This window comes from Vitis vinifera, chromosome 10, assembly GCF_030704535.1.
Source record: "Vitis vinifera cultivar Pinot Noir 40024 chromosome 10, ASM3070453v1".
Classification (NCBI taxonomy): Eukaryota; Viridiplantae; Streptophyta; class Magnoliopsida; order Vitales; family Vitaceae; genus Vitis; species Vitis vinifera.
Window position 1 is genome coordinate 10,443,299 of NC_081814.1, and position 50,903 is coordinate 10,494,201.

General features: G+C 36.4%; 5 protein-coding genes across 5 annotated transcripts; 1 reads left to right on the plus strand and 4 right to left on the minus strand.

Annotated features, from left to right (window-relative positions):
- Positions 1-9,300: 9,300 nt before the first annotated feature.
- Positions 9,301-10,736, plus strand: LOC104880558 (loganic acid O-methyltransferase). Its single transcript, XM_010657505.3, has 3 exons — positions 9,301-9,420; positions 9,715-10,068; positions 10,438-10,736. The coding sequence occupies exons 1-3, from the start codon at positions 9,301-9,303 to the stop codon at positions 10,714-10,716; spliced, it is 753 nt and encodes a 250-aa protein (XP_010655807.1). The 3' UTR covers positions 10,717-10,736.
- A 779-nt stretch (positions 10,737-11,515) lies between these two features.
- LOC104880559 (tubulin-folding cofactor D-like) lies at positions 11,516-13,125 on the minus strand. Its single transcript, XM_010657506.3, has 3 exons — positions 13,062-13,125; positions 12,000-12,185; positions 11,516-11,878 (listed from the first exon to the last, which is right to left on the minus strand). Exons 1-3 carry the CDS (start codon positions 13,065-13,067, stop codon positions 11,531-11,533), a joined length of 540 nt encoding a protein of 179 aa, XP_010655808.1. The 5' UTR covers positions 13,068-13,125; the 3' UTR covers positions 11,516-11,530.
- Positions 13,126-14,335: 1,210 nt separating this feature from the next.
- LOC100255464 (mitochondrial-processing peptidase subunit alpha-like) lies at positions 14,336-16,035 on the minus strand. Its single transcript, XM_059740096.1, has 5 exons — positions 15,944-16,035; positions 15,660-15,757; positions 14,863-14,935; positions 14,682-14,752; positions 14,336-14,578 (listed from the first exon to the last, which is right to left on the minus strand). Exons 1-5 carry the CDS (start codon positions 16,002-16,004, stop codon positions 14,525-14,527), a joined length of 357 nt encoding a protein of 118 aa, XP_059596079.1. The 5' UTR covers positions 16,005-16,035; the 3' UTR covers positions 14,336-14,524.
- A 4,416-nt stretch (positions 16,036-20,451) lies between these two features.
- On the minus strand, positions 20,452-26,929 carry LOC104880560 (uncharacterized). The gene is made up of 6 exons (XM_059740436.1): positions 26,694-26,929; positions 26,334-26,599; positions 25,092-26,234; positions 24,238-24,302; positions 20,691-20,819; positions 20,452-20,637 (listed from the first exon to the last, which is right to left on the minus strand). Exons 1-6 carry the CDS (start codon positions 26,927-26,929, stop codon positions 20,452-20,454), a joined length of 2,025 nt encoding a protein of 674 aa, XP_059596419.1.
- Positions 26,930-32,909: 5,980 nt separating this feature from the next.
- On the minus strand, positions 32,910-36,279 carry LOC100253669 (protein DUF642 L-GALACTONO-1,4-LACTONE-RESPONSIVE GENE 2). The gene is made up of 3 exons (XM_002275334.4): positions 36,068-36,279; positions 33,784-34,281; positions 32,910-33,680 (listed from the first exon to the last, which is right to left on the minus strand). The coding sequence occupies exons 1-3, from the start codon at positions 36,156-36,158 to the stop codon at positions 33,085-33,087; spliced, it is 1,185 nt and encodes a 394-aa protein (XP_002275370.1). The 5' UTR covers positions 36,159-36,279; the 3' UTR covers positions 32,910-33,084.
- Positions 36,280-50,903: the final 14,624 nt, after the last annotated feature.

Consider the following 50,903-nt stretch of genomic DNA (forward strand, 5'->3'; position numbering starts at 1 on the left):
CCCATGGTGCAGAACGTACCTCCGCATCGTGACCCCATGGTCACCCCAGCGATGCGGAACGTTCACTCACACCTAGCGGAACGACTAGCTAGGAGAAACCTCCCAAACGAGCCACCCATTGGCTCCATCAGCAAAAGGCTGGATGACATGCTCTCCACGCTCTTTTGCTCTCATATCACCCATTACGAGCCCCCAAGGGGATTCCTCGTACCAAAGTTTTCCACATACGATGAAACCAACGATCCCTTCGATCACATCATGCACTATCGACAACTTATGACGCTCGATATTGGCAACGATGCATTGCTATGCAAAGTATTCCCCGCCAGCCTTCAAGGGCAGACCCTCTCATGGTTTCATCGCCTACCTCCTAACTCTGTTGACAATTTCAAGGACCTCTCTGAAGCTTTCGTGGGACAGTACTTGTGCTCTGCTCGACACAAGCAGAATATCAGCACCCTCCAGAACATAAAAATGAGAGACAACGAATCCTTGAGGGAATTTGTGAAACGATTTGGCCAAGCCGTACTTCAAATAGAGGCTTGCAGCATGGATGCTGTCCTACAGATCTTCAAGAGAAGCATCTGTCCAAGCACTCCATTTTTCGAATCGCTGGCCAAAAAGCCTCCTACAACGATGGACGATTTGTTCAGACGTGCTAACAAATATTCAATGCTCGAAGATGACGTACGTGCAGCCACTCAGCAAGTTTTGGTTGCCGGACGGGCTTCTAGAGATGACGCGGACAGACATGCCAAACCTCCGGACCGGCCAAAACCAGTTGACCGGAGGAAGGATGGGCCGAGTCGTCCGGATAGGCCGCCCATCACACCCCTATCCGTGTCATACGAAAAACTTCTCCCAATGATCCAAGGGTTGTCCGACTTCAGGTGGCCTAGACCCCTCGAAACGGACCCATCCATGAGAGACCGCAGCAAGAAATGCGCCTTTCACAAAGACCATGGTCATACAACAGAGACATGTCGGTCCCTCCAGTATCTAGTCGAAAGGCTCATCAAAGCAGGACATTTAAAACAGTACCTCCGCTCAGATACGGGAGGAAGGGACGCATCTCAACATCATAACTCTGGGGCCCCGAGGGCCCCAGTCGCCCCCAAGGCTGTCATAAACTATATCAACGGGGGCCCATCTGACGAGGAATACAATTCCAGGCGGAAAAGGCAGAAATTGCTGCGAGCCGCGTCAATACGCGAACGCATTAATTTCATCCGGCCGGGTCTCACTGGAGAAGGCCCTCGCCCCATAGATGGGACAATCATTTTCCCACCAGTAGATCCCACCCGGACGCTACAGCCACATCGAGACGCCCTCATCCTCTCCCTAGAAATAGGAGATTTCGATGTAAGACGTATCTTGGTCGACCCAGGCAGTTCAGCCGATCTGGTGCAAGCATCAGTCGTTGGCCATATGGGACATAGTCTCGCGGGTCTCGAAAACCCCGAACGAATCTTATCCGGATTCAACGGGTCATCAACCACATCCTTAGGAGACATTATACTGCCGGTCCAAGCTGGCCCAGTCACTCTCAACGTGCAATTCTCGGTGGTACAAGAGTTATCACCCTTCAATGTCATCTTGGGACGCACATGGCTTCACTACATGAAAGCCATCCCTTCCACATATCATCAAATGGTGAGTTTCCTCACCAACGAAGGGCAAACTGACTTGTATGGCAGCCAGTTGGCCGCTCGACAGTGCTATCAAATAGCACGAGAAGCGGGAACTAGCCAAGAGGATGCATCTCCCCCTGAACCCAGCCATACGCATGACCAATAGCAATTATTGGGTCCGGCGGACAAGGATCCCCCGGCAGCAGATCCCTTACAAACAATCCAAATCTCAGAAGAGAATGATCACCTCATGAACATCAGTTCCCTCATGACACAAGAAGAAACTCAGAGCATACAAAATATCCTTCGAAGCAACCATGACATCTTCGCATGGACACATTTAGATATGAAGGGAATTCATCCCTCTATTGCATCTCACAAGCTTAACGTCTTTCCAGCAGCCAGACCCGTTCGACAGAAGATTAGACGCTTTCATCTGGATAGACAAAAAGTTATCCGAAATGAAATTGACAAATTGCTGGAAGCCGGATTCATCAGAGAAGTATCTTATTCGGATTGGTTGGCAAATGTAGTGGTGGTACCAAAGAAAGAGGGCAAATGGCGAGTTTGTGTTGATTACACCAATCTCAATAACGCATGTCCAAAAGACAGTTTTCCCTTACCACGAATAGATCAAATTGTGGATTCCACTTCCGGGCAAGGGATGCTCTCTTTCTTGGATGCCTTCTCCAGATATCACCAGGTTCCCATGTCTCCGGATGACGAAGAAAATACAGCATTCATAACACCACATGGCCTCTACTGCTACAAAGTCATGCCATTCGGACTCAAAAATGCTGGCGCCACTTATCAGAGATTAATGACTAAAATCTTCAAACCTCTAATAGGCCACACGGTAGAAGTGTATATTGATGACATTGTGGTTAAAAGCAAAACCCGAGAGCAGCATGATCTTCACTTACAAGAAGTTTTTCACCTCTTGCGAAGGTATGACATGAAGCTAAATCCTTCTAAATGCGCCTTTGGAGTAAGTGCTGGCAAGTTCCTCGGATTTATGGTCAGCCAGAGAGGCATAGAAGTCAGCCCGGATCAAGTCAAGGCAATCATGGAAACACCCCCTCCCAGGAACAAGAAGGAGCTACAACGACTCACAGGCAAGCTCGTCGCATTAAGGCGCTTTATAGCCCGCTTCACTGAAGAATTGCGACCCTTCTTCTTGGCAATACGAAAAGCTGGAGCACAAGGATGGACGAACAATTGTCAAAGTGCTTTCGAAAAAATTAAGCATTGTCTTATGCAGCCACCCATCTTAAGCAGCCCCATCCCAAAGGAGAAGCTATACATGTATCTGGCTGTCTCAGAATGGGCAATCAGCGCCGTTCTATTCCGCTGTCCTTCACCAAAGGAGCAGAAACCTGTCTACTATGTCAGCAGGGCATTGGCAGATGTAGAAACCAGGTATTCAAAAATGGAGCTAACAGCCTTAGCTCTTCGAAGTGCTGTCCAAAAGCTCCGCCCCTATTTTCAAGCCCACCTAGTGATTGTACTGACCGACCAACCCCTTCGTAGCATTCTGCACAAACCAGATTTAACTGGGCGAATGCTACAATGGGCCATCGAATTGAGCGAATTTGGAATCGAATTTCAACCCAGATTATCCAAAAAAGGTCAAGTAATGGCCGACTTCGTGCTCGAATATTCACGAAGACCCAACCAGCACCACGAATCAAGTGAACAGGAGTGGTGGACTCTACGAGTTGACGGAGCCTCACGCTCATCAGGCTCTGGAGTTGGGCTCTTACTACAGTCCCCAACTGGGGAATATCTGGAGCAAGCCATCCGGCTGGGATTCTCCGCGTCTAACAATGAAGCAGAATACGAGGCCATCCTGTCCGGATTGGACCTCGCCCTGGCTCTATCCGTCTCCAAACTCCGGATCTACAGTGACTCGCAACTAGTGGTAAGGCATGTTCAGAAAGAATATGAGGCTAAGGACGCACGCATGACGCGATACTTGGCCAAAGTAAGAAGCACCTTACAGCAATTCACCGAGTGGACAATCGAAAAAATTAAGCGAGCTGACAATGGGCGCGCTGACGCCTTGGCTGGTATAGCTGCTTCCCTCCCCATCAGAGAAGCCATTCTATTGCCTATCCATGTACAAGCCAATCCCTCTGTCGCAGAAAATTCCACTTGCAACACCATTGAGCCAAACCAAGTGGATGATCAAGAATGGACGCATGATATTGCAGAATATCTCCGGACAGGCACTTTACCCGAAGATCCTAAACAAGCGCACAAAATTCGAGTGCAAGCTGCCCATTTCACCCTGATTGGGGGGCACCTGTACAAGCGATCCTTCACAGGGCCTTATCTTCGCTGTCTTGGGCATTCAGAGGCCCAGTATGTGCTAGCTGAATTACATGAAGGAATATGCGGAAATCATACGGGAGGACGATCCCTGGCACATAGAGCTCATTCACAAGGATACTATTGGCCAACAATGAAGAAAGACGCGGCAGCATATGTCCAAAAATGTGATAAATGTCAAAGATACGCTCCCATTCCACATATGCCATCGGCAGCATTGAAATCGGTCTCAGGCCCATGGCCTTTCGCGCAGTGGGGCATGGACATAGTGGGAGTCCTCCCAGCAGCACCTGCCCAGAAGAAATTCCTCCTTGTCGCCACTGATTACTTCAGTAAATGGGTAGAAGCTAAAGCATATGCAAGCATCAAAGATAAAGATGTCACCAAATTCGTATGGAAGAATATTGTTTGCCGCTTTGGAATTCCCCAAATCATCATAGCTGACAATGGTCCACAATTTGACAGCATTGCATTTAGGAATTTCTGTTCGGAACTGAATATCCGGAATTCATACTCCACGCCGCATTATCCTCAAAGCAATGGGCAGGCGGAAGCCACAAACAAAACTCTAATCAATGCCTTAAAGAAAAGGCTTGAGCAAGCCAAAGGGAAGTGGGTGGAGGAGCTACCCGGCGTCCTGTGGGCCTATCGAACCACACCCGGACGACCAACAGGAAACACTCCTTTCGCCCTCACATATGGAATGGATGCAGTCATTCCCACTGAAATAGGTCTTCCTACTATCCGGACCGATGCAGCAAAACAAGAAGATGCTAACACGGAACTAGGAAGAAATTTGGACTGGGCAGACGAAGTCAGAGAAAGCGCGGCCATCCGGATGGCAGATTATCAACAAAGGGCATCAGCGCATTACAATCGAAAAGTCAGGCCCAGAAACTTCAAAAATGGTACGCTAGTACTTAGAAAAGTTTTTGAAAACACTGCTGAAGTAGGCGCAGGAAAGTTCCAAGCCAATTGGGAAGGACCCTACATAGTGTCTAAGGCAAACGAAAATGGAGCCTATCATTTACAAAAGCTAGATGGCACTCCGTTACTCAGACCATGGAATGTGTCCAATTTAAAGCAGTACTATCAATAAAAAGTAGACACAAGTGCAAATGAGAAAGAAGTATGTTTTTATTGATATGAATAAGTGTAATTACAAAGAGATCTCCGGACCACAAAGATACAGAAGGAAAAATTACAGCAGAAAAATTGCAAAAAGAGATAAACTATCAGGGGGCGGGCTTCTCATGGAGCTTCTTTTCTTCACCCGGAGGAATTGAAGGGGTATCTCGCTTGATGTCGTTCTTCTTCATGCAGCAGCGATACCCAAAGATAAACGTATCATCCACTTGTTGCTGGTAATCCGCTGCAAGTTCCTCCCTTTCCACAGCAAACTCCCGTTCAAGTTCTTCTTTTTGCACATCCAGGCGCAGCTGCAAGTCTTCCTTCTATTTCTTTTCATTCGAAACTTATGTCCGGAGTTGACTCACTTCATCTCTCAGCCGGGCTGCCTCACCTTCCGCCTCATGTAGGCGGCCCGCAGTTGATTCTTCTCGACTCTTCGCCTCAGCCAACTCCACTCGGAGGGCTTCATTTTCCTCTCGCATGGTGGATAGACTGGCCTCAGCCTCCTCCATTCTCAGACGCAGCTGATTTTCAATCTCTTGGCGCCGAGAGGAGAAGGTCTTCATATAGTCTGCAGTCTGCAGCAGGTGAGTATAAAGATCGTGTTGTTGAGCCATGCCGCAGAGGCCCCTCACCAGCTGACACGCAAACAAGAAAAGCAAAGACATAAATCATACTACAACAAACACATCAGCGCAACAAAGAATCAAAAAGCAAAAGCACAAGACAACGATATACCGTTTCTATCATATCAAACATCTTAGCATAGGGCTTGATGGCAGTCCAGCCGGGTGTAACCTGTTTTAGCTTAGCTTCCAACTCCGCGTAGCTGAGAGGGCTAGCAGGAGCTGCATCGTCAGCAGGTTCCTCCTCAGATGAGGAAACAGAAGGTGACTCTGTTCCCGGATTCGGGACCCCCACATCTTCGTCCGGACGCATCTGTCTGGATGCATCTTCAGCCGGAATTATTGCTGGGGCGGCTGAAGTCTCAGTTGCCATCTCCACCTCGCCTCCATCCGGATGAGCGTCATGGGCAGAAGCGCAGCTAACTTCAATCTCTTGCTGCCGCTCTTGAAGCCTCCCAAAGAGTCCGAACCGTAGATTGCGCGTCGAACGCGGCTTCTTTGAAGGAGGCCCTTTCACCGGGATTATGGCCAAGCGATCCGGGTCGTCGGAAGGCTGACTTTGGCTTTCTACCCCCGCTTCCTCCAACGGGGTCGTTTCAGCTGCATTAGCATCCGGATTAAGGTTGCCCGGACGGTTGATAGATGCAACTTCCTCAGCCACGTTAGCCAAACGCGCAACCGCGGCTAAGGAAGTGCCCGAATGGTTCAACCCCGAGATGCGTCCGGGGCCGCTTGAGATAGAGTGCGGAGCAGCGTTTACTGGCTCCTCTATCATTACTTCCCTCTCATAGGTAATTTGCGGAGGAGGAAACTCCTTGGGAGGAGTGGGTTCCTTCACATCCTTCCCATTCTTCTTCACCAGCTTCCTCCTTTTTGCTGGAGTTTTCTTTGGAGGAGAGTCCGGACCCCGCTTCTGTCCGGGAGCCTTCCGGATAGTGCCTTCATTTTTTCTCTGATCTCGATCCTCCAGGAGCTTTCGCCGTCTTTCAGCATCAGCCTCTTTAGCTTCCTGATAGAGGGGGAGCTCTTTCACAGTATAATGCTCCCCAGGCACTACCTCATCCTTTGGCAGTTTCCTGGGGAGAATATTGATAACATATTCCTGGGACTCCCGGACGACCGCCATCAAATTCCGCACGGAAAGCAATGTCTTGCAGGCCATCTCCTTGGGATTTATCTCGAATAATTTGCAGACACAGGCGAAGGACGCCTTTTCCACCCAATCCACAAGGTGGCCCCTCAATTCCAGACCTGCATTAACAGCAACAAAAGGTGAGAATTCCGTCCGAAAAAATCAGCAAAAAATCAGCAAAGTAAAATCCGGACAAAGAATCGTAAAACAAGAATACCTGGAATTTTTAAGGTATAATTTGGAGAAAAGGGCCTCGACGCACCCTCCGATAGCCCCGCCCATCCACCCCGGACCGCCACCAGCCCCTTCGCCCCTCCCTTTATCGAATCTGGCAGCTCTGTCACCACTTGAAGGGAGGGCAGGTGCGCGGACACACTGAAGATATCATTTTTTGCCTTCTTCAGGGAATAGACAAAGAACACTTCCAGTAGCGTAAGGTCGAGGTTGTACAGCATGTTGATGATGCTGCATCCCATCAGCACCCGGACAAGGTTGGGATGAATGAAGATGGGTGGAATCTGAGAGAAGTGGAGGAATTCCTTAAACAACGCCGGTAGAGGGAACCGGAGCCACGAGTTGAATTGTTCCTTTGTGAAGAGGATAACGTTTTCTTCACCTTTCTCAGTAGGCATAGCCGCCTCCTCGTTTACCAAGTCTATAGATACGCCATTTGGGATGCAGAACCGCTCCCGGAACTCCTTCACATCTAATTTGTTTATCGCCTTTTCGCCAGCCTCGCTAACCCGGGCAGATGAAACAGTCTTTTTTGGAGCCATTTCTTACCACAAAGCCAAACCAAAATCTACATACAAAAGCAATACAACGGTTCAAACCAAGCAGTCAGAAAATACACAAACCCTAACCCAAAGCAGTCAGAAAAACCCCTTAAAAACCCCCCCGAACACCAACAAAGTACCAACATTCAACAACAATTGCAAGCGACTTGTCCAAAACAATGCCCAAGCAAGCCAGAAACCAAGTTTAAAGAACCAGCAAACGCAACCAAAGGAATGACAGTAGCAAAGAGGTACGTACCAAATAAAGCTCTGAAGAAGAAGAACGGTTACTGTCTCGGTACAAAATCACCAGCAGCAAACAAACGAAGTCGTGATACAAAAACACCGGTACAAAAGAGCTTTCGAAGTTTTTTCTCAGAAAAGCAAAAGGCGCAGAAAAAAGCAAGAAGAAGAAAGGCTCTCAAGAGAATGCCGTAGGAAAAAATGCAAAAAGAGGTACAGTGCCCTATTTATAGTAGGACAGCCATGTTATCATTAAAACGACATATTGCCTGGGGATACACAGGGTCGGCGGCTCGTCATAAATGCCTTTTTGGCTTCCGCACCCCCACTCGCCACGTGGCCCAGTCAGACGAAGGGACTTCTCCAATTTTCAAAAGCCAGTTATTTTTAACCCGCCCATTTTTTGGGCAAAATAGGCAAGTTAAAAAGGGGGGCAATGTAGGGACCCCTCCCCTTGGGAAACACGTGGCACGCAGCTCATGGTGACGCGTGGCACGTGTTATCAGCCGGACCATCATCATCCGGATTCCCCTAAGGATATGCATGGTGCAGTTATCTTATCCGGACCGCCTCAAGGAAAGGCAAACGACGTTTCAGCTTCTCCTATCCAAGGAAGAGCAAACGACGCTGGCAGAGCGTAGACATCCGGATAGTCTCCACAACACATTCGGATAATCAGCATGAGCCATCCGGATATAAATCGTCTGGATGGTCAATTAAAGTAAAGCGAGTCTTACACGCAATCACAACAAGTAGCCATGGCCCATATCTTGTCACCTGCAGAGTGAGAAGACAAGATGAAGTGATAGCAAGTCACTTCCCACGATCATTCTACATGATCACCTTCCCACGATCTCTGACAGCCGCATCACCTACCATGGTTTCTGACAGTCGTTCGTAGGGTGATAATGCTCCTACTGACACCTATTGTCATCATCACAACATAAAATATCTCCTCACCATTAATGAGAGGAACAGTACCCCTGAAGCTGTATATATATGCCTTCGCACGAAGAAGAAGGGGATCCTTCTGGTAACTTTTAATACCTGGTAAAAGGCCAACTGATTTATATTCCTTTCTCTCACCATGGCTAACAAAACCATCGGAAGGTGCGTCCGGACACCCTGTCTGGATGCCTTCTTGCAGGTACGACCGCTGAATCAAGAACCCTTTGTGTGTTGAGAATCGCGTGTCCATCCATCTAGCAGCAACGTGGACCACCGGATACGCGAGGCGACAGCAGGTTCCTATTCTACTTTCACATGTACAATTGCATTTATAATTCATACACTACATCCCAACTTCAACCAAACAAAAGCAAAAACAAAAGGCCTAAGCTAGAGCCATTTGCATTTCAACACCCAGATTGCCTAAGCCTGCAGTGAGGCTGTGTACACCCAAGGTTGCCAGGATTGATGATGAGCCCCTGATGAAGCCAAGGTTTCCATCTTCATCATTGGAACAAGCAACAGCAAGTGATCAGATATTCAATGGTAAATCGGGTGGGCACGACACTGCCAACAGGCACTGCATGACTTGTGGGCACCTCGTGTGACACTGGCAACATGTGATGGCATGCTCATGTGCTTCAATTAAGTTATGGGCTCTGACACTCTGAAACTTTCCCTAAGTCGCTAGAGAGACGAATTTTTCTAGTGATATAACTTTCCCTTCGAAACTTTCACCGACTTCTATTGAACAGCAGAAGCTAAAACGGGCACATAAAAATATTGTGTATACCAAAAAAAAAAAAAAATTGCCTTGCGCTTCCAATAAGTCTATCCAAACAAGACTTATGTCACGCAAATTGTGTGACATTCAGGAAAAGCTAGAGAGGTAGAAGAGTTGTTTCCATGGCCGGTTATTCCCGAAGTCATCTATCCATTTCATGTTTTCCCCTCATGCACTCCACTGGCTCTCAAAGGTGCCTGAAGAGTTGTTGGACAAAAACTCCCCTGCATGGAACAGGGGAAGGATTCACTACACAAGTGGCCCAGAAGAAGTAAGCCATGCTTATGCAGCTCAATTTGAGCATGACATGGAGATCTTTTTGAGTGCGAGAGCTAAGGAACTTGTGTTTGGAGGGATGATAGTGCTCCTCATTCCAGCTCTCCCAACTGGGATCCCTACTTCTCATATCCCAATTGGTATTATGTTCGATCTTCTGGGATCAAGCCTCATGGACATGGCCAAGGAGGTAAGACGGATGATATTCCATTTTGGAATTAGAAAAGTGACTTTAATATCTAATAGTTGAGAGGACTCTGAACATAGTCAAGTAAAATTTCGCATAGAAAATTAATGTGGAACTTGAGAATTAATAGTATATTTTAGAACAAAAGAGAGAAATTTTTGGTTGGGGTTGAGGGAGCCGACCCGCTGACATTAAGCAGTTCAAGTTGTATTCAACTGATGGAAGTATACATTATGCTAAAATCTTGTTTATATTATGCAGAATTCATAATTGGTGAATTTTTTTGCTTATCTAGTAGTTTTATGTTGTTTTACAAACAAACCCTGCATCAAATTCAAGAGATAATGTCAAAGTTATCAATCTTCATTACAGGGATTAATTAGTGAAGTTGAAGTGGACTCCTTCAACTTGCCTATTTATGCAACCTCCCTGGAGCAAATGACAAGCCTGGTTGAAAGAAATGGGTATTTAATCATTGAGAGAATGGAGCTAATGGACCCTACATCAAAGCATGTGGCAGTCAGTGGGAAGGACTATACAATGAACTTTAGAGCTGGCATGGAGGGGATTTTTGGCGAACATTTTGGAAGTGGGATTATTGATGAAGTGTTTGATAGGCTTTACAAGAAAACTACGGAGTTCTCCCACTAGCTGGAATCCAGCCACAAAGAAGGAACTCAATTTTTTGTTATTCTAAGGTGGAAATCATATTGTTTAAAGATGACCAAAAACTACTTTGCTTGCTAGTTTTCTTGGTCCATTCTTTGAGACTAGTTTCGGGACATCAAAATATACTGTGGTGAAGGTAAGTAGATCATAAATAATGACCAGATTTGGGCATCACCTCTTTGTATATCTACGACAAGTGCAAACCAACATGGTATTGGTTAACATATGTAAATTGTTGTGGATATAGTTGTGCATAATCAGAAGAAAAACTGATGGTTGTAGAAACAGATGATAAGTTGTCCTCTGGCCTTTGGGAATGGCCTTTACATATTCATGAAATCCAAAAACACCACTTCTAGGAGATAGCCTCATATTAACTGTTAGAGAATACTTTGAATATAAAAGCAACCAAAAAGGAGCAGAAATGTTAAATGTTATGTGGTTCAAGTTTTCTGGTTGCTTACAATTCCAAGAAGAAATTTACCAGAGAGCTTGAGACCCATGAGAATTCTTTTTTTTTTTTAAGTAGGTTGCAACTGCTCATTCTGTTTCATTCAGAGGATACTATAATGGGAGGAAGTTTGCAGTAAAACTGGACCAGTGGACAACACAATTAAGATATTGAATGGATTTCTACCTTCAAAAACTATATGATAGACAAAATGATGTTTTACTTGTTTTTTTGTTTATTGAAAAATTACATGTTTGGACTTGTCTGTAACCAGGAAGTCATGTTAAATTGAGTCTACCATCTCAGGTATCTATCAAGGAAAAAACAAAAGGAAAGCAACATTTTTCATGATTGAGGAAATAAAATTTGTTTCAAAGGAACACTGTTTTTGTCAACCAATCTTTCAAACCCAGTTGACCCAACCAAGGAAGAGTATGATGCATTCTCATTACTGGCTGTTGGCCTCTTCTCACCATCCTTGTTTGATGCTCCATTCCCAATTTTGGGAAGTAGCCCTGTTTCTAGACCAGCCATATCATGCAACTCTAATCGTCGCTGTTTTGCTTCTTCTATATCACCTTCCCAGCAAGTTTCGGAAATAATTTCAAGCGCTTTCTCCATCTTATCCTCTATCACAAGTTCTCCATTTTGCAGGAGGACAAAGTAAAATTGTTCAGCAGAAGCCTTCCGGATCTAAGGGAGATAGCACAAAACCAATCCATCAGCAAGGGACAGTTTATTATATAATTGAGAGGCAAAATTTTGAGGGTTTAAAATTGTGTAAAAGTGATAGTATTTTGTGTGCACCACATACCTTGGGATATCTATGGCCCAAGAAAGTGAGAAGATGAGAAAAGGCTCGGGTGTTGACGGATTCTGGAACAGAAGCAATATACCCAAGTATTGCAATGCCAGCATATAACTTGGAGAAATCCTTTGTCGCCTTCAATTCCACTGCCAGAGAATCCAAAACACCAGCACAGAATATTGGAGTATAGCCCTGTAAATTGAGATATCTTAAAAATGTGTTGACACCAAAGAATTAAAACTACTGACATAAAATTCCATAAATGAATCAGGATCATGCAAAAACCAATATTAGCTTACTCTTTCTGATAACAAGAATTTAGTCGGATAGAAAATTTTATTAACAATTCCAGAATTGCATGAAGGGTTCATTGTTGTCCTGTAACATCTAACTGTCCTGTTATTTTCACCTTGTTTCTATTGTTTGGTCTTGGTATGGATTGAAGTAGAACAGAAAATAAACTAACCAAGTCCAGGGAATGCATTCAACCAACATGGGAAGTCAAAACAATATATAAAGTTCTTTTGAATGAAATGATAAAATTTCCACTAACATTGCCTGACAAGGGACACCATTTATCTGGCATGCTTTCACATCTCAAGAAATTGAGACTTCTGAATTCAATCTTCTAGGGAAACATGAATTTATGAACCAGTCTATATGTCAGCACAAAAACTGAGCTGATAAGATCTAGAAAAGAAAAAATAATGCAAGTGATCAAAAAACTACTTTGATTAAATTAGTAATTCTTTTGCATCAGTAAGCCAGATTTCAATTTAATGGCTTGAAAGGTCAGGATTGTCTGTGTATTCTAGAAAAATGCATAGAATTGGAGAAACTCTTCTGGTTGGATGAAATGATAGATCCTATTAAAAAAAAAAATTAAATTTGAATATTTTAATAAATGCCTCTACAATAAGCATGCTTTCAGACAGTTAACAATGATGTACCAATAGAATCAAATAGAAATCGTCAAATTGATGGCAATGAACAAAAAATTGAATGGGAAAAAAATTGAAACTATCATCTGTGAATTAGCATAGCAATAAAAGGAGAGTGTCAACTAACCTCCATGTTCAATAATATCTTTTTGCTGAAAAGAAACTCAATTGTCTGAAATACAGAAGTAATTTCATTAAAAATAATCCATCTGAAAGAAGATAGGGCCTAAATCTGAGAAAAAAGTATCTATAGAAGAGTGGAAGTAGAGGTGTAAACATGCAAAAGGAATCATGGAAACCCATATAAATGCACAATATGCAACAGCAAAGTATAGGCTATTGAAATGCAAAAGATGCAATAAATACGAAAACAAAGAGAATCTAAAAGCTGAAGATATATCTTTCAAAAGTACATGGGAAGGACATGTTTTTGTCTAGGGATGAACCATTGTAGAGTCTAGGACCACAAGACATAGCATTCCACTTGGTTTAATTTCTCATCAATCACCTTTTTCTTTCATCAGTTTCAATTCTCAATTTTCGTTAAGAAATCTAAATAGCGGAGAATGGCAACCCTGTACAGGAAACTGCATAGTGGTGATTAAAAAGTGCTTTCTGCATTAGGTGAAATATGGAAGTAACCTATGCCCCAATGGGTAAGGAGAGAACAACGCATAGACCCAACCATGGCTAGAATATGGATGTCTAGAGATGAGCATTAATATATTCTTAAGGCTTCGTTTAAAGCATTATGATTTGTAACAGAAGTTCCTTTGTGGTGATGGGTAATAGATTCAAAACCAACAAACTCCTTGGCAGAGGAACATTGATAAGCATTGGAAATATGTCTAACTGCAGAATCGAACCCATAGTGCTAATTGTTCCAAATGAAAACACAAACTGCTAAAAACATAAGCTGTGAAAGCAAGATATAGCAAGAAAGTGAACTACAAACAGTCCCCACCAGAATGCCAGCAAAATGATCCTAAAAATGTAGGTATATACTGACTTTATTTCTGGTTAATTTTACTATGATAATGTATTGGTCTAGTTACTATAATGGTATAGTGGGGGTTCAGTAGATCTGGGTTCTATCAGTGCATGCATGCACAAAACAATAGAATAGAACTTACTTCCAGGGAGAAGGTTATGCCATTAAACAGAAGATGGATGGATTCTTACAGATGGAGAAAGTAAATATCACATTTGCGTCATATTTCTGAAGTTGCATTATCTCTAGCGCCATGTACAGTGGTGAACCACACAATGTTTCTGCAAGACCTCTAGGTTGTAGAGATATGCCAAAAAAGAATTGGAACATATAAACTTATTGAAAGGACCGTAAACTATATAACCCATTTAGCTGTACTATAAACTAGAAACGTAAGGGCTTTGATTTCATCTACTGCCTTCAAGAAATGCTCCAAAGGTTTCCTGAGAAAATAACATGACACACTTCTGCTGTAAACATAAGGGCTTTGATTCATCCCATGAGGGTGCTTTTTGGTTTAGAATTGAGTGTTTCTTTCTGGTGTTTCTGTTTTGCACTACCATTAATTTACTTTGGTTTCAGATGGCATCTTGAAAGAATTACCTCTCTCCATATGTCAATATCTGTCTCCCTATATCTTCCGATGCAATCATCTACAACAAACAAGTGTAAGCCATAACAAAAGAAAACTCAGCAAAGACCAAACCCAAAGGGGTTGCAGGTTGGGGTGGTGGGGAAAGAGAGAGAGAAGCATACTCTTGATTCCAGATTCATCAGAACGGCAGATTTAGTTGCCTCTTTGGCACGAGTAAGTTGTACCTGGTCAACTATCAGCGCAGAGAAAAGAAAAAACATATGATAGAATTAATACCTGCAGTTACTGCAGGGATATAGCTCGAGAAAAAACCAAACCATATGAGAGAGATAAGCAATGAACCTTGTCCAGGTGAAACAATTGAAAGTAGTTCTCCTACAGCAATATCAATTGCTTTTGCCACAAAATCGGAGCCCTAATTCCATAAGGTGCGTCAGCTCAAGCTTAGAGGGTTGTGACAGTAGAAAAAATATATATGAATCTAATCAAAATTAAGTCCATCATACCTCCATCAAATATTAAATTTTTTTCTAAAGAAGCACAAAAATTCCAGAACATAAGGAAGCAAATATGCAATTTCAGAAGATAAAGATGATTGATTAAATTTTCCCATGAGATGGTGGAGGTAAGAAGTGATTATCTATCAGGACTAAATGCTTATGTGTGGTTCAACTCTAAAATGCATAGGAGAGAAACACGTAAACCATTAACAATAACAAATGGTAGAAAGACTTGAGGACAATGCACCCGTTATGTACTTCCAGTGCACTTTGCTGAGGTGTTTTTTGTTCCTATATACATATATTGTGAGTTTATCAAAAAAACTTTACACAAGAAAAGTAATAAGAATCATATGCAATGAGAACATTAAAAATGGGAGAAATATAAACCTAAGCGGGATAAGAAAGGTAACAGGGGGAAAATATAAACCTAAGTGGGATAAGAAAATAAAAACCTAAATGGGGAAAAAAAATCAAATAGGTGAAGCACAGGTTCACTACAACTATGAGATACTACAGCTGCTCTATATGTCAACCACAAACAAATCACCATTCAACACACAACCTAAATGGACAGTAGAACAACAAAATGTAAGCCAAGTTGATCAAGGTAATTTAAGGCTTTAGGGGGTGCCTTACAGTGCTAGCATAAATGCCAAAAATTCTAGTATTGTTGAAGATATTGTTGAATGCAGAGAAAGATTGAAGTTGTTGATACTCATTCAAGACACGAAGATCTGTGTTCAAAATGGGTGAAACAAGCGAGTTAAACTTAGCAGAAATTTAGAAATATATACTCAATCAACATTAATGCAACAACACAGGAAATCCAAGCAGCTATAAAGTCCAACAATAATAAATAACAATAACCCAAATGATCAAGGTAAGCTACAAGAAAACCAGTAGCCATATGTAAAACTTACATAGTCGTGAGTGCATTCCTTTTCCAGGGCCCCCCGTAGAGAATGAGCCACCTCCTCCCATAAGTATCTGCAGGACTATCACATTTCTTAATGCAAAAAAGGAAAACATGGTGGATGAATGAAAAGAGGGAATATATATATATATATATATATATATATATATATATAGAGAGAGAGAGAGAGAGAGAGAGAGAGAGAGAGATTTCCAAATAGCAGAATCTCTTTAAGAAGAAAAGATCAAATGCAGCACTTGAAGAACAGTCAAAGTGATAGCTTCTTTCTCATTATGCCAACCACCAGGCACTTCAAATGCAAGAACGAGATGGGTGATCTGTACTCAAAACGAATTAAACAGATGAAAAACAAAATCAACAGATCAATCAGACATGAAACCACTAGAAGTGAACAATTAGAGATACACACCCCTGAATAAGCCTGACAACGATAATCCCCTCCAACATAAACAAATTTTGGCTCTTCTGGACGGGGCACACTGGGAAGATCAGAAACAAGTGGCTCTGCAATGGACAAAAACTCTTCATGTTCAATTCCAGAAGCCGCAAGGACCATCCTAGGAGCAGTGTAATTCTCCTGAAATAAAGACAGAAAAAGGAATTCAGAGAACACATGCAAAAAGAGGAAACCAAACAGAGGAAAACTTGTTAAAACTTTGCCATGTAATGTTAATATCACAACTTGGTTTTGCTAAAAGTCAGACCATCTAGTGTTCTCTAAAAAGAAAAATAAACAAAAAAAATCAAAAGAAAAGGAATGTATTAAAAGAAAGAATCTTATAAGCTTGCTCAAAAAGATTTGAAAAGTAATCACCATCAAAACCCACATACATATCTCCAGCCTGCTTGTTACAATGAAAAGGCGATAACTCACTGGTTTTTGTTCTCTATCTTTCAGAACTGTTGGAAAAAGAATGTTGCATGTCCTCTGGTTTTCCTCTTTCCTTGCCAGAGCTGCCTTCTGAGTACCAATCTGAAATAATAGTTCAAAGTTTTCAGAATAATAAATAAGCATTGAGAAGAATGATAAATAATGAGAGCATTCAGAACCTGTTCTTTCAGCTCTTTGACATCTGCACTATCCTTGTTTACACGAGCAGCACCGAGTTCTACCGTGGGAAATCGCTCTGCAAATTTAAATGTGCTAATTGTTTCTCCATTAGCAGCCGGTTCAGGGCTAATGTGAACAAAGATTAGTGTCTTGGCTTGCCCCCCTAAAGAGAATTACAATCCAAAAGCCAGAATATAATTTAAAAAATAAAATTAAAGAAAACATAATCAAATATGAGGTTCATACTCTGAAAGTGCATTAGTTTATTCTTACCAAGTGAGTCTTGAAGAAGTTTTGTTACTTAACTATTCCTGTAAGGGACATGTGGACTCTTCTGGGCAAGGGCAGAGATAACATCCCCTAGAACAAAGATAGATCTATTAATATGTTGTTCCTCCTTTAGTCTATCTCCATTCACCTTAGATTTGTCTACTATCTCACTGTCGGCCTGATCAAGAAGATGCATACAGCCACGAAGAATAGTTACTGACATCAAGTCTCTTCCTGATTCATTCTAATAATATTTAATTCTCCCTATTTACTTACAATGCAATGATAATCAACTTAAGTCAAAAAACAATCAAACTCTGACTAATCCCATAATCCTAGTGTTCATTTCCGCAGATGGCACCAAAAAAAAAAAAATTAAATAACTACATTTGTCCACCATAAATTACATAAAAATGTGCTAACTTTATACAGTCTTATCACAAATTACAATCCCCTTTAATCTCTCCGGACACGGTCTCGGTGTGCATTTTGTGCTGAGAACAACATACTCCCCATGATCTTCAACCTGTAATGTTTCAATTTCCCCTGCATTCATTCACGTTGATAGCAACAAATCAGCAAATTAATTAATTAGGCTTTTCTAACTATTTTAACATTAATGAGATAGTCATAGATAATTCCTCCTACGTACCACATCGATTGATTTGGAAAACCCCCCCCATTGACCACAATTCCATGAATTTCATGACAAAAACTCCGCAATCGTGCCTACGTCAATATAATTACCAAAACGTTATTAAGTGTGGAATTATAAATAAGAGATGAACTTAAAATAAGTTGCAATCCTATACAATATCCCGGACTGCAAGGTCAACACTCACTCATTAGGTTGGAGGGGTACATCAGGTGTTATGAAATTGAATGTCCTCAAATCATAAGGTGATACCTCTTTTTTGTGGGCAGCCAACCACAGGACAACCTTGGCCTGAAACATTTATTAACGTAACAATTGAAATTTTTATGGGAAAACATACCTAACAAATTATTACTTGTTGCTTGTTACTTTACCAGATTTTGTTGAACTCCACTCAACATTGTCTTCTTTCTACTAGGACGAGAATCTAGCAGTTGGATTCTCCTGTTTTCTAGGTCATATACATACAATGTCCAATGGTTCTTTATGAGAACCGGTAAGAAGACCTGCACAAATAGACTGCCATTAAACATACATCTAAATATTGTACATTCATGCAATAAAAATACAAATCCAAGCATTAAACATATGAATCCACCTCGTTAACATTGACATATGGAATATCAATCTGATACAGATGTGGTTCAAAGCGTCCAATAACTGCCTCCCTCACTAAGTGTTTTGCCTGGGAGTGGATTACCATTTCCTGCATGTCAAATACAGGATAATATCAGGTTTGTCATTGTAGGTGATGCCTGGTTCAAGACCAAAAATAAAGATAAGCAAGGATTTAATGGAATAGTCATCATTACAGCTATGTAGGGGGATAGAAACAGTTTCGACTTCGGTTCATGTTCATACTGCAACAATCTACAGTAGGCATCGACGACCTGATTTCGTATATCATAAAAGTGTAAGCAACTAATTATATTAGAACCACACTTTCATTTTCAAACTTAAAATAATGCATAAAGAGGGATAAGAAACGATGTGCACGTCGTTTCCTATCCACCCATTCCCTTCGAAGCAGCCCAAATTGCCTCTGGTTAGGATAGTGTCATGCATAGACACTAGTTCCTCACTGTTACAAAAAAATACAATTTAGTTTTTGTGTTTTCACTATCATACAATGAGAGGAGTGTCACTCAAGTATGTTACCTAGCATCCAAATCCTCTCCAAATACCAATGTAGCTGCTTGTTTTAGGTCGATTTTGATGGCAAATTGTTTGGTTTGTGGTTGGGATATGTATGGGGACAACAGGTTTGGAGCCATTCGACGCACTCGACGTCTCCAGACGTTTCTATTTTTGGGGACAACATTACCTTCTGGTTGTTCTTCACCATCTGCAATACGAGATTTAGAACTAATCAGCAAAGGTATACATTATGATTGGGTACTTGGGTTGTTAACCATATGGGTGTTTGCATAAATTTTATCACTTACCGCTTACTACATTAATGGGTACACTGGGCTGCAACTCATACTCAGGGGCGACAATGCGATATGGTGTCTAGCGCATGGTATGCAGCATGCGAAGCCATGTACTCATCACCAGGAAATGCATGGTCATCGGCTGTGGGAGTGTTGGCTGGTGCATAGCTAGAGTGACCACCCGCATCTGAATTTACCCCACTATGTCTGCGAGTCCCTAACTTATGCATAAGGCCACGCATTATTCTCAGCTACTGCTGAATGCCCCGTTGATATTGGTCGATTGCTCGTTCTGCATCATGATATTGATGCCATATTTCCTATGACATGATATTGATGTCAATCTTTGAGAACAAAATGTGACAACAACATATTTCTTTGTAGTTAAGAAGTAAAAATAAATTACAATGACAATGAAATGAACATTTATTAAGTTTTTGAAAAATTAACAGCTTACATCACTATTTTCAGCATCAACATTTGTGTCATGGTCCACATTAGTCTCTGGCTCCATAGTTCTCTCTACGGTTGGAGATCTCTAGGACACCTATAATTAGCACTGAAGATTAGTACTTAAATAATGAGTGTTATGCTAGTAATGACAATATATTTATGCATGCATAACTTACAAAATCAATCTTAGCATGTCCGAATGCTCCAAACTCCTTTATCTCAGCGACTAGTCATCGCTTAATCAAATCATCAGTCCATGCCAATGCTGGGGGCACTGTAATGGGGACTTGGACTGAAGGAATTTGGAATTTAATGACATAATGCAGCTGCAAAATAAATACAAACATCAGTAGGCAAATGTGACTATGTTGTGCAATAAAATTATATAACAAAATGGAAGACAAAGACTGAATAAGTTTACTACCTGAAGAAATAAAACGCAGCCATGTACCCAAGAGGTCTTAGATTGTTGGTATCGCCTAATTCCCTCAACCAGTTGGTCAAGCACAAACTGGGCCCAATTAACGTCATTTCGGAATCCATCCTCATGGATGGTATGCCACAAGTTACGGCAACCATTGAGCCTAGACGTGGGGGCCAATAATGTGGCACATGCGTAGTAAATGAATGCTCTACGGAACTCCTCGCCTACAGGTAAGTCTAGGAGTTTCTCCTCGCATGCCCAAATAGTCCCAAATGGATGATCTGATGATGTAGAGGTCACCTGCAAATTCCGCCCTTCTGTTGGGAGGCCGAAAATGAGGCCAACATCGATGGTTGTAACAGGATAGTGTTTCTGGGCTGAGAACTCTATCCGCCTAAATCCAACATTGAAATGTTGGATTAGAAAGATACAGAGGTTGTGGCGCACCTCTGTGCAGTTTAAGTTTAAGAGACCTCCAAATTGGAGGTTTCTTATGGCTTGAATTTTTGCCTCTGGTAACCGGTTATAGAGTTTCTTAAATCTTGCAGCTGAGCATCGTGTAAACATTGATGTGCCCTGCATGCAATGTTTGAAAACATGGACATGTTAGGAATAGCAACATTCTTGCAGTTGGTAATGCAATAAAATAAGTGAAAAAGTAAAGCTGTCATTTCTCAAAGTTACAAAGATTTGTCTACTTGTATTTAGAAATAATATATAGCAGGGTAAGACATTAGATGGGGTTGGGTGCTACTGACAGTGAAATATCCTGTAAGAGAGAGGATTGGAAATTTATGAATAAGCCTATATAGAATAGGCAATAACAGTAAAAATGTACAGAATAGACTATAAAAGTACAAAAATAAATATGAGAATACTACATGATATATAAAAGAAAGAAATCAAATCAATTTATGGAAATAAATTGACTAATTCTATTAGAGAAAGAAACCATCAACAAATCAATGAATAATCCTATTTAACCAGCTCCTTTTGATACTTCTGACATACACAAAATCTAAAGGAACTGCTAAAGCAAGCACTTTGCTACTGCCTTTGAACATGGACAAGGTTTGGAATCTAAGTTTCTGTTGAGAGTATTCCCACATGGTACTAACTATCATTGAAGAATTGTACACTATCATTTGATACCACGAATCATGTGTTTGACCAAAGTTCATTCATACCTAAGTTGTTAGCTGAGTGAGGATTCATGGGAAAATAAATGAAACCTAGGACTATTAATCTAAACTTGTGAAAGTTTTGAGGCTTGAATCTGATTCAATGGGCATAATAATCTAAAATTTGCAGAATAGAGGAAGTGGGCATTTAAAATAAGGTAATGATACACTATGAAATGCTACTACAGAATTTTTTGTAGAATAGTAAACAAAGAGTATGTTTACGCTTGAAAACAAGAATAAATAAGATGAATCCATGAGTGTTGGAGAATTAAATGAATGAAGAGGAGTTTGGAAACCATACTTTATGTTGGAGAATAAAAGTTATGTGCTATGACTTTATGTTTTTTTTTTCTGTTAACTTATAGAATTATTTTCATTGTTGTAAGGATTCTGCAAGAAGATATACATGAGCAATTTTAAATGTTTGTACTGCTCCTGGCAAAAGCCACATTGGGTACAAGTTTGCCACATTAGTTTGCTTGGTCAGTGCTTGAATCAGCGTAAATGAATTTCCGTTACTGGTTCAAAATACTGGTATATGAAGTGTCTAGAGAGCTATGCACCTTGCTTCAGTCAATTGTTTGAATCTTACAGACAAAAAATAAGATAGAATTTGCCACCCAAAAAAAAAGGTATGTCCAGAGTCCAAGGCACTGAGAAATTGACAAGACATGGCTCTCCACCTTCATATTTAAATCACTTAGAAAGTGAAACAAAAAGAAGCCTAATGTCTCAATACCATTGAGGTCCTCATAAATAATTGTGATCATTTTACCCTGGGGACCTCGCTCAAGTGGCTAAAGAGGTAAGGGTTACCTATAAAAAAAAAAAAAGGAAATAACCAAGAAAAGGGTATGCAAACTTCAATAGTTGGATTATTTATTGATGAAAAAGCAAGGGAAAGAGAAAAGAAACTTGGAACCTCATAACAAGTTGGAATGTGGACTGTGAAGTGTGAGTGTTAGGGTCCCAATTTTTCCTCCCTTTATGACTTCTTAAGAAAGTTAATTAGGATTCTGGATTTATGTCTTATGCATGCATAAACACATATTGATATTCCATTGATTTATTTGTACATATTGATGCCCTGGGTTTTTGAAGTGCATATGGTTGGAAGTCTTTTAATAGCCTACAATATTTGAAGTATAAATTTTCTAATTGTAGTGGCTATAAACATTCTTCTTCTTTTTCTTATTTCTGTTGTTAATGTCTTTGTTTTGATTATACTCAAGTTTCATATTTTTCTCATAATATTTTTAATGTGTTTGTTTACCTTCTTTGTCTGTCAGCAGAAAACTATAAGAAGACAAGTGGCTAGCCTCTACCTTTACCCCCAAACTCTTGAAATGCCTATTCTTGATGCTCTGGTGTAAGTTTTCAATATGGAATTACGAGTTTTCACTGTGAAATAATCTTAGTAGTAGTAGAACCAGAAACAGTAGTTTATTCATCATCTTCATTACATGGTTGGGCAAATTCCACATATGGGTGCTTTTAGCAATTAGCATTGAGCTCATGAGTCATGACTTGAAATTCAATCAATATGTTCTTGCATATGGGGAAAAGGGTCCAAGAAAAAATACAGAGGTTTTCAATTGTCATATCAGATTTAGCTTGTAACTTCTAACGTAGATTAGCATTAAAATATATCCTTCTATTTATTTTCTTTTGATTTTGATAGAGCACCTATCAAGAAGCATGTGGGGTTATTACATGTAAAGGTTGTACGGGCACGCAAACTCTTGAAGATGGACATCCTTGGAGCATCCGATCCTTATGTTAAACTCAGTCTAAGTGGGGAAAGGCTTCCAGCAAAGAAAACCTCTATTAAGATGAAGACACTGGACCCTGAGTGGAATGAAGATTTCAAATTGATTGTAAAGGACCCAAAATCTCAAGTCCTACAGTTACATGTCTATGATTGGGAAAAGGTTTAAGATATTTTCCTTCTCTCTCATAAATTATTGCACAAACCTAAATAACTAAAATATCTTGCGAAGTAGAAATAATTTTTTTCTGTAGAAGAAACAACATTCACTTAATCCAATCATTACACTAGGTAAGGAAGTTCATTTTGACTTAAAACTTTTATAGGTTTTATAAAATATGGTTTGAGGTGACACAACCGAACATACTTTTAGTATATCCATTAACATTAATCCCATCCCCATCACCATTCCTACCAGAACACCTCTCTTTATCCCTTCCTCTACCCTCCTCCCTCCTCCTAGAGGACATGGTTTTTGCCTATCCCCACAGCTGTATAGCGAAGACCATTAGATCCCTAAAGCATAATTTTATATGGTGTTAGTGAACCACATTTTCTATATTACCAAATTGTACACAAATATTACCCGACAACTTACAAAGCTAATATAATAGTATTTAATAAATAAACGTTGAATTGTTAAAACTTCAATATTAGAGAACTTTCCAACATAACTGATACATGGTAACTATAATAAGGGACATGAAGAAATCACTTAAATTTCATGCATAATAGATATATATACTAACTTAAAAGGTATCTGAAAATGAAAATTTCATAAAATGATTTCAGATTATATATAAACAAGGGAGTCATTTGTTCACACCAATTCAAATATGTAAAATATCATAAAATGAAATTTCACCCATTTTGATACCAACATGCATTCTGATTTATATTCTCACAATACATTAAAATTGCATGAATATAGATTATAAGTTCTTGTGGCACTCTACCAGAGAAGCGAAAACCTCTCAAATAGTATGTTGGCAACGGAAGAATGCAAAAAACAACAAAGATAAGCAAGTATGATGAACCATACCGAGAGTGGGAGTGAACTGGCAGCAGAACCATCTAAGCCATTACCAGCCATTGTTAATATTATAACTGCATCATTGGGCATAGAAAAGTAGAATGTAATGCACAGCTAAACTGACCAACTGAATAACTAGACAGCAAGTATAGTACAATACTATGAAAGTTCAGCTAAGTGATAAGAAAAATGCACGCATCCAATGATGTGAGTAGGACATACTTAAAATAGGGAAGTGAAAGTATACATCAAGTTAAAGGATACCACATTGAAAGTGCAATTTCAAATTAAATCAGTAATGAAAGCAACTCCAAATAATGAAAATTAAAAAGTAGTCTTATAAAAAATAAAATAAAAAGGTAGTGCATCGTGTCTATAATAAGGACAATACATAACATCCAAAAGCAACAACCCTATGACCATAAAGCAAATAATGGAACAATGAGGGATCGTACACAAAATGAAAACCTTACAAGCAAAGAAATGAACATGTCACGACAATGGATTATTACATTTAGACCGATTATGACCTATGCCATTGCATCGAGAGCAATGAATAGCTCTCTTATGGCTAAATTGTGACTCAATACGCCTTTGTCGGGGTCTTACTGAAGGATGTCTCACTTGCGGGGATTGGAGACTAGGAAATACGTTGCCTTGGCCATCTTGCAAAGTCCCAGCCTCACAAACTTTAATCATGTTGTGTGTTGGTAATGGTTGAAACTGACCCGAGTAAATCAAATGTTGGGTGGAGACTTTAAAACATGGGTCGATATAGTCATACACATCGTGTCTCAATGTGCGGATCACAGCACATACATGTGGACATGGCAACCCGGACATTTGCCATGTTAGACATGTACACTTATGTTGCTGCATATCCACAACCAAATAAACATCTCCAGTAAAAACCTTGAACGTCCCACCCAAATAAGGCATCACAATAATCGGAGCAGATCTCGTGATATTTGACATTAGCTTTTCCTCTGTTTTGGGTCCAACCACGCTCTTCCACTTATCTGTACCACGCATATGGGTGTCTAACATGGCTACAAGCTTATCCATGTGCATCATCAGCAACGTATAAATTGTTTGGTGTCGTTCCTCTCTTAACCACGCATTGAAGGACTTTGCAATATTAGTTGTCATTTTATCCCAACGTTTTTTAAGGAACTTTGACATCGCCCAATGCTCCGGACTATTCTCCGCAACCCACCTTGCTAGGTCACCATTAAAACGCACAAGTTTTTCAAACGCCTCATTGTAGTCTATATCCAACCGAGCATATGCAGTGTTGTTTAAAAGCAACAAAGCATCTTTTTTCCCTTTCTTTCCCCTAATGTTTTGCCTGTTGAAGAAGCTTGAAAAGTTCTCTTTCACATGTCGATAACAATAGGCATGATTTTCTACCCCAAACAACTCTGAAACACTACGCAATATCCCTTGATGTCTATCTGATATAATAATTACTTCTTGACCATCTAGGATCCCCTTCAATTTCTCCAAGAACCAATACCAATCCTCATAATTTTCTGAACCAACCACACCCAAGGCTAGAGGGAACATTCCATCATCTGCATCATATGCAATGGCAGACAAAAGAGCTCCTTTGTATGGACCACTTAGGTGGCAAGAATCAATAGCCAATACCGGTCGACACCCCATGGTGAACCCTTGAATTGAAAATGTGTGGGCAATGAACAATTGCTTGAAGTGACCTTCATGAGAAGTGTACTCGGCAATAGTTCCAGGGTTAATTTCCCTTAGCCTATGGCATAACCAAGGCAAATACGCGTAGGACTCACGTGGAGATCCATATACACACTCTTTTGCCTTCTCTTTAAGATGCCATGCTTGGTTATAAGTCAATTGAACTCCATGATCACGTTCAAAATCCTTGCAAATTTGTCGAGGAAGGTATTCTAGAGTTGTTCTAAACACGTCTTCAACAACAACAGCACCTCTCTTGGAAGAAACCCGCACCTTATATGAACACTCATCTTGAGCTATATGATTATGATTAACTTGGTAAGTATAAACTCACAATATTTCATTTCCTTCAACAGCATGAGCTGTTATCTTCCAAGGACAATCCTCAACCGAACACTTTACTGACATATGAGTAGGTGAATTTTTCTTGTACTTGTATTGAAACCTTCCAGCTAATGACATTTGGTATATTGCATTCCGAAACTCATCTGCATTCTTAAATGTATGTCCGGAACCTAATATTGCCTCACGAAACTGATTCGATTCCAAAGGGGTGTACTCACTATCTGCACAACGCGATGCAAAACCTCTTGATAACATCATAGTATTAGGATTTGCATCGCATGATGCATTAGACGAAGGAAACGTAGGATGTGGACCTCTGTATTTACATTCATAACCAAAATTAGACTACATAATGCGTAAAATTGATATTCATAAAATTTTAAATAGACATCCAAGTGAAAACACATTACCCAAGTGCCAACTGTGTATTCGGTATATTTGCCTCTATGGCTTCCACACCGGGTGACTCGACTATGTACACATTTGCAAAGTCATCACTGTGGGAAACCACGTTATCCAAGTCATCCTCATCTTCTAAATCTTGGATGACTCTAGGGTTAAACTTGAGGGTGTAGTGCATCATCCTCACATGAAGGGAAATGTCGAATTTTTCTAAGACCTTCTGAGTGAATTCTTCAAATGTCATTCCTTTATAAATGTGAATACCTTTGCTTCTTCCACCAACATATTCCCAAAGGCCATCATTTTTTTGGACAAGTTTGCCTCCCACGAAAATATAACAGTATATTCTATTTGTGGCATCCATCAACCGATTGAAATAAAACACAAATTTATATTGTTGAACAAATAATAATGCATATTCAATGTGATCTTAAAAGTTTTTTCATCTCACAATATACTATGTTCCCATACGAAAAAGTTATATTTTAAAAAATGTATATACAAAAAAATGTAACTTTAAAGTCTTAAAAAATAATTTTTGTTGCTCCTTTTGATTATTCTAACCATTGTCAATGGTAAGATTATTTTAAGATAGGCACTAATAAACAAACGGTGAGTTGAACTAAGATATGAAGACCGAGCTTCTCTCTTCTCTTGGACTGATAAATACTACCTAACCTAAACAAAACTAAAAATAATAATAAAAATAAAAAACAAAAATTAGAAATGTAAAACTGAAATGGAAATTAGAAGATTGAAATTAATAGATTAAAAAAAATCATTAAATTAAAAACTAAGAAAGGCTATAAAAGGAAAAAAAAACAAATCTCTAACTTATTTTCCCTATCATTCCCCTTTACTTATATATTCATAGTTCACATTTTTATAAGCAAAAACCTCTCTCTCCAACTACTTTAGTGCTACCCAATTTGACACTACTACTTACCTATGCTAATAATCTAATCGTGTCAATACTTGGAACTTTAAGACAGAACATCACAACAATATCTAGTAAAGTAGGAGGATTTTGTGTCTGATTCGACATAATACTCCAGAACATATATATATATATACACCAAAAACATTGGAATTATGGAACTATAAGACATTCAATAGGAAATAATCCCTCACGTTTTATTAAGCTCTGACCTATACTTACACTAGGTAGAAAACAAATTCTCATTCTCACTCAAACCCTTAGACAATTTCTGTTGGTACTACTATATCAGACATGCCTACAAACTTATTCAAAGAGAATGGAGATATTTAAATATTAATTATAAAAGCGTTGCTTTTCAAAATAATATGAAGAGATAATAGCCTAAAAAATGTAACAAATACAGAATTCTCTTCTAAACTATCATGTCTTACTTTAGATGATTCATACAAAACCATAAGCAATAGTTTAACACATTTAAGGTTTAAGGGTAAAAAAAGCTAATAGATAAAAAGAGATAAATCTGTTACTTGTGCCTACATCTCAAGTCAATGCACCATAAGAAAACTTTAGGGTTTTTAGGTTTTCCATTTCCCCTTTCCATTTTTCCACTCCTGGTTTTCTAGCAACCAATTAAACAATTATAAATTATTTTCAAGTATATATGACAATTTTTCACAAATATTTTTTTTGAATTTAAAATATACAAATAGCATGAAAAAAAAATCTAAAAAAAATTACAAAAATATAATCAGATCGATTAAGCCATGAATCATGAGTTGCAGGTAAAGTGCATTTTCTGTATTCTCAAGGCTTAAAGAAAAAATTATGGTTCAAAATTTTTCCTTTCTTTTTCTCATTATTTTCTCAGCATCCGAATAATAGTAGCAAACCAAGAAGTCAATTATTGAATGGGAACAGTAACTTGAACTCCAGAGATCAAGTTGAACACAGTTTAGAGATTTGGACTAAGAAAATTTAGGTTGAGATTTAGGCAATCTACTAACCTCAAATATGCAACAAGAGAGACCCAACTGAAATCCATACCTTATTCAAATTCTCAAGAGAGACGAATGCGAGAAAAAATGAAAGAGCCGCAGAGATTGAGATGCAAGCGATGGAGGTGCTCGGGAGGAAGAGAAGAAAACGGCTTCTAGGCTTGAAATGCTGAAGAGAGACCAAAATTTAGGCAATCTACTAACCTCAAATATGCAACAAGAGAGACCCAACTGAAATCCATACCTTATTCAAATTTTCGAGAGAGACGAATGCGAGAAAAAATGAAAGAGTCGTAGAGATTGAGATGCAAGCGATAGAAGTGCTCGGGAGGAAGAGAAGAAAACGGCTTCTAGGCTTGAAATGCTGAAGAGAGACCAAAATTAGGGCAAAATTCCAAAAAGCCACAGAGATTGAGATGCAAACAATGGAGAAACTTGGGAGGAACAGAAAAAACGACTTCTAAGCAGAGAAGAAAACGACTTCTAGGCAGATAAGAAAACGGCTTCTAGGCAAAGAAGAAAACGGCTTCTAGACAGAGAAGAAAACGACTTCTAGGCAGAGAAGAAAACGACTTCTAGGCAGAGAAGAAAATGGCTTATAGGCTTAAAATGCTGAAGAGAGCAAAATTAGGGCAAAATTCCCAAGAACCGCATAGATTGAGATGCAAGCGATGGAGGAACTCGGGATGAAGAGAAGAAAACGGCTTCTAGGCTTGAAATCTGAAGAGACACCAAAATTAGGGCAAAATTCCAACTTGGATTTTTTTGTTTATTATTTTTTTTTTCATAATCAACAAAGGTTATTTTTGGAATTAATAAAAGTGCATATCCTTCTTTTTAATTTTGACACTTCCTATGGGTTTTCAGCTTAAATGGGTTGGTTAGATGGACCATTTGTTAATTTTTGGGCCCAACTGGGCCCAAAACACAATTCTCCCTTCTTTTTTATGGCATGTGAGACTAAGTCATATAAGTAAAATTTATTTAAAAAGAATGAGTGATTTAGGTTTAATACCAAAATTTAATTTTAACTTTGATATTTGTGAATCCTGCCTTAGTAGAAAAATGACTAAAAAACCTTTAGAAAACAACAAGATATGAAAATTATTAAATATTATCCATTCTGATATATGTGGTCCATTGAATGTTAAGACCCATAGAGGCATGCATGAAATATTTTGTTACATTTATAGATGATCACTTTAGATACAGATATATCTATCTAGTTAATAAAAAATCAAAGCCTTATATAAATTTAAAGAAAATAAATCTAAGATGGAAACTCATTTAGGAAGAAAAATTAAAACTCTACGCACTAATAGAGGAGGTTAATATACATCACATATATTTAATTCTTTTTTGTATAAATCATGAAATAATACATTTAAAAAAAATTTTAAAAAAACCCATAGCTTATACCTCACAAGAAAATGGAATTGTTGCAAGATGGAATGAGACTTTACTTAATATGGTAAGATCGAATTAAGTCATTCATTCAAATTTAAATACTATCTTTTGAGGAGAGGCATGTATATATTAAATAGGATAATATCTAAATCTATTAGCATGATTCCTTATGAACTTTGGACCGGTGGAAAACCAAGCTTAGATTATTTTAAAATTTGGGGTTCTTCCGTCCATATATCGATACCAAGTCATTAAAGAGGTAAACTTGATGCTAAAAGCCCAAAACTATTAAAGATACATTTATAGGATATCATGGGAATTCTATTAGATATGATGATAGTGGTTCGATGGGAGTTATAGAAAGTAGAGATGCTATGTTAGATATAAGAAAACCTATGATATTAGTAGATTTATTTGAAATTCCTAATGAAATTAAATTTATAAATAAAGAAGTAGAAATATAATCAAATACTAACTCACATGACACTATAACTAGTACGAGGAGAGAAAGACAACTCCCAACTCATTTGATAGACCTTTTTACGTTCATTAGTGATGAAGAATTAAATGATTTGTCAACTCTTTCTCAAGCTATGTCCTCCCAAATTCAATTAAATGGAAATAAGCTATAAAAGAAGAATTAAAATTAATAAATAAGAATAGCGTATGAGAAATAGTTAATTTGCCAAAAGAAAGAAAATTTATAAGTTGTAAATGGAGTTTAAAAAATAAATTCAAATTAGACAGAACATTAGATAAATATAAAGCAAGATTAGTAGCAAAAGGTTTCACTAGAAAAGAAAGCATAGATTATAAAAAAACTTAGTCACTAACTGTTAAATTTCCTTATATAAGAATTATAATGGCTATAGTTGTACAGTCAGATCTAGAATTACGCCAAATTGATGTAAACAATTTTTTAAAATGGTGAATTAGAAGAAGAAATGTATATGAGACAACAAGGATATGAAATTCTAAATGAAAAAGACAAAGTATATAAATTAAATAAACCATTGTATGAACTTAAACAATCATTTAGACAATGATATTATAAGTTTCATGATATTTTAATTTCATTTTGTTTTGTTTCTAATAACTTTGATCATTGTGTATATATGAAGAATAGTGAGAGTAGCTTTATAATTTTATCATTATATGTTGATGATATTTTATTAGCCTCCATTGACTTGAAAATGTTGAATGAAATAAAAGATTAGTTGAAATCTCAATTTCAAATGAAAGATATGGGTAAGGCTTCTTTGGTGTTAGGTATTAAAATAATAAGAGATAGAAAAATAGAGAAACTTATAGTCTCTCAAAAGAAGCTTACCTAGATTTTAGGAGAAGGAGCAATATCTTGGGCCAATAAAAAACAAACTTGTGTTGTTCATTATACAATGGAAGCTGAAATTATAACATATAGTACTATTGTCACAAAAGTTGTATGAGTAAAAAGATTTTTAGAAAATCTCAAGTTTGATCAAATATTGGACACTAAAGTTGTTATGTGATAACCAAGTAGCTATTACAACTAATAAAAATGGTGAATTAGGACCAAGAGGAAAACATATAAAATTGCAGTATAATTATATTTAAGATATGATCATTCTTTAATTAAGCCCATAAATTTTGAAAATTTTAGAAAGCATATTTATGCCATAGCTAAGGCTTGAGAGCATATTAAAATTACATTTGGTTTTTGACATGAGAGATGTTGGAAATTGTGGTAAAAAAAAAAAAACCTCTTTCAATGTGATGGGTAAATTTATTAGAAACCTCACATTTTGTATTTTGCATACTTAGATAATTGAGTTTTACCAAGTTAATGAAATGCAAGTTTGGCTTGGAAGACTTTGTAAGTGGATAAAAATCGGATTAGTTTGTTCTTGAAATATCTCACTTACTTGATTCGGTAATTACTTAACTTAGTTAATGACTTGATTTTTTTAACTGTGAGACAAATGGGGTGAAGATATGATGTCAATTTTTAAGAAATATGGATAGTTGAAAAAGTTTTAAAGAAGTAAAAACTCATTTGTCTCTTAGTTACAATATTTTTTTGTTATTTTTATTATCTTTATTTCATATTAAGATTATGTTTGGTTTATGAAAAATACTAAAAAAAAAATGTATATCTATTAGTATTTAATTCAATTAGGCGGTTTCATAAAAAAATAGGGTAGAGTTGTTCTTATTTTACCTGAGGGGTTTGAATTAGCCCCACCTGGTCAGCCATATGACAGTGAATTCGTTCTCGGGCCTTGTACACACCGCCCGTCATACTATGGGAGTCGGCCATGCCCGAAGAAGGAAGTTTGAGCTTGATGCAAATGGTTAAAATATCTTCTGCTTTTGGGTGTGAAGCAGTATCAAACCAAAATACCCAACAAACATTAGCTCTGCTTGAAAAGGAGATGATCCATGTTTGGTTATTATAAGAAAAATATAAAAGAAAATCATATATAATTAAAACTAGTTAAAAAAACTATGTATTTTCAAATTATTTAATCTTTACATTAATGAGTTAAATAAATAAAATGAGTTTGAAATAACAAATAAAAATGATTTATTAACTTTTAATATATTTTTTATTTTTCTTCATTTTTTCTTTCCTTCTACTTTTCCTTTATATTTTATTTATCTTCCATTTTCCCTCAGTTTTTTTGAAAACCAAAGATAGCCTAAAGAGTTTGAAGACAAAACACAATTGAGAAGCTTGAAGAGGAATAGAATTCTAGAGTTTGAAGAAGAGAAGGATTGAAGACTTTTTGATAAGGATAAAGTTACTTGATAACCTAACAGATTACAACTTCAATTTAATTAAATCGAACAAGTAAGAAGTTTCGTTTGTATAATGATATTTCCTTGGCTCTGGCTGAAAGGGGAGGAAAAGGAAAGTTGAGTAGATTTCATATCTAGTGGCAAAATTATAGAGCGAAATTTTGCGACAGTTACAACATAGACTTGGGAATCTGGTTTACCAAGGATCCCATTCGCATAAACCAAACCATGATACATCACCCACCACACATCTAATTTAGCTACTCAATACAAACATTAAACCGAAACAAGAAGCAAAACAAACAGCCCAAATCCAAACCCTAAACTCAATCTTCCAAGGCCATTTCTCCTAGCCCCCGAAAACCACACCTTCACGTCATCCACTACAGGTCCACACAGCGAGCTCATGTCATCGCTCCTGGTGTTGTAATACACACTGTAGAATGCAACGCGTGTTCTCTCAGCTTTGGATGTGAAGTTCAGATCGACGGTCTCGAAGGTGGAGTTGGCATTGGCTACGTAGTGGATGTTTTGGGCTTGGTCCCCAGCAAAAGCCATAATTGCTAGAGGCTGCTTGCACGAGTCCCCAGCATGGCCTAATGAAAAGGTCAGCTTGTATGGCTTGTTGGGGGTGGTTGCCACCATTTGTGAGATTATCCCTTCCTTTCCAGAAAGCAATTCAATGCCTCGTTTCCCCTGTGGGACTGAGAAATGGTCGGAGTCGATGAATCGGACTGCCCTATTTGATTCTACAATCCAACCTGGTAATGAGGATGTTTCTTCGTCGAGGTTGGTGGGGAGGAGGACACCCAGAGAAGCATTTTTGTACATCCATGGACCTTCTTCAAAATCACCATTAGTCACTGCATTATCTGCAGGAAATGTGGTAGAAGCCAAAGACGCAATGATAAGTTGCTTGTTGCTAACTAGGACCTTAATCTTACAACAGAAGAGGGAAAGGATGAAGGTAAATACCTTTGGGAGGATCAGGAGTGAAGAGCTTCTTGATGGCGACGTCATCAATGATAGGGCCACAGGTGGGGTCATCCTCCATGCCTGGGTTCCGGAACACCACATGCGCATCCTCCTCCTCCGCTGAAAACGCCCAAGCGTAGGGGTCCCACCCCTGCACATTGTACAGCGTCTGCAAGTCTATGTTCTGGGAGGCTGCCCCCACCGACACGTTTATCGACTCCAGCTGCGCGCACGTCCGCGCCGCGCTAAACGTTATCGAATATATGAACCCCTTCTCCACCTTCATCTCTTGGCTTATCTCCGCATCGTTTCCCAGTCTCACTGCGTGCTTCCCCTGGGGCACTATCAGTATCATCCCCCCTTGCTTTTGGCCCGATTCAACCAACTCAACCGTGCCATTTGTCTTCCAGTTGGGAATCGTGGTGGGTCCGTCCACTAGCCCTTCGTTCGAGAACCCGCCTGTCGGAGGTGACTCGAAATCGCCGTTCAACAGCGGGCCTGCAATCGACCGCCGTTGGATTAAGCATATTGTGACTCGTTACTTTTGTTTTTAAAAAATTTTGATCGATTAAATCATAAGCACTTAGGACTACACATGATGAAAGCACAGCTGTTATCCAAGATAAAGATGACAAGGTTGCTGAGGTGCATGTTAAGCCATGTTTTCTACGAATATATGGTCAATGGCGTGTCATTCATAACTACAATAATATACAATTGAACACCCTTCGAGACATGCCAAATTGCCCACCGGACAAGGAAACTATACCACCCTACCCCATACCTTTGGTCCATCTTCTGCATCTGTGGGGCTCATTTCAGATTTTTTTAGTAATTCTTTTTTTTTCTTTTTTCTCCTTTGTATCTGTCTTCAAATTTTCCTAGAATAAACAATAATAATGATAATGAAAAGCATCATCAATCCCTTTGAAAAATCAATCGGTCAAGTAGGCCCAGGCCCAGGCCCAGGAGAGAATTTTAAAGAAGAAAAGCATTCTGTGTGAAAAAATAATCATAAAAAATTGAGTGGAAAAGACATCCAAAGCACATAACACACAGCCCAACAATGGGATGTGAAGATGAAAGGAGGCATCTCATCTAACTTTAGGCGGCAACCGCGTGGGCCCTGAGGCCCACACTTGGGTGCATAATATTTTCCCGCGTCGATCATCCCAATATTTTCATTTTCTAGCATGATCTGGACTCAATCAAAGCCTGGGAACAGGGATGGTACAACAAAAGGTGTTGGCGCCAATGAAACTACCTTTGTCCTTTACCTCCCCCTTTTTCACGGTCTTTTTCTTCTCTGTCTTGGCGTGTTTTATAAACTTTGAGTACCTCTCCACAAAGGATCATCTGGGTTCTACCCAAATCCACAAGAGACGATTTTATTCTTCAGAGAAAGCAACAAATATTTTTGTATCATTTTTTCTTGAATAACTCTCTCTTGGGTAGGAAATTGCAGGCTCTAGCCTGTTTTGGGCTTGGATGAAGGTGGAAATGTGGTGAAAATTGAAAACGCAGGGGAAAGGGGTATGAATATCTACAACTGTTTATAAGAGCTGTCAAAACTCGACTGTTAAGTAGCCCATAAAGAAAGTCAGCAGCATGTTGAGAATTAATAGACCAAACACACTGCTGACATCGGGCAACGGAGGGAAGACCAAGAACACAATGAATGGGAAGTGGGGTCTACAGAATTGAAAACTGTAGTGATCACAATTCTATATTATGCCTTCCCTAAACCTAAGGCTTCAAAATTGAATCATTTCATTTTGAGTGCAGAAATCCTCAGCAAGGGAGCATTAGATGCTCTAAGATTGGAGCCCCATTATTTGATGAAACCCTGAAACGAGCCGAGTGGCCAGACTCGAAATCCCATGGAATGATTTCAGTCTCATGGCGTTTGAGAAACACGCCTTTAAGCACAAAATTACACAGAGCAGTTTGTTTCAAGGACAAGGCCACTCACAAATTTCCTTCAACAGAAAAGCAAAGGAAAACCCCACACTGCTGTTCAAACTTCAACCCGAGAATACCAAACAGGAAATGTTCATGTAACCACAATGTGAAATAGACTGAAGTGGGAAATCAATTTCCCCGCTACAAAATACATCAGATCTTCAAAAATGGAGAAAGACCCACTAAAGAGATCCACAAAAACAGAAGGGAAAGATGAAAATCTAGAAAAATAAAATGGGTATAGAAATGCAGAACCGAACAGCGCATGAGAGAGAAAACACGAGCTAACAAATTAGTAGAGAGAGAAAACTAGAGCACGTACCATCATCTGCCATGACTGAAACAAAATGAGCAAAGAAAACCACACACAAAGACACCCATTTGCTTGTTCTTGAGTTCTGAACCATCTCCATATCCCAATCTTCTCTCTCAAAAAACAGAGGGAAACAGAGCAAGTGAGGGAGAGAGAGTGAAGCAGAGGGGAGAGTGTCTTTTTTTACCTAAAGATTCCACGCCACAATAGGTCTTGAGCATCTCTCTTTATAGCTTTTATGATGAAATTACCTCGTTAAAAATGAACATTACTTTATTAATTCCCAACTTTAGAAAAAGGGTCTCTTTAATTTTTCGTATTTGATGAAGGAAAACAAAAGTCTTCCGTCTTCCGTCTTCCCTCCTCCTTGAGTTCCCACTGCTATTTTTTATTTATTGTATTTCTGTAATAATTAATAATATTTTCCATGTTTTGAGAAATGGTGGTCTGGTCTTTATGTGGACCATGCTTCCGCCGTATTCGAGCCATGGCAGTAGTGAAAGCACTCGTGACTTTATTTATTTAGTTTACAACAAGGCTTCTTTTCATACCCTTTCCCTGTGTTGTTCTTTATATATAAATATTAAAATGCACCGTCTAAGACAGGATATAATCCTTTATGGCTTTTGTGCTATGGCCTAGGCCCTATGGGTTGTGGTTAAATCTCTCTCTTCCTCATTTAAAGTACTTTTCAAATCTCTCTTTTGTTTTCTTGTGGATAATATTTAGTTTGGTCATTTATTGGCTATTTTTTATTTCAAAAAATGCACACAAACTGTTTGAGTTAAGGCTTATAAGATAAGTTTCAGGTTTTGAGTTGCGTTAGGAACTTAGAGGGGCTGGAAAAAATATGTTTTGGACATTTGAATAAATTGAGAGTGGGTTTCTTGAAGTTTTTATTCCAAGTGTTTTTTTTTTGGAAGTGTTTTTTCTAAAAATATTTTTAAAACTATGTTTGGTTCTTGAAAATTTTAAGAGAAAATGAAAATAAAAGAAAATATAATGGAAAAGTAGAAAAAATAAAAAATATATTAAAATTCCATAAATTATTTTTATTTGTTATTTTAAACTCATTTTATTTATATTCACTCATCAATATAAGGATTAAATAATTTAAAAATACATAAATTTATAGCTAGTTTTAATTATATTTTATGTTCTTTGATATTTTTCATGTACAATCAAATATGAGATAAATTATTTTTCTTTGTATTTTTTTTCCTTAGTATTTTATGAGAATCAATATAACCTAAGAGAATCGTCTTTAGTTGAAGTGTTTACTTTAAAAATATTTTTAAAATAATTACTTATAAAGTGTTTTTTTTAAAACAATATAGGTAATTTTTTAACATTATAAATGATTTTTTTATAATTTTAAAAATATTTTATAATTTTTAACAAATATTTAGAGACAATTTGGTAATAATGTTATGAAACACTTCCAATATTTTTAACATTTGAAAATTTTTTATCATTCAAGTGTTAAAAATATTAAAAACGTTTTCTAAAATCATTGTTAAACGTATTTTGATTTTTATTTTTTATAAAAAAAACACACTTTTTAAATTAAAAACATTTCTTAAAATTACAATCAAACGAAGTCTTAAAATGTTGAAACCAACTTACAATTGAGATCTATGTAGAATGTTTGTGTTCAAGTTGGGATACTCGAGCTCTCTATACCATTTCAACACTTTCATAGCATATGGTGCTTTAGGGTTTCGTAAAAAAATTCTCAAAAAAAAAAAAATTAACAATCCTAAATATATATAAATACCTAACCTTTTATTTTTGAAGATAAAGTCTAATAATAAAATATCTTTGTTAGTCTACTATAAGATCTAAAGCTTTAGAGTTTCCACTAGCATGCTAGAAAGGCTTTTCTAGATAAGGGGCTATGTCAAAAATAAATTTAAAATGCATAAATTTTTAATTAATTTTAATTATATTTGATATTTTTTTTTATAAAATAACAAAAAAATGATAAAATTATTTTTCTTAATATAATTTTTTTCCCAGTTTGTCAAAAACCAAACTTAACCTATTGGTAATTTTAAGTACTAATTTTTATTTTCTTTATATATCTTGTAATTCTTGAATTGAAACTGAATTAATAAATTCAATAATTGAAGTTATTATAGAAAAAAAAAACTAGGGTCTTATTTGGTAATTGTTTTAAAAAACAGTTATAAAAATCAATTTTTGAGAACAAACTTTAAAAACTATTCTCTATTTTGTAAAATAAAAGTTTGTTGGAGAATTTAAAATATTTTTTATATTTTTATATTAAATATTTTATTTTTAATCATTCTATATGCTTATATAATTGTTTTTTAAAACAATCCTTATAAAACAAATGAAAACAACATAAAATAATTAAAAAAATGTTATCTAAAAATATTTTATTTTTTATTCTTAAGATAAGAAAATAGAAAACAATTTCTAATTAGAAAAACAAAAAACTACTCTCAAAAATAGTTATTAAATAGACATTAAATTATTTATATACCCTCTGATTAGTTTTATATGAATTATGAGCATATTTTATTTTTTATTATTGAAATTGGAAATATCCCAGGGCAAAAATGTAAAATGCAAGAATCTAAGCTCTAATTTGACCATTATATCACTTAATCTACACCAAAAATACGTAGGAATGCAACATGTTATCAATGATTGAATTGGACATGACATTTTTTACTTAGATAACTAAATAAATAAAAGGGACGACCATATGCCATAAGATTTTAAATAGAAATAATTACATAGCTTGAACTCCATTTTTGTTTAATTTATCAAATTGTCAAATTAAATAGTTACAATCATTGTAAGAGTCGAGAAATAAATTTGGTGGTCCCTTGAAATAAATCTAGTGGCCCCCTTGATGATGATCGTTTGATATCTTTTGGAAGATTTTAGTATGAGATGAGATATATTCTCTTCAACCTCTTTAGGTAATTTTTGGGGATCCCTACTTCTTTATAATTTCAAGTCGCCCTTACAAAATACATGAATTAATTTATGCCTCAACTTTATAGTCTATGCTCGGTTACCAAAAGTGTTTAACATCATGTTTGGTCATCGGAAAGTATTATAAAGGAAAAAAATGTTAAAAGAAAATAATTTTCCTTTTTTTTTTTGTGTTTAGTAATTAATTATATATTTTAAAATAATTGAATAAGTAAAATACAAAAATTATTTATTAATTTTAAATTTATTTTTTATCACTATTTTCTTTTTTCTATCATTATTTCTCAAATTTTTAGATAACCAAACATAATCTAAGAAAGGATAAAGGGAAAAAGAAAAAAATATATATATAAGCAAAATTTATATAATTATTTATGAAAAAGTTGAGGGTGATGAAATTAAATTATCGAGGAATACAATTTTTTTTAAAATTATGTTTGGTTTTGAAAAATTAGAAGAAAAATGATAGTAAAAAAATAAAGAAAAAGAAACGAAGAAAAAAAATTAAATTTAAAAAATTCTTTATTACTTATTTTTTTATATAAAAAATCAAATAATCCAAAAGAGTATAAATTTCTATTTAATATATTAGAAATTCTTTTATATATATATATTTTTTTTTACTATAAAATCAAATATAAAAAAATTATTTTTTTAATATTTATTTTTTTTAAACCAAATATAACCTAAATTTTCTTCAACTAGTATATTTTAAAGATGCAATGAACTTTAAGTTTACATATTTGGGCAAAAAGTAACCGAATAATATAATATATTGGGAGAGAATCCAAAAGTGGTACAATTTGCAATGAATCTGACAAACTTTTCAAAGTGGTGTCCAGTTGTAAGGTGGTTTTATTCAAAAGAGAGTTGGTACGATCTTGATATTTTTCAAGAGTACTCGATTTAGTTTGATATTTTTAACTTGTAGCATACCTTCCTATCAAGAAATTTCAAGTCAGTACAACCTTTTTCCTCACTCTCTCTAAGTCTCTCATTTTTCTTGCTCTTTAGTCTTTTCACTTGTTTGGTTTCATTAATTTATGAATCTAGACCTAGACATACGTAGGTGTCTCCTTTTTGAGGCTATCTTTCATCATATCTCACAATTTTCCTTTTGTTTTTTTTCTCTTACCAATCTTATATTCTTTAGTTTTCTTTATTCTTTTTTAATTCCCAATTAAGTGCCAATTAATGTCAAAGTGTACAAGTAAAATTTAAAATTTAGGAGCAAAGTGCATTTTGGTAGGCATATAAAAAAAATGAGAATCTAAATTTGTAAAATTCAAACTTAATATATTTATCTAAAAAATATTAGAATTTTGTATAATTTTTAATCAAATATACTATTTTTGAGCATTGGATAATAATTTTTTAATGATATAAGTGTTATCTTTGACCACATAAGAAGAGTGGATAAATTTTTTTTGTTCCCATTTTTTATTTATTTTTTTACTTGATTATATTAAAACACATTTTCTCATGTATGTATTAAGATGAAGTCATTAAAAGTATGACATAATGTAATAAATTTGGAATTCATTATTTATTTAATGATGTTCTAGTTTCACTTTTATCTATTCATATTCTATGTATTATACTTATGAGCATTATTGTCTGCATCTTTTGAATTGTACGTGATTTAAATGCATTAAGAGGTGCATAGAAGATCTAAGTCATGGTTCCTTCCAAATAGATGACTTGTTCACAATTGTTCACAATCGATTCATGGGTCTTGACAACTTATTAGATGTTGTAGTGCACCACTTTCTAATTGAAAAGATGATTGGTCTTGACTATCAAGATGAGTTTCTCATAGTGAATACATTAGTGTGTATGGTTACACATTGAACATGATCGACAATGAGTCACGACTTAAGGCTATCAAGTAGTCATGACCTCACCAAGCTGCTTCATTGTGTTATTTCTCAACCTTGAGAGAATATTAAGTTTATGCTGAAGTTAGCAATGACTTTGACTTACAGATGAGATCGTTAACTGATCATATATTCCTTATGGATTTGGTCATTGTTGATGGAAATCGGTATCAATAGGTATTCTCAATAGAGACACCATGATAGCTCTTGGGATTAAAACAATGTGTCCTCTTGGGTTATCCTAAGGAGGTGTGTTTATGAAAACTATGGTCATAATAGTTCCTTAAGTGAAACTTGACATAGACTCTTTAAGAGTTAAGATATGTCAATTAAACACACAATAAGAGGATTTGTAACTCAAGGATGGTAGAGGTAGTTTTGAAAGGCTGATAACTTTTACCTTGGTAGACTACGGACACTAGTTCATGGGAAGACTGAACACAATGGATAGCAGGTCATGGACCCGAGCACTTGATGTCTCATTGTTATTTACATAGGATACTGGAGTTTAGTTGATTATCTGTAGTGGGATGTTGAATTAACTTTAGAATTGGATTCTGAGAGAGCCAATATTCCTATGGGTCATCGCTTTGAGCTTATATACCTTGTTGGCATGGGTTATGAGGATCAGATTGACTCTAAGTTTACTTTTGTGCATAAGAGTGTTTTGGTAATTACATAAGGTTGCATAGTGGTAAGTGAACAAGGTCTCTAGACTGGGCTAATTGATTAATTAGTAGGCCCTATTGGGTTTATTAATCAATTAGAACTCATTTTGGGCTAGATTAAGTGACCTAAGCCCATGTGGGCTCAAGTCACTTAAGCCCACTTAGGAACCATATAAATACCCCATAAGGGTTAGGGTTTCCATAGATTTTGTCTTCCACCATCTAGAGGGATCGAGAGTCACAGCCTCCACCCTCTTTTATTCCCCTCTGAAAGTGTGCCAAGATTAAGGTTCGAGTCATCAGGCGGAAGACTTTGGGTTTACGAGACTTCTACGATTTCGATCTTCATCTCCACGATGTGGATTTGATTCGAGAACATCCAAATTTGAGGTATGATTTTCATTAGCACTTTCTAAATCATTTTAAGGTATAAAAATGTTATTTTTCCATTGTGCATAGGATTTAGAAAAAACCTGGGATAATTATACATGTTCCTAACCTTATTCGAACTTGGGAAATAGAGAGATCTGGGTTTTTCCCTTCAGTATGGAACACATGGTTGACAATTTAACACTCCATTTTTGTTCTTAATTATGATAAGCATGTGATGATGAACAATGAGAATGATTTTTTGTTTTTCAACAACGAAGTTTCATAAAAAAAATGGCATGTAGATAGTACTCTATGCTTTTGTAATGGGTGGTCTTATGTATGTGATGCTATGTTTTATATCAAATATTTGCTTTGTTGTAGAAATGATGAGTAAATATCAATCTAATAAAAAACTAAAATACTGAACATCAATTAAGCACATACTCAAGTTGTTGGGATAGACCCTTAGAAAGTGTGACATGACATATAATATTTATGATCTCGTTTTTATTTTATTATCTCGTATGCATCGATTGGTTAGTTGAGCATTTATGCTCATATTACTTGTATTGCACATGACTTTGATGCATTAGAAGTTGTATAGAAGATCTAAGTCATGAGTTTCTTAAAATATGATAAGTGTCTTACAATTGATTCATGGATTTAGGCAATTCGGTAAAGATTGTAATGCACTACCTCCTAATTAGAGGGATGACTTGTCTTGATCATTGGGATGACTTTTCCTATGGTGAGTGTACTAATGTCTATGGTTACATATTGGATAAGACTTACAATGAATTGTGACATTAACTATTAGGTTGTTATGATTCACCAAACTATTATACCGCATGAACTCTCAACTTCAAAAGGATATTGAGTCTATGTTGAAGTTATCATGATGCATTAACCTATGGGTAAAACCCTAAAGTGGTCACATTTTCCTTAGGGATTAGGTCACACTATTGATGAAAGTTCGAGACAACTGCTAGGAACCTTGGATCTCTCGTTCTCATACCGTGGATCATATAGGTGTATGCAAACTACCCTAGGCCTCTAGATCCTATGCAACATAAGCAAAAATCAAAATTTTAACATTCTAGGATCCAGATATAAGGGATTAGAAATTTTTACCTTTGATTTGAATGTTTCTAAATCAATTTCGCTTGGTGAAAATGAAGCTTGAAGAGTTTGAAAGTCTTGTACACTCAAGATCTTCCGCCCAATGACTTAAACCATGATCTTGGCACTTCAAGGTGTGGGCTTTGGAATGGAGGAATCTTAGGCTCTCTCTCTCACTAGAGCTAGAAGATAGTTGTGTCTCAAAAGTGATGAAAACCCTAGCTCCTAAGAGGGTATTTATATCCCCTATTGGGCTTAAGTGACTTAAGCCCACCAAGGCTTGGGTCACTTAATCTAACCAAAAAACGGGTCTTAGTTGATTAATTAACCACATAGAATCAGCTAATTAATCAATTAGCTCAATTTAGACCTTGTTCACTATTCCTTGTGTAACCTTACATAATTACTAAAATGCCCTTTATGCACGAGAGTGAATTAAGAGTCAATCCAACTCTCATAAACCATGTTATCATAGTATATGAGCTCAAAGTGAGGACCATTAGGACCCATATGACTACTTGCTCTTAGAATCAAATTCTAAAGTTGATTTAACATTCCACTAAAAAGAATCAACTACACTCTAGTACCTTATGTAAATAAAAATTAGATGAAGCTCGAGTCCGTGACCTACTATATCTATCCACTATATGCAAACTTCTCATGAATTGGTGTCCGTAATCTAATAAGGTAGTGCTATCACCTATCAAGATTACCTTTCCAATACTTGAGTTACAGATCTCACTTATTATATGATCAATTGATGTACTATAGCTCCAAGGAGCATATGTCAAATTTTCACTAAAGAAAATGCTATGACCATAGTTTTCTAAATCACATGTCCTTTGAATCACCTAAGGTGACACACTATCTCAATTTATGAGATATCATAGTGCCTCTATTGAAAATACTTATTGTCACTAGTCTTCATCAATAATGACAAAATCCATAGAGATATATGACCACTTTAGGGTCTCATTATAGGTCAAAGCCTATTGTTGAATTTGACACACACTTAATATACTCTTAAGGTTGATAGTCTATGCAATATAGTAGCTTGGTGAATTATAAAATTGATAGTCTTACGTTATGATTCATCATAGGTCTTATCCAGTGTGCATTATATACACTAGTGCACTCACCATGAGAAAACAATCCTAACAATTAAGATAAGTCATCCTTCCAATTAGGAGGTAGTGCACTACAATCTCATATGAATTGCCCAAATCCATGAACCATTTATGTACAACCCATTACTTTGCAAGGAACCCATAACTTGGATCTTCTATACAACTCTTAATGCACTTCAAGTCATATACAATGAAGTAATGTGAGACGTGTGTGCTCAAAGAATCCAATCAATGCATAATTGGATAATAAATGGGAACTAATAAATATAAATAAATAAATACATTTATAAATGTATTTTAATCTATTAGATCATATTATGTTTTTTAGGGCTCAATCCCAATAATAATATGTATTCTTAATAAAGACATCATGATATTTCATGAGATTGAGATAATGTGTCTTTTTATGTGACCTAAGGACATGTGATAAAGATAACTGCAGATATAACAATTCCTTTAATATAATTTGACATATACTCTTTAGGAGTTAGAATATGTCAGTTGATCATATAATAGGAGGATCTATAACTCAATGACTAAATATGTTTTCTTAATGGGTTGATAACATTATCTTATTAGATTACAAACACCAGTTCATGGGGAGTGTGCATGCAATAGACAGTAGGTTTGAAGGGAAAAACCTAGATATCTCCGTTTCCCAAGTCCTGATCAGGTTAGGGACATGCATAACTATTCTAAACTTTTTTTCTAAATCCTATGCACAATGAAAAAAATAACATTTTTACACTTTAAAAGGATTCAAAAAGTGATAACGAAAACCATACCTTATATTTGAATGTTCCCGAATCAAATCCACAAGGTGAAGATGAGTATCGAAATCGTAGAAATCTCGTAAACCCGAAGTCTTCCGCTCGATGACTCGAACCTTGATCTTGGAATACTTCCAGTGGAGAGGAAAAAAAGGTGGAGGCTATAACTCTCAATCTCTTTGGATGGTGGAAGACAAAATTTATGGAAACCTTAACTCCTATGGGGTATTTATAGGGTTCCTAAGTGGGTTTAAGTGACTTGAGCCCTCATAAGCTTGAGTCACTTAATTTAGCCCAAAATGAGTTCTAATTGATTAATTAACCTAATAAAGCATACTAATTAATCAATTAACCTAATCCAGTGACCTTATTCACTTACCCCTATACAACTTTACGCAATTACCAAAACACCCTTATGCACAAAAGTGAACCTAGTGTCAATCAGACCCTCATAACCCATGCCAACAAGGTAAATGAGCTTAGAACAGGGACCACTGGGACCCATAGGAATACTGGCTTCCTCATAATTCAATTTTAAAGTTGATTCAACATCTCACTATAGAGAATCAACTAAACTTCAGTATCCTATATAAATAACAACGAAACACCAAGTGCTTGGGTTCGTGACCTATTATCCATTATGTTCAGTCTCCCTATGAACTAGTATCTGTAGTCTAACAAGGTAAAAGCTATCAATCTTTCAAGACTACTTCTACCATCCTTGAGTTACAAATCCTCCTATCATGTGTTCAATTGACATATCTTAGGTCTCAAATAGCCTATGACCATAGTTTCCATGAACACACCTCTTTAAGATCACCCAATGGAACACACTATTTCAATCCCAAAAGATATCATGGTGTCTCTATTGAGAATACCTATTGCTATTGACTTCCATAAAAAATGGTCAAATCCATAAGGAATGTATGATCAGTTTATGATTTCACCTGTAGATCAAAGTCATTATTAACTTTAACACAAATTCAATAATCTCTCAAGGTTGAGAGACAACACAATGAAGCAGCTAGGTGAGGTCATGACTACTTAATAGCTTTAAGTCATAACTCACCGTAAGTCTTATCCAATGTGTAACCATACACATTAGTGCACTCACCATGAGAAACCCATCTTGATAGCCAAGACTAGTCATCATTCCAATTAGGAGGTAGTGCACTACAACCTCTAATGGGTTGCCAAGACCCACGAACCAGTTGTGAACAAGTAATTTATTTTCTAGGAACCCATGACTTAGATCTTTTGTGCAACTCCTAATGCACCTTAGTCATGTACAATGTAAAAAATGTAGGCAAAAATACTCATAAAGTATAATATATGAAATAAAGATAGATAAAAATGAAACTGAAATATCATTAAATAAATAATAAATTCCAAATTTATTACATCATATCATGCTTTTAAGGGCTCTATCCTAACCAAGTCATAGATTTAAACTTTGTCTTGTTTTAATTTAAAATGATACGAGAGTGCAGTTGACTTTCTTTAGTGAAGTGTTAAGTGGACTTTAGAATTAGATTATAAGAAGCTAATATTTTCTTATGTGTTCTAATGGTCCCTGCTCGGGCTCCTAGTTCATGATGACATGCGTTTTGAGGGTATTTTAGCTATGTAATTCATGAGCGTGCATAAGAGTATTTTGGTAAAAATGTAAGGTTGCACTAGATCTTACAAATTAACTTTTTGGAATTAATTAATTAAGACCCAAGTGGACTAAATTAGGTGACCTAAGCCGAATTTTGGCTCAAGTCACTATAGCTTACAAGGAAACCTATATAAGCCCTTTTTAGGGGTTAGGACTTTATTCTTCCAGTTCATTTTTTTAAAATTTTAGAAAAATAAGAACCTTAGCCACCCTAATGGGAGAAATAGAAACTCACCCTTTTCTAATGCCAAACATTCATGGAAGAAGAAATTGGGTGGAAGAACACTAGGTAGATGAGCTCCATAGTGTTCTCTATGGATTCGACTTCTTTATCAAATTGGAAACAATATGGGAACATCTAAATTGTTTTTTTATATTATTAGCTTTTAGTTTTTCTTTTTTTGAAAAAAAAAGGTTTATTATTTTATTGTTGATGTCAACTAATAAAAGTTTTATTAAAAAAATGATGAGATTTATATAATATAAAATATAAAATCATTATTAAGTAAATGATTATAAAATATTTTATTTATTACTTGATGATCAATTTTTTCATAATGTATCTCATATTACATAATAAAAATTTATAAGATATTTATTTGTAAGATATTTTTATTAACTTAAAATGATAAATTAATTTTTTGATAATTTTATTTAATATTATCAAGTAAAGGGTCATTTCAGGAAATAATTATGTGACTTACACAAATGTGCATATATTTTAAAATATGTTTAAATTGATATATATATATATATATATATATATATATTCAAATTGGTGATTAAAAACCCACTTTTCCCTTTCATCTTTGTTTTTATTTAAGTTGTCTTTTATTTTATTTCAATGTTTGTGTTTCTTTCAATTTTCAAATTTGCCAAGGTTATTTGTAGGATATAGAAAGAGTAAAATCAATAAATTTTCTTTATATTTTTTAATATAAAAAATGTGATTCTAAATTTGTAAATCTAAATTTTTTCCATGTTCATTTTGAAGAGTAACTCATGTCAATATGAATGTCTTTTAATATTTCGATTATTTGTATATAAGTAATTTTTAAACGAGAGCTTACCTTATCGTTAGATAGCCTAATTTGTTAGGGTAGATACATCTTATGTGTAAGATTGATCCAGTAAGTGGTATATAGTTTTTTGTTCAAATCCTCATACCGATCATACTCTAAATTTACTCATGCTATTTGTTGTGGGATGGTTAACATTCTGAGATTTGATTTGATACCATGAGGTTCTAAGATTACTTTTATAAGAAAAAAATGGGGTTTGTTGTAAACAAAGTGAGAGAAAAAGAAAATAAAAAAAGAGAAATTAGAATGTAGGAAGAGAATAGAATAGAATTTCATTAGAGGTATCTCCCTTTTATAGGAAGTCACAAAGAGATATATATCAATATAGATGATCATCCACAAGTTCCCATAATTAGATAAATTCTCATATTTTATAACACTTCCTATTGGATGATCATAAGAATATGCCTCATTAAAACTTTATTAGGAAAAACCCTATGAGAAAAAAACCTTAGTGAAGGAAAAAGAGTACAATATTATTTTGGATTACTACAACTGCATCATTAAAAACCTTACCAATAAAACCCAATGGGACAAAACTTGGACGAAAGAAAAAAGAGTGCAGTGTAATGATATTCTTATCAATTAGCTCCTCCTCATGTTGACATGATTATATTTTCTCTAGTAGCACAACATGAGTATCTTTGAGTCCACGTATTCCAATGAACTTCTTGAGTATTGCAGTTGACAATACCTTTGTGAATAGATCTACTAAATTGTCACTTGATCTTATTCGTCGAATAACAATTTCATCACTCTTCTGGAATTAATGAAAGTAAAAGACTTGGACAATATATGTTTAATTCTATCACCTTGAATGTATCATTCTTTAATATGTGCAATGCACGCAACATTATCTTCAAATAATATTGTCGGGTCACTTTGATAGAGGAGAGTCCACATGATTCCTGAATATGTTGGATTATAGATCTTAGCTATATACATTCACGACTAGCTTCATGAATTGCTAATATTTCTGAATGATTTGATGATGTGACCACCATTGTTTGTTTGACAAATCTCCATGAAATAGTAGTACCATTGTAATTAAACACATACCCTATTTGTGACCTACTTTTATGTGGATTTGAAAGATATCCTGCATCTGCATATCTAAGCAATTGTTGTTTTGATTCCCTTGAGTAAAATAGACTGATATCAGTAGTTCCGCGAAGATAACGCAATATATGTTTGATACCATTCCAATGTCTTCAAGTTGGAAAAGAACTGTATCTTGCTAATAAATTGACATAAAAAACAATGTCTAGACATGTACAATTGGCAAGACATATAAGTGCACCAATAACACTAAGATATGGTACTTCAAGACAAAGTAATTCTTCATATTTTTCACAAGGACGAAATGTGTCATTTTTCACATCAAGTGATTTGACAACCATTGGAGAACTTAAAGTATGCGCTTTATCCATATAAAAACACTTAAAACTTTCTTAATGTATGTTAATTGATGTACTAAAACTTCATTTGGAAAATGCTCAATTTGTAGGCAGAGACAAAAATTTATTTTTCCAAGATCTTTCATCTCAAATTCTTTTTTCAAGTAATTTTTTATTTGTGTGAACTCTTTAAGAGTTCCAATAAGATTTAAGTCATCAACATATACTATAATAATTGCAAATCCGATTTCTAATTTCTTAATGAAAATGCATGGGCATATAGGGTTATTCACATGCCCTTCTTTTAGCAAGTATTCGCTAAGGCGATTGTACCATATGTGCCCAAATTGCTTTAATCCATACAAGGATTATTGTAACATGATTGAGTATATGCTACGAGGCTTTGTACAATTTGCTTCAAGCAATTTAAATCCTTTAGGGATTTTCATGTATATATCATTATCCATTGATCCATATAAATATGTTGTAATAACATTCATGAGAGACATAACTAGTCATTTTGGGACTGCCAAATTAATTAAGAAACGAAATGTGATTGCGTCCATGACGAAAAAGTATGTTTCATCGTAGTCAATATCAGGTCTCTACAGGAAACCTTGTGCTACTAATCACACTTTATATCTTATGATTTCATCATTCTCATTTCGTTTTTTCACAAAGACCCATTTATATTCAATAGGCTTTATATTTCCATGTGTTTGAACTACAGGTCCAAATACCTCTCATTTTGTTAACGAGTTTAGCTTTGTTTGGATTGCTTCTTTCCATTTTGGCCAATCATTCATTTTTTGACATTTATTCAAAGTTTTTGGTTCTTGATATTCATCATTTCTCATGATGTTCGCCACTTGGAATGCGAATATATTATCTATGATAATGTCGCTACGGTTCTTTGTTTCTCCCGTGTGACTCATTGAGATCTCATCAGTTCTAGATACCGGTATTTGATCAATTTGTGCCTCTTCAGGGGCTTCTTGTTCAATATGTGCCTTTTCAAGGGCTTTTTACATTATTTGTGCCTCTTTTGGGGCTATAGATTTATCAATTTTAAACTGATCAGTCGTTTTGATGGTCTCTTCTAGAGTGCCAAATTTTTCTTAGGTTATCCTCTTCTGGGGAGTTACATCATTTGAGCCGACAAGTCTACTACACTTCAAGCATATCTTAGATTCATTTGTTAACTGTCCTATAGGGACATCAATCCGTGCTGGAGTATTTGCAACCAGGATATGTGACTTTGTCACTTTCTTTGTATTAGTGAATGCATCTGGTAATTGATTTGCAAGATTTTGCAAATGAATAATCTTTTGAACTTCTAGTTCACATTGATTTGTACGAGAATCAAGATGGGTCAAAGTCAATGCATTCTAAATAATTTCACGTCGTTCTTCTGGAACTAGCTCTTTTCCCCCTAACAGCGAGAAAATTGTCTCATTAAAATGATAATCTGCACAACATGTCATTCTATCTTTTAAGTGTATAGGTAGACTAGTCACTAAATAAAAACTTCTGGTTTTATAATGTACATCCAATGTACATCCATATGACCTTTTACCCTAGGGGACCAAGTTGGTCTTACAAGATTCTTCTGGATTTATCATCGTATAAAGTGTCATTTATATGGAATCAAATACTACTAGTGACATAGTATAAACTCTTTTGGAGCCTTTAATCAGGTTTCTATCACCTGATATAGTATTAACATTATTTGTCATCAATGTTGTGCAATTAATGAGATAAAAGTTTCATCAAAGTAACAAGTCATAAAACATTGTCATAAAG

What these genes read in the sequence shown, in the direction of transcription:
- LOC104880558 (XM_010657505.3), top strand. Translation starts at nt 9,301, where the DNA reads ATGAAGCCAAGGTTTCCATCTTCATCATTGGAACAAGCAACAGCAAGT. An exon ending in GCATGACTTGTGGGCACCTC is followed by an intron (nt 9,421 to 9,714) that starts GTGTGACACTGG and finishes GAGAGGTAGAAG; the next exon opens with AGTTGTTTCCATGGCCGGTT. An exon ending in TCATGGACATGGCCAAGGAG is followed by an intron (nt 10,069 to 10,437) that starts GTAAGACGGATG and finishes TCTTCATTACAG; the next exon opens with GGATTAATTAGTGAAGTTGA.
- LOC104880559 (XM_010657506.3), bottom strand. An exon ending in TGGGCCATAGATATCCCAAG is followed by an intron (nt 11,879 to 11,999) that starts GTATGTGGTGCA and finishes TATCTCCCTTAG; the next exon opens with ATCCGGAAGGCTTCTGCTGA.
- LOC100255464 (XM_059740096.1), bottom strand. Translation starts at nt 16,004, where the DNA reads ATGGGAGGAGGTGGCTCATTCTCTACGGGGGGCCCTGGAAAAGGAATG. An exon ending in AGGAATGCACTCACGACTAT is followed by an intron (nt 15,758 to 15,943) that starts GTAAGTTTTACA and finishes TTTTGAACACAG; the next exon opens with ATCTTCGTGTCTTGAATGAG. An exon ending in TTGGCATTTATGCTAGCACT is followed by an intron (nt 14,936 to 15,659) that starts GTAAGGCACCCC and finishes TTATGGAATTAG; the next exon opens with GGCTCCGATTTTGTGGCAAA.
- LOC104880560 (XM_059740436.1), bottom strand. Translation starts at nt 26,929, where the DNA reads ATGACATTTGAAGAATTCACTCAGAAGGTCTTAGAAAAATTCGACATT. An exon ending in TACTCATATGTCAGTAAAGT is followed by an intron (nt 26,235 to 26,333) that starts GTTCGGTTGAGG and finishes ATAATCATATAG; the next exon opens with CTCAAGATGAGTGTTCATAT. An exon ending in GGATATGCAGCAACATAAGT is followed by an intron (nt 24,303 to 25,091) that starts GTACATGTCTAA and finishes CCAATGATGCAG; the next exon opens with TTATAATATTAACAATGGCT.
- LOC100253669 (XM_002275334.4), bottom strand. Translation starts at nt 36,158, where the DNA reads ATGGAGATGGTTCAGAACTCAAGAACAAGCAAATGGGTGTCTTTGTGT. An exon ending in TTCAGTCATGGCAGATGATG is followed by an intron (nt 34,282 to 36,067) that starts GTACGTGCTCTA and finishes GGTCGATTGCAG; the next exon opens with GCCCGCTGTTGAACGGCGAT. An exon ending in CACTCCTGATCCTCCCAAAG is followed by an intron (nt 33,681 to 33,783) that starts GTATTTACCTTC and finishes CATTTCCTGCAG; the next exon opens with ATAATGCAGTGACTAATGGT.